At 39.2% G+C, this 72,089-nt stretch overlaps 1 long non-coding RNA gene across 1 annotated transcript; it reads right to left on the reverse strand.

Annotated features, from left to right (window-relative positions):
* Positions 1–21,004: 21,004 nt before the first annotated feature.
* LOC145522313 (uncharacterized) lies at positions 21,005–44,233 on the reverse strand. Its single transcript, XR_014065979.1, has 7 exons — positions 44,120–44,233; positions 42,216–42,261; positions 41,551–41,724; positions 39,350–39,586; positions 36,947–37,048; positions 21,716–21,808; positions 21,005–21,151 (listed from the first exon to the last, which is right to left on the reverse strand). It is a non-coding gene; the product is annotated as an uncharacterized LOC145522313 (long non-coding RNA).
* Between the last annotated feature and the right edge of the window lie 27,856 nt (positions 44,234–72,089).

The raw sequence follows: 72,089 nt of genomic DNA on the forward strand, positions 1-72,089 counted from the left end.
AACCATCAAGTGAATGATTTTTCTGGAAATAATTTGCATATTATTTATTTTTAATTTTTAGTATAAACATGATATTTGCTTATTTTAAAAATAAATGTAGAAATGAATAAAAGAGAGGAATAAGCACATATACCAAGGGAAAAATTATTCTAAATATATTGCTACATTTCTGTCCAGGGTTCATGTTAAGTTGGGATATCAGTGCAAACTGTTCTTTGCACATAATGGTACAACAGAAGAATTTCCAACATCACTGTGATCTCTCCATACTCAAATACATGCTCCACACAGCATAGAAAAAAAGATGAAATAGAAATTTGTTTTATAATTCAGTCAATTTAATGAATATTTATTGAGCTGTTATGAATAGCAATGAGAGATAAGAAAGCCTTCCTCAGTGATCAGTGAAAAGAAATAAATAGAGGAAAACAATAGAAGGGGAAAGACTAGATATCTCTTCAAGAAAATTAGAGATACCAAGGGAACATTTCATACAAAGATGGGCTCAATAAAGGACAGAAATGGTATGGAACTAACAGAAGCAGAAGATATTAAGAAGATGTGGCAAGAATACACAGAAGAACTGTACAAAAAAGATCTTCACGACCCAGATAATAATGATGGTATGATCACTTACCTAGAGATCTTGGAATGCGAAGTCAAGTGGCCCTTAGGAAGAATCACTACGAACAAACCTAGTGGAGGTGATAGAATTCCAGTTGAGCTCTTTCAAATCCTAAAGGATGATGCTGTGAAAGTTCTGTACTCATAATGTCAACAAATTTGGAAAATCAGCGGTGACCATATGACTGGAAAAAGTAAGTTTTGATTCCAATCCCAAAGAAGGGCAATGCCAAAGAATGTTCAAACTACCTCGCAATGCACTCATTTCACATAGAATCGAGGTAAGGTTCAAAATCTTTCAAGCTAGGCTTCAACAGTAGATGAACAGAGAAGTTCCAGATGCATAAGCTGGATTTAGAAAAGGCAGAGGAACCAAAGATCAAATTGCCAACATCCGTTGGATCATAGAAAAAGCACGAGAATTCAGAAAAACATCTACTTCTGCTTCATTGACTATGCTAAAGCCTTTGACTATGTGGATCACAACAAACTATGGAAAATTCTTAAAGAGAATTTAGACCACTTTAACCTGTCTCCTGAGAAACCCGTATGCAGGCCAAGAAGCAACAGTTAGAACCAGATAAGGAACAAGGACTGGTTCAAAATTGGGAAAGGAGTACAACAGGCTATATATTCTCACCCTGCTTATTTAACTTAAATGAAGAGTATATCATATGAAATGCTGGGCTGAATGAAGTACAAACTGGAATCAAGTTTGCAGGGAGAAATGTCAACAACCTTTGATATGTAGATGAATCCACTGTAATGGCAGAAAGCAAAGAGGAACTAAAAAGCTCCTTGATGAGGGTGAAAGAGGAGAGTGAAAAAGCTGGCTTAAAACTCAACATTTAAAGAACTAAGATCATGGCATCCAGTCCCCTTATGTCATGGCAAATACATGTGAAAAATGTGAAACAATGACACGTTTTATTTTCTTGGGCTCCAAAATTACTTTGGATGGTGACTGCAGCCATGAAATTAAAAGATGTTTCCTCCTTGGAAGAAAAGCTATGAACAACTTAGGCAGCATATTAAAAAGTACAGGCATCACTTTGCAGATAAAAGTCCGTTTAGTCAAATCTATGGTTTTTCCAATAGTCATTTATGGATGTGGACCATAAACAAGGATTCATCCTAAAGAATTGTGGTGCCAGTGCTCGCTTCAGCAGCACAGACACTAAAATTCAAATTGTGAGGCTGGAGAAGCCATTTGAGTCCCTTGGACAGCAATATCAAACAAGTCAACCTTAAAGGAAATTCTTTTGAAGGACTGATGCTGAAGCTGAAGCTCCAAAACTCTGGCCACATGATGCGAAGAGCTGACTCATTGGAAAAGACCCTGATGCTGGGAAAAATTGAGGGCAAGAGGAGAAGAGAGCGACAGAGGATTAGTTGCTTGGATGATATCACTGACTCAATGGATATGATTTGAACAAACTCTGGGAGATGGTGAAGGACAGGGAAGCCTGGCGTGCTTCAGTTCATGGGGTTGCAGAGTTGGACATGAGTTGGCAAATGATCAACAATGACAAAATCTCTCTCTCTCTCTCTCTCTAAACATATATTCAGTTCAGTTCAGTCACTCAGGGTCACCCAAGGTGGACTGGTCATGGTGGAGATTTCTGACAAAATGTGGTCCACTGGAGAAAGAAATGGCAAACCACTTCAGTATCCCTGCCTTGAGAACGCCATGAGCAGTATGAAAAGGCAAAAAGATGTGACACAACATATATTACTATATATTAATTATATTTAGTAAATTAGTATATTTATTCTGTAATTAGTAATAAATTACTAATTATTTATGACTGCTGCTGCTGCTGCTGCTAAGTTGCTTCAGTCGTGTCCAACTCTGTGCGACCCCATGGACGGTAGCCCACCAGGCTTCTCCGTCCCCGGGATTCTCCAGGCAAGAACACTGGAGTGGGTTGCCATTCCCTTCTCCAATGCATGAAAGTGAAAAGTGAAAGTGAAGTCGCTCAGTCGTGTCTGACTCTTAGCGACCCCATGGACTGCAGCCCACTAGGCTCCTCCATCCATGGGATTTTCCAGGCAAGAGTACTGGAATGGGTTGCCATTTCCTTCTCCATTATTTATGACTACTCATTGTTAATTCAATATTTTAAAGTATTTAGTTGAGATAAAGTAAAATTTAGTTCTAAGTATTTTATCCAGGGTCAAATAATCTTATTTATTTGTATACTTACTTACTGAATATATTCCTAGATTATGGATGTCTTCATGATGGAGTGATTTATCTGTCATCTTCCATCATGCCTGTTTTTACCTCGTCAATATATCATTTAGTGGTAATATTTTATTTGCTCCCCCAAATTTTTCAATTTGGGTAATATTAATTGTAAAATACTGTTGGTTTTAATGAGACAATAATTGCTTCCCATATTAAAATTAAAAGGAACATGAAAACAAAGATTTTCTTATGAGAGCATTATTTTACTCATACTTAGTTCATGACTGGCCTTCCTGGATTCTCAGCTAAGCAACAGTTCAGACACCTAATGCCTCCAAACATGGGCAGAGTGTGGCTCAAGTACACATTTTATGACACTTTCAATCTTCTCTACCAACAGGCTGTTCTTTGATTGGCAGTTTATCAGGACTGATAATGAGTTCACTAACCATGGAATCAGGAAACAAGTCTCAAACAAGGGTAGGAAAAAGTCAAATTAAATTAGTATCTTAATATTGTTGAACCACCTCCCATTTTAAATACTAAAGGGAAACTTGATTAAATGTTCTAACTGATACAATCACGTATTTATTCAAATGTTCATTGAATATTTACAGTGTATGAGCTGCAGTGCTAAATCTAAATTGATTTTATCACTTTCAAACTATTTTGGCAATAATGTATATTTCAGTAATATTCCATTGTGTATATGTACCACAGCTTTCTTATCCATTCGTCTGCTGATGGACATCTAGGTTGTTTCCATGTCTTGGCTATTATAAACAGTGCTGTGATGAATATTGGGGTACACATGTCTCTTTCAATTCTGGTTTCCTAGGTGTGTATGCCCAGCAGTGAAATTGCTGGGTCATATGGCAGTTCTATTTCCAGTTTTTCTAAGGAATCTCCACACTGTTCTCCATAGTGGCTGTACTAGTCTGCATTCCCACCAACAGGGTAAGAGAGTTCCCTTTCCTCCACACTCTCCAGCATTTATTGCTTGTAGACTTTTGGATAGCAGCCATTCTAACTGGCGTGAAATGGTACCTCATTGTGGTTTTGATTTGCATTTCTCTGATAATGAGTGATGTTGAGCATTTTTCATGTGTTTGTTAGCTATCTGCATGTCTTCTTTGGAGAAATGTCTGTTTAGTTCTTTGGTCCACTTTTTGTTTGGGTCGTTTATTTTTCTGAAATTGAGGTGCAGGAGTTGCTTGTATATTTTTGAGATTAATTGTTTGTCTGTTGCTTTGTTTGCTATTATTTTCTCCCATTCTGAAGGCTGTATTTTCACTTTGTTTACAGTTTCCTTCATTGTGCAAAAGCTTTTAATTTTAATTAGGTCCCGTTTGTTTATTTTTGCTTTTATTTCCAATATTCTGAGAGGTGGGTCATAGAGGATCCTGCTGTGATTTATGTCAGAGAGTGCTTTGCCTATGTTTTCCTCTAGGAGTTTTATAGTTTCTGGTCTTACGTTTAGATCTTTATCCATTTTGAGTTGATTTGTGTGTATGGTGTTAGAAAGCGTTCTAGTTTCATTCTTTCACAAGTGGCTGACCAGTTTTCCCAGCATCACTTGTTAAAGACAGTCTTTTCTTCATTGTATATTCTTGCTGCCTTTGTCAATGGTAAGGTGTCCATAGGTGCGTGAATTTATCTCTGGGCTTTCTATTTTGTTCCATTGATCTATACATCTGTCTTTGTGCCAGTACCATACTGTCTTGATGACTGTGACTTTGTAGTAGAGCCTGAAGTCAGGCAGGTTGATTCCTCCAGTTCCATTCTTCTTTCTCAAGATTGCTTTAGCTATTCGAGGTTTTTTTTGTATTTCCATACAAATTGTGAAATTATTTGTTCTAGCTCTCTGAAAAATACTGTTGGTTGCTTGATAGGGATTGCATTGAATCTGTAAATTGCTTTGGGTAGTATACCCATTTTCACTATATTGATTCTTCCAATCCATGAACATGGTACATTTCTCCATCTATTTGTGTCCTCTTTGATTTCTTTCACCAGTGTTTTATAGTTTTCTATATATGGTCTTTTGTTTCTTAAAAACAATACCTTCGAATCAGTTCTAATGAGGTGGATGAAACTGGAGCCTATTATACAGAGTGAAGTATGCCAGAAAGTAAAACACCAATACAGTATACTAATGCATATATATGGAATTTAGGAAGATGGTAACAATAACCCTGTATGCGAGACAGCAAAAGAGATAGAGATGTATACAACAGTCTGTTGGACTCTATGGGAGAGGGCGAGGATGGGATGATATGGGAGAATTGTGTTGAAGCATGTAAATTATCATATGTGAAACGAATCGCCAGTCTAGGTTCGATGCATGATACAGGGTGCTCGTGGCTGGTGCACTGGGATGACCCAGAGAGATGGGATCGGGAGGGAGGTAGGAGGGGGGTTCTGGATGGGGAACACATGTACACCCATGGCGGATTCCTGTCAATGTATGGCAAAACCAATACAATATTGTAAAGTAAAATATATATATATATATACCAAATAATAATAATAATAATGTATTATTATTATCCTGTTGAACCAATCAGGATATTTTTATTTTTTGGATAATTTTAACCTGCCAATATGCAAGAATATTTTGACATAAGCTTGCATCTACCCTAAAGAAATATGCTACTTATATTGTTCCATTGAGGAACTGCTGAATTTTTCTTTACACTTCTTTAGCTCTTCTTCTTGGAAAGTTCCATCTATATTTAGATAAATATAATCATAATATACCATCTGCAAAAGGGGAAATTAGCATTTTTGTAAGACAGATAAATGAGCAGATTATAGTTAGAGTAATAAAAATGTTACCACTGTGCATATTGAACAATAAATATCTTCTCCATTTCCCTCAAAGGGGTAAACCTCAACAGCTGAAAAATGTGAGGCAGTGAATATTTTCAGCATCTTTATTTCATTAAATAACCATATTTCTTTTTGGTTATTTTTAAACTGCTTCTTCATTGTGTAGCCCAATTAAAAACTTCAAACTTGAAAATATGAGTGATAACATTTAGGTAATATCTGGAGAGCGACTGAGTCACTGATGGGCAAAATCACAAATTTTGTTGATTGGAGTTGGTTAAAATTTTAATTTTTAAGGAAGAAGTAGCCTAATTCTTTCTTCTGGCTTCTAGACACATTGGCCAAAATGTAATTCCTTGTGTATCTCCTTGACTTTATTCCTGAAAAGCAGGGATATTTCAGACAGAGTGTGTTTTTATTACAAGGATTGTCCAAAAACAGAATGAAATCTGTTGCCAGGGGATACATTATGGCTCAGAAAATATTTGTTGGTGTTAAAGAAAAAATGTACATTCAATAAACACGTTCAGTGTTTGGTGAGTTGGATTTCACTGCCACTAAATGTTTCTAACCCCACCACAGAGCTGCCGAGGAGATGGCCCACAAACTGCCGAACAATTATACCAAAGAAATTCTCGCACTGTTAAGAAAGTTCTAGGACCCACAACAGATTTCCCAACCTGGGGATTGGGAAAAGGGACTGAGAACCCCCAGAAAAGTTGACTTTGGAGGTCAGTGGGATTTTGATTACAGAATTTACACAGGACTGGGAAAATAGGCTCTTGGAGGACACAAACAAAATCTTGTGCACAATAGGACCCAGGAGAAAAGAGCAGCGACCCCATAAGAGACTGACCCAGATTTGCCTGTGAGTCTCCAGGAGTCTCCGGCGGAGGCGTGGGTTGACAGTGGCCTGCTGCAGAGTCGGCACTGAGTGTGGCATTGTGTCCGTGGAACCTTTTGAAGGAGGTTGCCATTATCTTCATTACCTGCACCATAGTTTGGTCTCAGGTCAAACAACAGGAAGGGAACACGGCCCCGCCATCAACAGAAAATTGGATTAAAGATTACAAAGCATGGCCCTTCCCATCAGAACAAGACCCACTTTCCCTCACAGTCAGTCTCTCCCATCAGGAAGCTTCCATAAGCCTCTTATCCTTATCCTTCAGAAAACCACAATCAGAGAAAACTAATCAAACTGATCTCATGGACCACAGCCTTGTATAACTCAATGAAACTATGAGCCATGCCATGTAAGGCCACTCAAGATGGACAGGTCAGAGTGGAGAGTTCTGATAAAACATGGTTCACTGGAGAAGGGAATGGCAAACCACTTCAGTATTATTGCCTTGAGAACCCCATGAACAGTATGAAAAGACAAAAAGATATGATACTGAAAGATGAACTCCACAGGTCTGTAGGTGCCCAATATGCTACTGAAGAACAGTGGAGAAATAATTCCAGAAATAATGAAGAGATGGAACCAAAGAGAAAACAATGCCCAGATGGGATGTGATTGGTGATAGAAGTAAAGTCCGATGCCCTAAAAAACAATATTGCATAGGAACCTGGAACGCTAGGACCATTAATCAAGGTAAATTAGAAGTGGTAAAGCAGAAGATGGAAAGAGTGAACACTGACATTTTAGGAATCAGTGAACTAAAATGGGCTGGAATGGGAGAATTTAATTCAGATGACCATTTTATCTACTACTGTGGGCAAGAATCCCTTAGAAGAAATAGAATAGCCCTCATAGTCAACAAAAGAGTCTGAAATTCAGTACTTGGGTGTGATCTCAAAAATGACAGAATGATCTCTGTTGGTTTCCAAGGCAAACCATTCAATATCATAGTTATCCAAGTCTATGCCCCAACTAGTAATGCTGATGAACCTGAAGTTGAATGGTTCTATGAAGACCTACAAGACCTTCGAGAACTAACACCCCAAAAGGATGTCTTTTCCATCATAGGGGACTGGAATACAAAAGTAGGAAGTCAAGAGATATCTGGGGTAACAGGCAAATTTGGCCTTGGAGAACAAAATGAAGCAGGGCAAAGGCTAATAGAGTTTTGCCAAGAGAATGTACTGGTCATAGCAAACACCCTCTTCCAACAACACGAGAGAAGACTCTATACATTGTATGGTCAATACCAAAATCAGATTGATTATATTCTTTGCAGCCAAAGATGGAAAAGCTCTATACAGTCAGCAAAAACAAGACCGGGAGCTGGCTGTGGCTCAGACCATGAACGCTGTATTGCCGAATTCAGACTAAATTGAAGAAAGTGGAGAAAACCACTAGACTATTCAGGTATGACCTAAATCAAATCCCTTATGATTGTACAGTGGAAGTGACAAATAGATTTAAGGGACTAGATCTAACAGACAGAGTGCCTGATGAACTATGGACAGAGGTTCATGACATTGTACAGGAGGCAGTGACCAACACCATCTCCAAGAAAAAGAGACACAAAAAGGCAAAAATGGCTGTCTGAGGAGGCCTTACAAATAGCTCAGAAAAGAAGAGAAGTGAAAGGCAAAGGAGAAAAGGAAAGATATACCCATTTCAATTCAGAGTTCTAAAGAATAGCAAGGAGAGATAAGAAAGTCTTCTTCAGGGATCAATGAATGCAAAGAAATAGAGGGAAACAATAGAATGGAAAAAAGACTAGAAATCTCTTCAAGAAAATTAGAGATATCAAGGGAACATTTCAGGCAAAGATGGGCACAATAAAGGACAGAAATGATATGGACCTAACAGAAGCAGAATATATTAAGAAGAGGTGGGAAGAATACACAGAAGAACTATGCAAAAAAGATCTTCATGACCCAGATAACCACTATGGTGTGATCACTTACCTAGAGCCAGACATCCTGGATTGCAAAGTCAAGTGAACCTTAGGAAGCATCACTATGAACAAAGCTAGTGGAGGTGACAGAATTCCAGTTGAGCTCTTTCAATTCCTAAAAGATGATGCTGTGAAAGTGCTGCACTCAATAGGCCAGCGAATTTGGAAAAATCAATGGCCACATGACTGGAAATGGTCAGCTTTAATTCCAATTTCAAAGAAGGGCAATGACAAAGAATGTTCAAACTACTACACAATTGCACTCATCTCACAAACTAGCAAAAGAATGCTTAAAATTCTCCAAGCCAGGCTTCAACTTCCAGATGTTCAAGGTAGATTTAGAAAAGGCAGAGGAACCAGAGGTCAAATTTCCAACATCTGTTGGATCATAGCAAAATCAAGAGAGTTCCAGAAAACAAACAATCACCTATTTCTGCTTTATTGAGTATGCCAAAGCCTTTGACTGTGTGGATCACAACAAACTGTGGAAATTTCTTCAAGAGATGGGAACACCAGGCCACCTTACCTGCCTTCTGAGAAATCTGTATACAGGTCGAGAAGCAACAGTTAGAACCAGGCATGGGAAAACAGACTGGTTCCAAATTGAGAAAGGACGTCAAGGCTGCATATTGTCACTCTGCTTATTTAACATATGCAGAGCACCTCATATGAAATGCTGGGCTGGATAAAGCACAGCCTGGAATCAAGATTGCAAGGATAAATATTAATAACTTCAGATATGCAGATTATGTTATGGCAGAAAGTGAAGAGAAACTGGAGAGCCTCGAAAGAGGAGAGTGAAAAGGCTGGCTTCAAATTCAACATTCAGAAAACTAAGATCATGGCATCTGGTTCCATCACTTTATGACAAATAGATTGGGAAGCATTGGAAGCAGTGAGAGACTTTCTTTTCTTGGACTCAAAAATCACTGCAGATGGTGACTGCAGCCATGAAATGAAAAGACACTTGCTCCTTGAAGAAAAATATATGACAAACCTAGACAGCATATTAAAAAAACAGAGGCATTTCTTTGCCAACAAAGGTCCTTCTAGTCAGAGCTATGGTTTTTCCAGTAGTCATGTATGGATGTGAGAATTGAACTATAAAGAAAGCTGAGAGCCAAATAATTGATGCTTTTAAACTGTGGTGTTGGAGAAGACTCTTGAGAGTCCCTTGGACAACAAGGAGATCCACTCGGTCTATCCTAGATGAAATCAGCCCTGAATATTCATTGGAAGGACTGATGCTGAAGCTGATGCAAAGAACCAACCCATTGGAAAAGACCCTGGTTCTGGGAAAGGTTGAAGGCGGGAGGAGAAGGGGATGACAGAGGGTGAGATGGTTGAATGGCATCACCAATTTGATGGACATGAGTTTGAGCAAGATATAGGAATTGGTGATGGATAGGGAAGCCCAGCATGCTGCAGTCCATGGGGTCGCAAAGAGTTGGACACAACTAAGTGATTAAACTGAAGTGAACTGAAGGGTCTCTATTATCCTATAAAGCAATGGATGTTGAAATGCTATTAAAGAACAATGTGGGAGCTGGAGATTGGTGTTCATGCCCGCCTCAACTGATATCTGAAAAACAAATCAAAATGAACAGCAATGACAATAACAACAAAAAGTCCCTCTTTTCTACAAGGAGAACAGGGTCAAGAGAAATAAACCTGGAATAGTCAAAAGTTTCTTTTTTGCTCCATCCACAGATACTGAGTGTTTGCCCACATCCACTCACGGGTGAACCTGGGGTTCCTTTCAGAACTGCAGCACCTGGGACCAGAGTGAGAGAAGTGTGAGATACTGATGGAAGATATCAGTGTAATGTTCATAGTTCCAGGCCAGGGTCTTTACAGAAAAGCACAGAGGTTGAGGTGCCTGGTGGTCCCAGGCTTGTGGTCAATGCCCTCACAGTTAGTAATGTGGGAACAACTGACACTCATTTAAGAATTGTTGGCTAGGCAAAAACAGAAAAGAAAACCTGATTCTGAGAATGTGTAGAGGGAGAATACCACAGTGTGCTCTCAAAGTGAGAGATGGGGCTGGGCTGATTGCAACAACAGGCATTAAGAGGGGGTCTTTATTCTTCACCTGAGCTGGAGAAGAAACCAAACAAAAATACAAGCAAAAATACTCTGCCTATGTAGGTGACTGAAATTTCTAGAGGTTGTCTACAGTTTTCTTTTTTTCACAGTAATAGCACAGAACACCGGCATGGGTGCTGGGCGTTCCACCACTAACTCAGAGTCGGTTGGGACACAAGTGTCCCCTTTTGTCTATCTGGCCTTTCAGATAGCTTTGGGACCCAGGCAGGACAGAGACTCCTTTCTTTATACATCGTAGCAGGTCCCACACACAGAATTACAGTCCTCAGTTGAAATATTCTCTGCATGGCGCTGTGAGGAGAGTTGCTACCAGGGCCCAGTGGCATAGAGCAGTGGTTACTATAGCTTTGTGGACATAGAACCACCTGGATAGCTTACTGTGTCTGTTTCCTGGTCTTTATCTCAAGATTCTAGTTCAGTGGATGAGGCTGAGGTCCTAGAATTATTTGCATTTCTAAAGATACTATGAACCTCCACTCTCATGCCCTGGTTCCCATAATTGCATGTATATCAGAATCACCTGCAGGGCTTTAAACACAGGGTAGTGTGTGGAGTAGGGCCTGAGACTTCCCCAGGTGCCCAGGTGAATTGATGTTGATGAATGGGGATCACGGACCACAGTTAGCCAGCAGCCACCCTAGTAGGGAAGGGAATTGTGTACCTCTGACAGGGCAGTGCCCCTGAGGGATGCCTGGGGTACAGAGGAATAGAAGCAACAGGACTTTTCAATGCTGAGATTCTCACTCCCTTGAGGCCGAAGCCAGACTGTCTGAGGAGGGAGGTGTGTAAATGTAGGGCATCTCTTGTGTGCTGCCCTATTCTTGAGGGCATGCTGAGACTCCCCCATATTTAGTGCATAGAACAGAACAATACAGAAATTTGATAGGAGTGAAAAGAGAGGTGCTAGTTACAACCATGCAAGTCATGTAAGAGGAATGAGCAGTGAGTTGGAGGAGTAGGGCTGTATGCCAGGTCCCCGGTCTGAGGGGCCAAATCTGATAAGTCTCACAAAGAACCACATATCAAGAGAAAGAACAGAATTTTCTTGGTGGATAAATATCTACACTGAAGAAATGACTCCTGAGTGGGGAAGGTGAGAACTCTATCCCCAGAGGGAGGGAGAACTTAATGCTGCACCAGGGGAGTGCTCAGCACAAAGCTTGGTTCTGATGGGTATGAGGAGGCCTCTACTCTTGGGAACTGTCCTGAGAAGCTTTGGAAATGTCTTAGAAATTGTGTGTGGCCTTCTACTCACCCACTACTCAGAGTGTGTCCATATGTCCCCATATGGATAGGAAATAAAAAATAACAGTAAGAGCCGTGGTTCCTCTGTAACCATCCCTCCTCATATACCACACATGCTGGCCTTTTGTAAAAAGAATTAGGAGTTTGGGATTAACATAAACACTACTATGTGAAAAATAGATAACCAACAATGGATCTGCTCTATACCACAGGGAACAAGACAATATTTTGTAATAATCTATAAGGAAAAAGAATCTAAAAAAGAATAGATACATGTATGTGTACAATGGAATCATTTTTCTGTACATCTAAAACTAACACAACATTGTAAATCAATTGTACTTTAAAAAATAAAAATTAAAAACAAGAAGTCTCCTGGTGCCCACTGTCCTGTTTCTCAGGAGCCTGGCCGCAGCTATTTCCTCCCACAGCAGCGGTGTTCTCCCTCCGTCATATCCGCCATCTTCTATTTCGCGATTCCCTCATCCCTAGAGGCAATTTTCCCTCCCATTCATATTAAGATTATAAATATAAAGTAAATCAATTATAAAATAATCAATTATTTTGTTTACATTGTTATCTGAGAACAAAAGCTGGCAGGATCATTTTCCTGAAGGAGCCTTATTAACAGTCTCCACAGTAACCTGAGTTGGAAATGACAAGATAAAAGTATTCTTTCACAGAGGTAAGTAATTGAAATTATAGACAACTGGAGGCTCTAAATGAAGCAACACTTATTAAAGAAGAGGTAATTGAATCCAGGACTCTCAAGGACGCTTATCGATATGTTGGAACCTCATTAATTCAGTTCCTTCATATGAAAAGAAATAAAATAAAAACCTACAGGACTCAATTATTAATGTGTTCAAACATTATTTTTTCCCCAAATTAGTCATGATTGAGAGGAAATCTACTCAGAGCAAAATCTGTATAAAATATTCAAACTTAAATATTTATAAGAAGACTCTTAACTTGTAGGAATATAAATTAAATTTATATATTTTAAGTGATTGATACTCATTATATGCCATATATAAGGTCTAAACAACGAGGCCTATGTTTTCATAAGTTATCTCATTGTATTCACTAGGTATTTCCCACATTTTATTCTAGCAATGCACTTTATAAAATACATACTTGAGTTTTACACATGAGTTTCTCTCTTTTTGCCTAAAACTGAACTTCTTTCATCCCAAGCTGCTTCTCCCCCTGAATTTCCTGTCTCCACTCATGGCCTTTCCAGTCTTTCAGTTACTTAAAGTGAAAGTCACTCAATCATGTATGACACTTTGCAACCACATGGACTAGACAGTCCATGGAATTCTCCAGGCCAGAATACTGGAGTGGCTAGCCTTTCCCTTCTCCAGGGGATCTTCCCAACCCAGGGATCAAACCGAGGTCTCCTGAATTGCAGGCAGATTCTTTACCAACTTAGTTATCAGGGAAGCCCTTCAGTTACTTAAGGCAGAAACAAACTTTTTGCTGAACCCTTCCTTTCACTCTCAAAATAATTCAGTCCCTAAGTTCAATAAATTCTTTCAACTAACTGCAAATCCTGCCTGAATCTGTGCCCTCTTCATGTCTAAATGCATTTGTCCCTCTGATGTGTCTCTGCTTGCAGTTTCAGAGTTTTCACTGTTGTCTCTACACACATACTGAATTTACTCACTCAGTACTTTATGTGTGGAAGGGACACAGCATCCCTGTTGACATCCCAGGAAGGTCACTCTCTGCCTCCAGTGGTATAAACCACACTCTTCTGTGTGCAAAAGGATCCTTTACCATTAGCTCCTCTTGTCAGGGTTACCTTTCTACCCTGGTGTCTTGTCCTTTGGATTCTCTGCTTTTCCTAATTTTTCCTGGCACCACAATCCTTTTCATATGCTTTCCATTTCTAATGATGTTCTTCAACTTGTAAACTCTTTGTCATCTTTCAGAAAACAAATCAGCATAACCTCCTCTTAGAAGTTCTCATTTCTCACCCTACGTAGAGCCAGCAGAGTCTGTCTCTTAGAGCAAGTTTACGTAACACATTTGCATGTCTTAATCACCTAAATCCCTACTTCTCATTTAGCTCTATTTTGTCATAATACAGCTTCATGCTTAATATCTCATTGCTCAGTTGTGTCTGACTCTTGGTGACTCCATGGACTGTAGCCTGCTAGGCTTCTCTGTCCATGGGATTCTCCAAGTAATAATACTGGAGTAGGTTTTCATTCCCTTCTCCAGGGAATCTTCCTTACCCAGGGATTGAACTCAGATCTCCTTCATTACAAGCAGATTCTTTACAGTCTGAGCCACCACCATGTACAGTAGAAGATTCACAAATACCAACTGGCTCGCCAAGTGGTTAATTACATGAATGAATGGAGAACGGAGTGAACATAGATAATCCTGCTCTTTTTTCACACTATGATGATGTTGCTTGCCCTTACTACTATTCTCTAAGAAGGATGCAGAGAACTGGAGAATATATAAGGATGACAAAGAAACTTGAAAACTTGCAATTAAACAAAAGCTAAAGAGGGATGCCGAGACTGGCCCAAGAGAGTAAGCAGAACACTTAAATGTTTGGCAAGGGTGTCAACTGAAAAAAAAAAAAAAAAAAAAAAGAGTAGCTGTTATATGTAGCTTCACGAATTAGAAGAGAACTAATGGGCTAAAGACACATAAAGAGATATGTTACTCACTCTCTTTTGTGTGTACTTTACTTGGACATAGTATTAGCCACTGAGTGAAGAATTTAGAAAATGACTTTACATCTGTAACATATATATATATATATATATATATATATATATATATATATATATATATATATATATATAATGCCAGTAAAACATATGTGATAGCTAAAGAAAACATGTCAATAAAAAGGAAAGTCATTGTATATTCTTGCCTCCTTTGTCGAAGATAAGGTGTCCATAGGTGTGTGGATTTATCTCTGGGCTTTCTATTTTGTTCCATTGATCTATATTTCTATCTTTGTGCCAGTACCATACTGTCTTGATGACTGTGGCTTTGTAGGAGAGCCTGAAGTCAGGCAGGTTGATTCCTCCAGTTCCATTCTTCTTTCTCAAGATTGCTTTGGCTATTTGAGGTTTCTTATATTTCCATAGAAATTGTGAAATGATTTGTTCTAGTTCTGTGAAAAATACCATTGGTAGCTTGATAGGGATTGCATTGAATCTATAAATTGCAAGAGACGCGTGTACCCCAATGTTCATCGCAGCACTGTTTACAATAGCCAGGACATGGAAGCAACCTAGATGTCCATCAGCAGACGAATGGATAAGGAAGCTGTGGTACATATACACAATGGAATATTACTGAACCATTAAAAAATATATATTTGAATCAGTTCTATTGAGATAGATGAAACTGGAGCCCATTATACAGAGTGAAGTAAGCCAGAAAGAAAAACACCAATACAGTATACTAATGCATATATATGGAATTTGAAAGATGGTAACGATAACCCTATATGCGAGACAGAATAAGAGACACAGATGCATAGAACAGTCTTATGGACTCTGAGGGAAAAGGTGAGGGTGGGACGTTCTGGGAGAATAGCATTGAAACATGTATATTATCATATGTGAAACAGAACACCATTCCAGGTTCTATGCATGAGACAAACGCTCATGGCTGGGGCAATGGGATGACCCAGAGGGATGGGATGGGGAGGGATGTGGGAGGGGGGTTCAGGATGGGGAACACATGTAAACCCATGGCTGATTCATGTCAATGTATGGCAAAAACCACTACAATATTGTAAGTAATTAGCCCCCAACTAAAATAAAAAAAATATTTAAAAAAAATGAAATCATTAAATCATGGAAGACTGACAAAGAGGATTACAAAGACAAAAGTTGATCATGGCCATCTAAACCCTGTACTTTTTACCAGAAGGATGAACTACCCTCCGAGGTTAAATCCTCAGCCAGCCTTGAAGTAAGAGTTATGTTTGGAGAGGTGTACAGAACTATCAGGGCCTGATAATACTAACTTTAATCACATAATTTAGCTCCCCTTTTCGAGGCTGCTTATAGAACAAGCTCATAAAAATTTACCCTTTTTTTTTTTTAGAGTGTATATACTAGTTAATGCTAAAGAATGCTCAAACTACCGCACAATTGCACTCATCTCACATGCTAGTAAAGTAATGCTCAAAATTCTCCAAGCCAGGCTTCAGCAATACGTGAACCGTGAACTTCCAGATGGTCAAGCTGGTTTTAGAAAAGGCAGAGGAACCAGAGATCAAATTGCCAATATCCGCTGGATCATCGAAAAAGCAAGAGAGTTCCAGAAAAACATCTATTTCTGCTTTATTGACTATGCCAAAGACTTTGACTGTGTGGATCACAATAAACTGTGGAAAATTCTGAAAGAGATGGGAATACCAGACCATCTGACCTGTCTCTTGAGAAACCTGTATTCAGGTCAGGAAGCAACAGTTAGAACTGGACATGGAACAACAGACTGGTTCCAAATAGGAAAAGGAGTATGTCAAGACTGTATATTGTCACCCTGCTTATTTAACTTATATGCAGAGTACATCGTGAGAAACGCTGGCCTGGAAAAAACACAAGCTGGAATCAAGATTGCCAGGAGAAATATCAATAACCTCAGATATGTGGATGACACCACCCTTATGGAAGAAAGTGAAGAACTAAAGAGCCTCTTGATGAAAGTGAAGGAGGAGAGTGAAAAAGTTGGCTTAAAGCTCAACGTTCAGAAAACTAAGATCATGGCATCTGGTTCCATTACTTCATGGGAAATAGATGGGGAAACAGTGTAAACAGTGTCAGACTTTTTTTGTGGGGGCTCCAAAATCACTGCTGATGGTGATTACAGCCATGAAATTAAAAGACGCTTACTCCTTGGAAGGAAGGTTATGGCCAACCTAGATAGCATATTGAAAAGCAGAGACATTACTTTGCCAACAAAAGTCAGTCTAGTCAAGGCTATGGTTTTTCCAGTGGTCATGTATGGATGTGAGAGTTGGACGGTGAAGAAAACTGAGTGCCACAGAATTGATGCTTTTGAACTGTGGTGTTGGAGAAGACTCTTGAGAGTCCCTTGGACTGCAAGGAGATCCAATCAATCCATCCTAAAGGAGATCAATTCTGGGTGTTCATTGGAAGGACTGATGTTGAAGCTGAAACTCCAATATTTTGGCCACCTCATGCGAAGAGTTGACTCATTGGAAAAGACCCTAATGCTGGGAAGGATTGGGGGCAGGAGGAGAAGGGGACGACAGAGGATGAGATGGTTGGATGGCATCACCAACTCGATGGTCATGGGTTTGGGTAGACTCCGGGAGCTGGTGATGGACTGAGAGGCCTGGCATGCTGCAATTCATGGGGTTGCAAAGAGTTGGACACGACTGAGCGACTGAACTGAACTGATACTAGTTAGACTGGCACAAATGTCTACTTGGCCTAACAATTCAAATTTCAATTTTACATTGCAAATTGCTTTTGGCAATCCGTCTAGAATCTTGATAAAATTAATTTTCTGAGTAAGAAAAGAGAAGAGGAAATTTTATTGAAATGATATATACAGAATTCAGTGGGAAAAAGAAAAAAAAATTCTCTCAATTTTTCTCAGAGAATCAGGTCAAGCTCCAGAGGGTAGGTGTTATCAGAACTGGGACTTGAGAAATAAACGAGAGTTCATTCATGCAAAAATAGAAGCAGGTCATTTCAATCAAGCATTATGGATACTTTTTATGTGGGTTAAAGAGGCAAGCAGCATGAAGTCAGGAAGTGCAAACAGTTCAGGGCTGAGATGGAAAATATGTGTGTGGAAGCCCAGGAAAGAAGGAAAGAAAGCATTATAGTTGGGCAGGGGTCAATGCATCAGGCACTTTGCTGCAAGAGATTTTAGATGTTATCCAGTAAACAGTGGGGATATATTGAAGAATTCTGGGTAGGTGAGTGACATTTTCAAAGTTTTAAATGGAGAGACAAGGCAACAATAAGACGAAGAATCAAAGAGAGGCCTGAACAGAGACATTAGGAAAACTATTTTCGTTGACCAGCCAAGAGATGAACCACAAGAGTGACAATAAAGACAAAGAAACGGCAGCTTTGCAAGATGTTATATACATTGAATTGACAATTTAGGGACTGATAAAATTGGAAACTGGGCTTCCCTGGTGACTCAGACGGTAAAGCATCTGCCTGGGTTTGATCCCTGGATCAGGAAGATCCCCTGGAGAAGGGAATCACAACCCATCCTGGTATTCTTGTCTGGAGAGTCCCGTGAACAGAGGAGTTGGTGGGCTATATTTCCTGGGGTCTCAGAGTAGGAGATGACTGAGCAACTAAACACACATACAGACACACGCACACACACACACACACACACACAGAACTGGAGGCTAAGAGATGATTCTTTTATTTCTAAAATATTGAGGATTTTTTTTTAATGAATCTTCCTAGATAATCTTAGCCTACATTGTTAGTTTCTTATTTTGAAAGTCTAGTTACTTGTTTTTCTTTCTTTTTTTTTATTACTAATTTTGGATATTTTGTTTGTATTGTTTCATTTATCCTGTGCCCTTACTCTCTGCTAGGGAATCACCACATTCCAAGCAGGGCAGCTTGTTCCATGTGGTGCTAGAAAAAGAAATGTGGTCGACCTCTCAGAACAAGCCACAGCATTCATGTAACATGAGCAAGAAGTTAATGCTTGTGCTAAGGACTGGAATTTGGGGATTGTATATTACTGAAGCAAAAGCTGACTTATTCAGGGGCTATATGGCCCTTAAGAGCAGAGGTATGTTTTCTGCTCCTAGACATCTTTTTTTTTGTGGTGTCTTGAAAGGCATAGTTAATTTGGAAGGTAGAGGATTTTTAAGAGTGTCCTCTTTGGAATGCAAACCAAAGATCTTACACTTCTTTTCTTTTTCTAGAAGACTAATTTTGAATAACTATCTATTAGTATAATTACTTTTCCTATATTCCCTTTGAATTTACATCTAATTACTTTAGAATTTTTTCCTTATATTCTATATCATTATGGTCTTCTTCTTAGGGATCTGGACATTTCTGATTCACTATAATTTTGTGAGCATACTTTTGAGTATAAAACAATGCAAGATATTAGTAGTAATGACAAGATGATAAGTTATCAGTGCTGTAGGCCATGTACATTATGGAAACAACACAACCACAACCTCTCCTTTCTTCCTTCATTATGCAATATGGGCTTTGGCGGTGGTAAGAACATTGAAGACGATATTTTAATGTTTTCAAACTAGAAAAAAAATTGTCATAAAACTCTGTGAAGTGTCAAATTAGACTGGTCCCTTCTGCTATGATGTGATCTCTAAGGCTTGACTTGGATCCCATAAGGAAGGAATTGTAGCTTTAACAATAAGAGTACGCTGAATGAGTGAAAGTTGCTCAGTGGGGTCCAACTCTTTGCAACCCCATGGACTGTAGCCCTCTAGGCTCTTCTGTCCATGGAATTCTCCAGGCAAGAACACTGGAGTGGGTTGCCATTCCCTTCTCCAGGAGATCTTCCCGACCCAGGGATTGAACCCAGGTCTTATCTGAGCTATCAGGGAAGCCCCAAGAGTACGCTAGACCCATAAAAACATTGCTTACACACTTCTTGAAGTAAATGTATATTTATTTCAATAAAAATACTAGTTTTATTCCTAACAGTAATAGCCAATATTTTTTAGCATACCAGGCACTGTGGATTAACATACATTGATTCATTCAAGCTTCACAACCTTCTAATAATAAGCATGAACATTTCCATTTTATAGACAAAGAAACTGAAGTTGAAAGAGATTAAGCAATAAGTATATTATTTCTATAACCAGGTTTTGAACCTAGATCTGTCCCTGCTCTTACACACAATTACATCCAACTCAGGCTGCAAGGTATAGAAAAGTCTGCATAATAATTCTAGAAAATATTATAACTTGTGGTCTACCCTTATTACATCATTTAATTTTTATACCTAATCTTTTTTCCTCCTTGAGCTAACATCTGGGTCATTAAAAAAAAATCATAGCTTAAGATATGCATCTTCTGTGGTGAGAGACATCAGCAGCACACGTAGAGTGAAAGTCACCGCTTCACTGGATTTCCAGATTCATTATGTGTGGACTTATTTATGAGATATTACACTTTTCCAATGAGTTTCTTCCTGTAACTGAGAACATTGTATGCATGAGAATGAAATCATTCTCATTATTTAATTTGTAAGACATTTCTTTATTAAAAGAAGACAGTTAATATAACCACTGAAGCCCAAATTTCATTGATTAAGGAGACCAACCATGTCACAGGACAGAGTATGGAGCCAGTGTCAATTTCATGGCCACAAGAAAGAGTGCATATTCAGCCATTGAAATGCATACATACAAACATATACACATAAATAAAAACAACTGAATTTCACTTTTCATTTTACGTGCTTTTATCCCACATGTGAAATAATAAACATGGAATCTATTTTAAATAACTTCAATATACAATATTTAAATTTTAATTTGTGCCTTAAATGCTTAAAAAGTCTAATTAGAAATCTTACCTTAATCATTGTCCATCAGTTTTGAAAAGTTATTATTCATTTATTTATTGGCTGCACTGGGTCTTAGTTGTGGCACACGGGATTTTGATCTTCACTGCAGTGTACAATGTCTTCTAGTTGTGAAATGTGGGATTAAGATATATATATATACATATATGTATATATGTATATATATACATATATGTATATATATATATGTATGTATGTATGTATTTTTGGCTGCACTGGGTCTTTGTTGCTGCATGCAGTCTTTTTCTAGTTGCTGGAGCAGAGGCTACCCTTTAGCTGCTGTACACAGGGCTTTTTACTGCAGTGCTTTCTCTTGTTATGGAGCACAGGCCATAGGTTCATGGGCTTCAGTAGTTGTGGAGCATGGGCTTAGTTGCCCCACAGCATGTGGGATCTTCCCAAACCAGGGGTTGAACTTGTGTCCCCTGCATTAGCAGGTGGATTCTTAACCACTGGACTACCAGGGAAGTCCTCATTGTCCATCTTATAGTTACTACAGGTTTTGTAATTCCTAAGATGTCACTATTGTTAATAAAAGGAAATCAAACTACATATTAAGTCAAGTTTTAAGCTCCTTGTCTTCTGTGTATTTTTGTCAGGTACTCAGTTTTTAATAGTTTTGCAAGTCTAAATAGTTTTTTGTCTTGCTATTGACAGATCTTACAATGCCTGCTTGCCACAGGAAGAGTAGATCATGTGCACACAGCTTGTTCTTTTTCTTGGTGACATGATGTGACTGGAAAAAAAAATGGTTTTCAATAAATATAAAATAAAAATTCTGAGTTATTAGAAAACACTGTGACACTATTTAACTGGCAGTTTTCTCTTTCTCAGTTATACATAAATTAATGTTACATCTTACTTTTAAAATAATTATATGAATTTAATTTTACTGGACCTTCATTTTAAAAAGAATAAGATAGAGAGGAAAGAGATGGCAGAGGAGTAGGTGGACGTGGAGTACATCTCTTTCCACGAATACATCAAGAATACACTTTCAGATACAGAAGTGCTTGCAAAACACCAGCTGAGAGTGGATGGGGGTACCTGACCAGCAGAAAAGAATATATAGAACCACACAAAACTCCATAGGACGAAGGAACTAGGGGGAAAAACAAGAGTGTTACTAGGAATGGACCTGTCCTCGGTCGGTAGGAGAACTGAAGCAAGGGTCCAATCCCCACATTGGAGCAATTGTCTGAGTCAGAGGAGAAACGTTTGAGGCTGAGAGTGAAACAACTGATCTGTGGCAGCCTAAATGGAATGAGAATCGGACAGTCCTTGCCACAACCATACATACCTCAGACATGGATGCAGGTCACCTTGAAGGCACAGCTTCTGGGAACTGGAGTTTAGGGATTGTGGAGCAATCCAGGGTGAGGGCTGCTGTTGACTGTGGAGAGATGGATTGAGGGGATGTGAAGGAGGAGATTGTGGTGGGAAACGCCTGTAGAGGAAAGTCAGGCAGCCATGGAAGCAAGGCGATACTGCTGAATCACCTGTAAGAGGTGGAGCCATCCCCATAGCCTCTCTCCCCACATGCCAACATCAGTAGCTGAACAACAGAGAGGCTGGCCCATCAACTACCTCATTCACTGAACTACAGAGTAGGATCCCACCTAGGGTGCTCTTTAAGTGCCTAATGCCTGATCTACACAGTAGGATCCCAGCCAGGGGAGGCCCTCTATGTGCTTGACATGCCAAACAACAGAGAAGGACCTCAGGCAAGAGAGCCCTCTAAGTGCCTGAATGGGTGGAGCTTCAGAGAAAGACTGACCAAAAGGCTTTTTGATTGCCAGCTTCAAGAAGCTCAAAAAAACCTCTGATAGGGTCATAACTCATGCGGTGGAGGCAGTCCGTGCCCCTGCATGCTTGGCGACACCGGGGTCCCTGCAAGCCAAGCAGCTGCACCACATTCACACTCAATTCTCATTTGGACAGAGCTGCTGCAGGCAAAAAAAAAAAGTCTTGTGTCTGTGTGTGCAGGGACGCTTCTGTCGTGTCCAATTCTTTGCAACTCTCTAGACTGTGGCCTTCAAGGCTTCTCTGTCAGGGGGATTCTCCAGGCAAGAATACTGGAGCCTATTGGCAAATACTCATTGACATACCCTTCTAGGGCACCATATTTCCTGCTGCCCTAGCCGTCAACTCCCCTGAGTACCTGGTGCTGCCAGAACGCCTGTGACCCAAGCAGCTGCATCACCTCTACACCAGGCCCTCTCAGGGACAAACCCAAGTCCTCCACACCAGCCTCAGGAGCAAACCTCAGTGGACAACCCAAATGCAGAGGTACAAATAAAACCACAATTGAAACCCAGGGGCAGTGTGGCTAAGGAATAAGACCCAAAACCTTTCCACCAGCTGTACAAGCTGCAGATTAAATCCACAATATCAACTAGGCAGACTCTGTGTCTGTGGAATATATAAAAGAACACTGAGAGCTCCCACAAAAGAAAACGCACTAGTGTTGATAGTTGTGGACATTGGAGGCAAGAACACACAGGAATAGTACCAGGTTAGAATCTGCACTGCCCACAGCAGCTCCAGAGATCAGCACAGGGTTGGAGGGCATCCTAGGGAAGTGAGGTGGACAGTGACTGCCAGTGAGAGAAAGGACTCTGACAGCAGTGACTTAAGAAAAGCATTTATTATTCTTATGTTTTGGCTTGTTCTGTAGATTCTTTTGGATTTTTTTCCTTCTTTTACATCCCCTCTGCTGCATTGTTGGAGAAGTCAATGGCACCCCACTCCAGTACTCTTGCCTGGAAAATCCCATGGATGGAGGAGCCTGGTAGGCCACAGTCCATGGGGTCGCTAAGAGTCGGACACGACTGAGCAACTTCACTTTCACTTTTCCCTTTCACGCACTGGAGAAGGAAATGGCAACCCACTCCAGTATTCTTGCCTGGAGAATCCCAGGGATGGCGGAGCCCGGTGGGCTGCTGTCTATGGGGTCGCACAGAGTCGGACACGACTGAAGTGACTTAGCAGCAGCAGCAGCAGCAGCAGCCACATTGTAGTTGTCGATTTTATTGGCACTATGAAATGTAATTAAGCTTTTGAACTTTTTTTTTTTCCCTCAGTAACACTTTTTATTGTTGTTATAAACCTCTGCCTCTACTTTGGGCTTTTGCAGTTATGTAGAGTTTTCCATTTTCCTTTTTTTCCCCTCTCTTTTCCCTTTCTTTAATTTTAATTTCTAAATTTTTAAACCTATTGATATTTTTTCTATATGTAATTGTCTGTTTGCTTTTCCTACTGTTCTTTTCCCCTTGCAGTTAACCTTTAATGTATATAAATCTTCTTTATCTACCTCTATTTAACTTTGCATATCTATTCTTTCTTTCTTTCCTCTCAACTTGTTTGTTAGCTTTGTTATTACTGCTTTATTCCCCAATTGACACCTTGCTTTAGTTTTTTTTTTTCCAAATTGTGCTTTAGTTAATTTTGTTCTTAAGTGGTAGATACAATTTTTGGTTTCCTTTGTTCTCTGGGTCAGTCTATTGTACTTTATTTTGTTGGACTGTTTCGATTTTGCTTATGGGTGTATATGTATATGTGTACATTCAGTCACATATTTTATTATTGTTATCCACCTCTGCCTCTGTGTTGGCCTTTTGCAGGTCTGTAGAGTTTTCCTTTTTTTCTCTCTCTCTCTGTTTTTCTTTCTTCTTCCTTTTTTTCTCTTTTCTATAATTTTAATTTTTTAAATCTATTATATTTTTTCTATATTTGTTCCTTCCTTTGCATTTTCTACTATTCTTTTCCCCTTGCAGCTAATCTTTAAAGTATATACATCTTCTTCATCTACCTCTATTTAACTTTTCATATCTTTCTCTCTTCTCTTTCTTTTCCTCTCAATATATTTGTTAGTTTTGTTTTCATTGCTTTATTCTCCACTTGTCACCTTGCTTTAGTTTTGTTTTCCAGTTTGTGCTTTAGTTAGTCTTGTTCTAACTGGTAAATAAAATTTTTGATTTCCTTCATTTGCTGGGTCGATCTACTGCATTTATTTTTGTTGGACTGTTTTGACTTTGCCCAACCAGCATCATCCAACCACCAGTAGCACCCTGTGCATCATGCCTCAACTAAACAACAAACAAAAGAAAAATACAAACCCAATCATCAGCGGACAGGATTACTACCTCACTCAGCCTTGCCCATCAGAGGAAAAACAAACAAACAAGCAAACAAAACTCAGCACAAGTCTCACCCTATATAAAGGTTACACAAATCACTGGACCAACCTTAGGAGGGCAGAAACCAAAAGGAAGAAATAATTCAAAGAGGGAAGCTTATAGCAATACAAACTTACCTAAAGAAACAAGAAAAATCTCAAATAAACAACTTAACCTTACACCTAAAACAACTAGAGAAAGAAGAACAAAGAAAATCTAAAGTTAGTAGAAGGAATGAAATCATAATGGTCAGAGCAGAAATAAATGAAATAGAGACAAAACAATCACAAATATCAATGAAACTAAAAGCTGGTTCTTTGAAAAGATAAATAAGATTGATAAACTTTTAGCCAGTTTCATCGAGAAAAAAAGGGAGATGACTCAAATCAGTAAAATTAGAAATGAAAAAGAGAAGTTACAACTGACTCCACAGAAATACCAAGAATCATAAAAGACTACTATGAGCAGCACTATGTCAATAAAATGGACAACCTGGAAGAAATGGATAAATTCTTAGAAATATACAGTCTGTAGACTGAACCCAGAAGAAATAGAAAATATGAATGGACCAATCACAAGCACTGAAATTGAAACTGTGATTAAAAACATCCCAACCAACTAAAGTCCAGGGCCTGGTGGCTTCAGAGGCGAATTTTATCAAGTATTTAGAGAAGAGTTAACACCTGTCCATCTGAAACTGTCCCAAAGAGGAAGAAAAACTTCTGAACTCATTTTATGAGACCACCATCACCCTGATATCAAAACTAGACAAAGATACCACAAAAAAGAAAATTTCAGGCCAATAACACTGATGAACATAGATGTAGAAATCCTCAACAAAATACTATCAATCTATGCCCAACAATATTTTCAAAAGATCATAACCATGATCAAGTGGGATTCATCCCACGGATGTAAAGATTTTTCAACATCTGAAAATCAATCAATGTGGTACACTATATCAACAAATTGAAGAATAAAAACCATATGATCATCTCAATAGATTCAGAAAAGGCTTTTGACAAAGTTGAGTACCCATTTGTGGTAAAGACTCTCCAGAAAGTGGGCAGAGAGGGTATATACCTCAGCATAATAAAGGCCATATGTGACGAACATACAGCTAGTATTATACTCAATGGTGAAAAACTGAAAGCATTCCCTTTAAAATCAGGAACAAGGTTGGATGTCCACTCTCACCACTTTTATTCAATATAGTTTTGGAAGCCTTAGCTTCAACAATCAGAGAATAAAGAGAAGTGAAAGGAATCTAAATTGGAAAAGAAGTTATACTGTCACTGTTTGTAGATGACATGACACTATACATAGAAGATTCTAAAAATGTTACCAGAAAACTACTAGAGCTCATCAATGAATTTGGTAAAGTTGCAGGTTACAAAATTAATACACAGAAGAAATATGCTGCACTTCTATACACTAACAATGAAAGAGCAGAAAGAGAAATTCAAGAAGCAATTACGTTTATCATTTCATCAAAAAGAATAAATATCTAAGAATAAACCTACCTAAGGAGACAAAAACCCTGTACTCTGAAAACTATATGATGCTGATGAAATAAAGCAAAGAACACATAACAGATGGAAAGATGTATACAATGTTCATGGATTGGAAAAATTAATATTGTCAAAATAAATATACTACCCAAGGCAATCTATACATTCTTTTTTTTAAATTTTTTATAAATTTGTTTATTTTAGTTGGGGGCTAATTACTTTACAATATTGTAGTGGTTTTTGCCATACATTGACATGAATCAGCCATGGGTTTACATGTGTTCCCCATCCTGAACCCCCCTCCCACACCCTTCCCCATCCCATCCCTCTGGGTCATCCCATTGCCCCAGCCCTGAGTGTTTGTCTCATGCATCGAACCTGGAATGGTGTTCTGTTTCACATATGATAATATACATGTTTCAATGCCATTCTCCCAGAATCTCCCACCCTCACCTTCTCCCTCAGAGTCCATAAGACTGTTCTATGCATCTGTGTCTCTTATTCTGTCTCACATAGAGGTTACCGTTACCATCTTTCAAATTCCATATATATGCATTAGTATACTGTATTGGTGTTTTTCTTTCTGGCTTACTTCACTCTGTATAATGGGCTCCAGTTTCATCCATCTCAATAGAAACGATTCAAATGTATTTTTTTTAATGGCTGAGTAATATTCCATTGTGTATATGTACCACAGCTTCCTTATCCATTCGTCTGCTGATGGACATCTAGGTTGCTTCCATGTCCTGGCTATTGTAAACAGTGCTGCAATGAACATTGGAGTACACGTGTCTCTTTCAATTCTGGTTTCCTTAGTGTGTATGCCCAGCAGTGGGATTTCTGCGTCATATGGCAGTTCTATTCCCAGTTTTTTAAGGAATCTCCACACTGTTCTCCATAGTGGCTGTACTAGTTTGCATTTGCACCAGCAGTGTAAGAGGTTCCCTTTTCTCCTCACCCTCTCCAGCATTTATTGCTTGAAGACTTTTGGAGAGTAGCCATTCTGACTGGTGTGAAATGATACCTCATTGTTGTTTTGATTTGCATTTCTCTAATAATGAGTGATGTTGAGCATTTTTCATGTGTCTGTTAGCCATCTGTATGCTTTCTTTGGAGAAATGTCTGTTTAGTTCTTTGGCCCATTTTTTGATTGGGTCGTTTATTTTTCTGGAATTGAGCTGCAGGAGTTGCTTGTATATTTTTGAGATTAATTGTTTGTCTGTTGCTTCGTTTGCTATTATTTTCTCCCATTCTGAAGGCTGTCTTTTCACCTTGCTTATAGTTTCCTTTGTTGTGCAAAAGCTTTTAATTTTAATTAGGTCCCATTTGTTTATTTTTGCTTTTATTTCCAATATTCTGAGAGGTGGGTCATGGAGGATCCTGCTGTGATTTATGTCGGAGAGTGTTTTGCCTATGTTTTCCTCTAGGAGTTTTATAGTTTCTGTTCTTACGTTTAGATCTTTATCCATTTTGAGTTGATTTGTGTGTATGGTGTTAGAAAGTGTTCTAGTTTCATTCTTTTACTAGTGGTTGACCAGTTTTCCCAGCACCGCTTGTTAAAGAGATTGTCTTTTCTCCATTGTATATTCTTGCCTCCTTTGTCAAAGATAAGGTGTCCATAGGTGCGTGAATTTATCTCTGGGCTTTCTATTTTGTTCCATTGATCTACATTTCTATCTTTGTGACAGTACCATACTGTCTTGATGACTGTGGCTTTGTAGGAGAGCCTGAAGTCAGGCAGGTTGATTCCTCCAGTTCCATTCTTCTTTCTCAAGGTTGCTTTGTCTATTCGAGGTTTTTTGTATTTCCATAGAAATTGTGAAATGATTTGTTCTAGTTCTGTGAAAAATACCATTGGTAGCTTGATAGGGATTGCATTGAATCTATAGATTGCTTTGGGTAGTATACTCATTTTCACGATATTAATTCTTCCAATCCATGAACACGGTATATTTCTCCATCTGTTTGTGTCCTCTTTGATTTCTTTCATCAGTGTTTTATAGTTTTCTATATATAAGTCTTTTGTTTCTTTAGGTAGATGTATTCCTAAGTATTTTATTCTTTTTGCTGCAATGGTGAATGGTATTGTTTCCTTAATTTCTCTTTCTGTTTTCTCATTATTGGAGTATAGGAATGCAAGGGATTTCTGTGTGTTAATTTTATATCCTGCAACTTTACTATATTCCTTGATTAGCTCTAGTAATTTTCTGGTAGAATCTTTAGGGTTTTCTATGTAGAGGATCATGTCATCTGCAAACAGTGAGAGTTTTACTTCTTCTTTTCCTATCTGTATTCCTTTTATTTCTTTTTCAGCTCTGATTGCTGTGGCCAAAACTTCCAAAACTATGTTGAATAGTAGTGGTGAAAGTGGGCATCCTTGTCTTGTTCCTGACTTTAGGGGAAATGCTTTCACTGTTTCACCATTGAGGATAATGTTTGCTGTGGGTTTGTCATATATAGCTTTTATTATGTTGAGGTATGTTCCTTCTATTTCTGCTTTCTAGAGGGTTTTTATCATAAATGGATGTTGAATTTTGTCAAAGGCTTTTCCTGCAACTATTGAGATAATCATATGGTTTTTATCTTTCAATTTGTTAATGTGGTGTATTACATTGATTGATTTGAGGATGTTAAAGAAACCCTGTATTCCTGGGATAAAGCCCACTTGGTCATGATGTATGATCTTTTTAATATGATGTTGGATTCTGTTTGCTAGAATTTTATTAAGGATTTTTGCATCTATGTTCATCAGTGATATTGGCCTGTAGTTTTCTTTTTTTGTGACATCTTTGTCTGGTTTTGGAATTAGGGTGATGGTGGCCTCATAGAATAAGTTTGGAAGTTTACCATTTGCAATTTTCTGGAAGAATTTGAGTAGGATAGGTGTTAGCTCTCCTCTAAATTTTTGGTAGAATTCAGCTGTGAAGCTGTCTGGTCCTGGGCTTTTGTTTGCTGGAAGATTTCTGATTACAGTTTCGATTTCCGTGCTTGTGATGGGTCTGTTAAGATCTTCTTTTTCTTTCTGGTTCAGCTTTGGAAAGTTATACTTTTCTAAGAATTTGTCCATTTCTTCCAAGTTGTTCATTTTATTGACATATAGCTGTTGGTAGTAGTCTCTTATGATCCTTTGTATTTCTGTGTAGTCTGCTGTGATATCTCCATTTTCATTTCTAATTTTGTTGATCTGATTCTTCTCCCTTTGTTTCTTGATGAGTCTGGCTAATGGCTTGTCAATTTTGTTTATCTTCTCGAAAAACCAGCTTTTGCTTGTCTGTAAAGCTTTTGATTTCTCCTTCATATCTGAATGAGATCCTTGCTGGGTACAGTAATCTGGGTTGTAGATTATTCTCTTTCATTACTTTAAGTATGTCCTGCCATTCCCTTCTAGCCTGAAGAGTTTCTATTGAAAGATCAGCTGTTATCCTTATGGGGATCCCCTTGTGTTTTATTTGTTGTTTTTCCCTTGCTGCTTTTAATATTTGTTCTTTGTGTTTGATCTTTGTTAATTTGATTAATATGTGTCTTGGGGTGTTTTGCCTTGGGTTTATCCTTTTTGGGACTCTCTGGGTTTCTTGGACTTCTGTGACTATTTCCTTCCTCATTTTAGGGAAATTTTCAACTATTATCTCCTCGAGTATTTCTTCATGGCCTTTCCTTTTATCTTCTTCTTCTGGGACTCCTATGATTCGAATGTTGGGGCATTTCATATTGTCCCAGAGGTCCCTGAGGTTTTCCTCATTTCTTTTCATTCTTTTTGGCCTTTCTGTATTCTGGTAGTTTGAAGTTCCTCTTTATTGTGGAGGTTCCTCACTGTGGGTGGGGTTGGACGGGTGGCTTGTCAAGGTTTCCTGGTTGGGGGAGCTTGTGTCGGTGTTCTGGTGGGTAGAGGTGGATTTCTTCTCTCTAGAGTGCAGTGGAGTGTCCAGTATTGAGTTTTGAGATGTCTATGGATTTGGTGTGCCTCTGGACTGCCTGTATATTGATGCTCAGGGCTATGTTCCTGTGTTGCTGGAGAGCTTGCATGGTATGTCTTGCTCTGGAACTTACTCGCTCTTTGGTGGAGCTTGGATTCTGTGTATATGTGGAGGCTTTTGGATCATCTCTTATTAATTAATGTTTCCTCTGGCTTTCAGTCTTATTCTTGCAGTAGCCTCAAGACTTCTCCATCCATACAGCATCGATAATAAAACTTTTAGGTTAATGGTGAAAAGATTCTCAACAGTGAGGGATACCCAGAGAGGTTCACTGAGTTACATGGAGAGGTGAAGGGGGGGGGGGTTGAGGTGACCATGAGGAGAAGAGGGGGACTCAAACGTGGAGAGAGCAGTCTAGCCAGTAAGCACTTCCCTCTGTGCTCTCCACAGTCTGGAACCCTCAGAGAGGTTCACAGACATACATAGAGAGCGGGGAGGAAGATAATAGAGGTGAGGATGAGTAGAAAGGGAGGAATCAAGAGGGGAGAGAGAGATCTGGGCAGTATTCTGTTCCCGAAGTGTTCTCCGGTGCCCAGAATACCCTCAGAGATTCACAGAATTGGGTTGAGAAGAGAAGGATGGAGTGGGAGATAGAGGTTCCCTGGAGGAGAAGAAAGAGCATCAATAGGGGGAGAGAGTAATCAAGCCAGTAATCGCACTCCTGAGTAAAAATGGGTCCTAAAGATTGTATTCTTAAATGTACACAATTGATATCAAATATGTAAAACTAAGATTAAAAATCTAGAGTAGAGATTAGACTCTTATAAAAAATACAATATAAAAAAAAAGAAAACAGTATAAAAAGAAAAAAAACAGTAAAACAGTAAAAAAAGAAACAGTAAAACAGTAAAAAAAAAAAAAAGAAACAGTAAAGAAGTAAAACAGAAAAAAAACAGTAAAAAAAGAAAACACAAAAAGTATAAGATATATGTATGCAGTTTGCTTTAAAAATAGGGCTTTTATTTTTTTGCAAGGTAATAGTGGGTTATGAAAATGAAAATTAAAGGTGTAATAGAGGAGTTAAAGAAAATAGAAAGAAAAAAAAATTTTTAATAAAAAAAAATGATAATAGTAAATATATATCCAGGACTTTCTCTGGAGCTGTTGTGAGCAGTGTGGGGTCTGTTCAGTTTCAGATAGATCCTTGTTCCTGCTCATACTTTTCTAGATCTATAGGCCCCTTTCAATGCAGTCGGTGTTAACTACAGGGATTTTAATCTGTTGGCCTGTCACTTCCAAAGTGCTTCCCTCTGTTTATTTGGCTTCTGTTTGGAGGTCTCTTCAGTGTCTAATTTCTGCCCTGCCACAAAGGGGCAGAGGTGGTCTCTTTAGGTTCGCTTGTTCAGTCGTGCTGTGGGGAGGGAGGAACACTGCAAACCAATATCACTGGCGTGTGTGTGGAGAGCTCGCAGTGTCTCAGCTGCACTGGGTTTGCCCCCGCTCACGGCGTGTGTGCTTTCCCAGTCTACCCTGCTCAGGCTTCAGGTTACTCTGCCGGGAAGTGGGCCCTGAGATGCGTGCACTTCCCAGGTCTAAGCCTCTCAGGTTCAGGTTCCCGGGTACTCCACAAAGGTGCAGACTCGGTTGGGCCCGTGGTTTGTGCCAATCCCCTGTCAGAGCAGCTCAGGCAGCCAGGAGTTTGGCGAGTGCACTCTCCCCTGTTGGGGCCGTGTGGCTTATCACCTCCCTGGTCCCCACCTCGGTTTACGGGCGCGCCCAGCTCCGGGGTGCTTTGTGTCAGTTTTGGGGAGCTGGTCTCTGGCTGCAACCCTCCCGGCATCTGTCGACCCTCCGGGATCTCCGGCAGTCTTTGCTTAGAAACTGGAAGCCTGTTTGCAGTTTGGTAGGGTATGCCCTCTCTGGGGCCAAATTTGCCCCTTTCCAGCTCTGGCTGGCCCCACTTGCCCGCTGTGTCTGGCGGGGGATGGGGCGGTCCGCAGCCAGCTAGCTCTTCTCTGGTATCACTTAGTCCTTTGTTCTGTGAGCGGGCCGGCAGTGCCTTAGATTTGGGCTTTTCGCGGGATAGTTCTCTCTCTCTGGCTGTCCCACGGTTTAGGTTGCTATCTCACGTTAGCTCCTTCAGATTGCCCTCAGGGCATTTGGTCCTGGTCCTTACCCTAAGCAGTGCCGCCCACTCCTTTCCGTTCAGCCCCCACTTGCTAGTGGCAGATGCGAGCATCTGGGGTTCTTTGCTGGGAGTTGCCTTCAGGCACGTAATCTGTGGGTTTTATTTGTTTTTTCTCCTGATTATGGTGCCCTCCAAGATTCGAAATCTTCCCCCAAACCCACCAGTGAGAGGGTTTCTTGGTGTTTGGAAACTTCTCCTCTTTTACGACTCCCTCCCCGGGACGGGTCTCCGTCCCTAACTCTTTTGTCTCTCTTTTTATCTTTTATATTTTGTCCTACCTCCTTTTGAAGATAATGGGCTGTTTTTCTGGATGCCTGATGTCCTCTGCCAGAGTTCAGAGGTTGTTTTGTGAAGTTTGCTCAGCGTTCAGATGTTCTTTCAATAAATTTGTGGGGAAGAGAGTGGTCACCCCGTCCTATTCCTCCGCCATCTTAGCCCCAACCCCAGTCTATACATTCTATGCAATCCCTACCAAGTTACTAGGCTTCCCAGGTGGTACTAGTGGTGAAGAACCTGTCTGCCAATGCAGGAGATGTAAGATAAATGTGTTCAATCCCTGGTTCAGGAAGATTCCCTAAAGGAGGACATGACAACCCACTCCAGTTTCTTGCTTGGAGAATCCCCATGGGCAGAGGAGTCTGGTGGGTTACAGTCCATAGGCTTGCAAAGAGTCATATATGATGAAGCAACTTAGCATGCATCAAATTACCAATGGCATTTTTCACAGAACTAGAACAATAAAACCCTCAACATTTATATGGAGACACGAAAGACCCTGAATAGTCAAAGCAATCTTGAAAAAGAAAAACTCAGTTGGAGGAATCAGGTGCCCCAACTTCAAACTATACTACAAAGCTACAGTCATCAAAACAGTATGGTCCTGGCACAAAAATAGGAATATAGATCAGTGGAACAGGACTGAAAACCCAGAAATAAACTCAGGTACCTATAGTCAATTAATTTATGACAAAGGAGGCAAGACTGCACAATGTTGGAAAGACAGTCTCTTCAAAAAATGGTGCTGGAAAAACTAGACAGCTACATGTAAAAAAACGACATTAGATCATTTCTCAATTTCACAAACAAAAATAAGCTCAAAATGGATTAAAGACCTAAATGATAGACTGGACACTATAAAACTCTTAGAGGAAAAAATAGGCAGAGCACTCTCCAATATAAATCACAGCAACATCTTTTTCAATCCATCTCCCAGAATAATGGAAATAAAAGCAAAAATAAGCAAATGGAACTTACTTAAAAACAAACAAACAAACAAACTTCTGCTCAGCAAAGAAAACAATAAACAAAAAGACAACCACAGATTGGGAGAAGATATTTGCAAGTGATACGACTGATAAGGGGTTAGTCTCCAAAATTTGTAAGCAGCTTATGACACTTTCTAGCATCAAAACAAATAACCCACTCAAAAAATAGGCAGAAGGCCTAAATAGACATTTCTCTAAGGAGGACATACAGATGGTCAAATGCACATGAAAAGATGTTCAACACTGCTAGTTATTAGAGAAATGCAAATCAAAACTATAATGAGATATAACCTCATACAGAATGGCTATCTTCAAAAAATCCACAAACAACAAATGCTGGAGAGGGTGTGGATAGAAGGGAACCCTTCTGCACTGTTGGTGGGCATGTATATTGGTACATCCACTAAGGACAGTAGTATGGAGGTTTCTTACAAAAACTAAAAATAGAGCTATCATATGACCCTGCAATCCCACTCTTGGGTATATATACAGAGAAAAACATGGCCTGAAAAATATATATACCCCAATATATATGGGGTGCATATATGCACCCCAAGACTTTTGCCCAGTTCATTGCAGCACTGTTTAAAATAGCCAAGACAACTATAGAAACAACCATAAATGTCCATTGACAGAGGAATGGATAAAGAAGATGTGGTACATGTATATAATGCAATATTAACCACCATCAAAAGGAATGAAATAAGGTCATGGATGCATGTTGCGGCAACATGAATGGATCTAGCAAGTGTCATACTAAGTGAAGTAAGTCAGACAGAGAAGGAAAAATAGCATATGACATCCCTTACATGTGGAATCTAAAATGAAATGATACAAATGAACTTGTTTTCAAAACAGAAAGAAGCTCACATTCTTAGAAAATGAAACCATGGTTGCTGGGGAAAAGGGATAATTAAGGACTTTAGGAAGGTCATGTACACACTGCTATATTAAAAATGGATAACCAACAAATACCTGTTATATATCACATGGAACTCTGCTCAATGTTACATGCCAGCCTGAATGGGAGGGGAATTTGGGGGAGAAAGGATATGTGTATATATGTGGCTGAGTCCCTTCACTGTTCACCTGAAACTATCACAATGTTGTTAATTGACTGTACCCTAACACAAAATGTTTTTGGTGTTAAAATAATTAAATTAAAAAAAGAAAAATCTGAGGATCTAATATACAGCCCAATGAGTATTGTTAATAGCATGGCCTTGTATACTGAAAGTTGCTGAGAGCAGGTGTTAAGCATTCTCACACCAGGAAAAAAAAAAAAAAGAGTTAGGTATGTAACTATGTAAGTGATAAATGTACAGATTATGTTGATCATGGTTAATTACTCTACCATGTATGCATATGCTAATTCATCCCATTATAAAATTTAAACAAATAAAAGTATATGTATTAATTATTCTTCAATAAAGTTAAGAATGAAAACAAACTAAAGGAAACCAAGGAACTATCAAAACTTAAGGAATGTTTCTTTTTCTAGGGTGCTCTGTATCTAAAAAGATAAAGAAGAGGAAAATAATTTCTTAAATGAGTTTGGAATAATTAATACTTTAATGTAGAATTCTATTTTGGAATATAGATGTTTAAGACTTTTGCCCAGTGACTTTTTGCTTTTCTAATTTTTCAAGATTAGTAGCACAAAATAATGGTAAAAGGTAAAGTGCACTTAACTATTATAAGAAACATACTGAATTCCAGTCCTGCAAGCCAATTAATGTCAAGAGCTTTGTCTAATATCTTTGACCAAGTTTTCTTTCTCTTAATGATACATATGATTTCTATGCCATGTGATATTCCTTTGACTCTGCATTTCTGGTTAGCTACTAGTTTGCTGTCAGGTTACTGGCTCATGGCCCACGTCTTAGCATCAAGGCCTTCGAAATGTCTGTACTCACATACCATCATCGTATCCTCCGGGGGCTTTGTGACTCCCATGCTCATTAACATTCTTTTCTGTATATTGTAAAGATCTAGACCTTGGCGTTCCAAATTTGGCTATAAAATATTTAAGTTTTCTAAAGCACAATAAAGAAGCCTGATTATATCTGTTTCAAGCTCAATGCCTGTCTAGTCAGATTTAGACAAGCACTAAATATGTAAAATTGATTTTACCTTGCATTTTGAAAATTTCCCAATGTTAATTGTTATGGATTGAAAGTTTGTGTCCTCCAAAATGCATAAATAAAGGCTTTAGCCCCAAATGTGACTTTATTTGGAGATACAGCCTTTAGGAAGAAATATTGGGTAAATAAGGTCATAAGGACCTTGATCCACAGCGTAAGTGCCCTTTTAAGAAGAGGAAAAGCACCAAAGCTCTCTGTTTCCTGGCTAGCTCCAAGGATAGACCCCGAGGGCACACAGGAAAAGGCTGCTGTCCTACAAGCCGGGAAGAAAGCCCTCACTAGTACCTCAGCATGCTACATCTTGACCTAGGATTTCCTGTCTCCAGAACTGTGAGAGCATAAATTTCTCCTGGTCTGTGATATTTGTCATGGCAGCAGGAGCAGAATAGGCAGAGACTCCTTTAGTGATCCCTCTAAAGCTACTTTTCTAATGTCCTTTTTACCCTACTAAAACCTTCTGTAAATAAACTATGTATAGGTGGGGGGAGGCATAAATTAGGAGTTTGAGATTAGCATATGCACATAACTATACATAAAATAGAAAACCACAAGAACCTATAATATAAGGGAACTATACTGAATATTTTGTAATAGCCTGTAAGTGAAGAGAAGGCTTCCCTGGTGGCTCAGTGGTAAAGAGCCCACTTGCCAGTACAAGGAATGTGGGTTCGATCACTAGATTGGGTTCAATCCTCTGGAGAAAGAAATGGCAACCTTCTCTGGTATTCTTGCCTGGGAAATTCCATGGACAAAGGAGCCTGGTGGGTTGCAATCCATGGGGTCACAGAGTCAAACATGTCTTAGCTACTATGCAACAACAAATAAGGGAAGAGCCCTGAAGACAAAGCATATATATATATAAAACTGGATCACTGAACTTCTGAATTAAGAGGATATTATAAATTAACTATACATCAATAAAAAAAGAAAAAATATATGAAACTAAAAAGTCTGAATAAAACATTGACTTTGCTTAATTAAAAAATAAACTATTCATGACTTTGAGTAAATTTAAATGAATTTATTACCTCTTTCATGGATATCTCCTTAAGCTTTGATTCTTTTTTCTTTAATTGTGGATTAGAATGTTCTCTTTTGGTAGGTAGATTGTATTTTTGCAAATATGTAATATTATTCACCTATAGTTATCAATTTCTTTTTATCTTCAAGATATCGTGGTTGCAAAATCTCAGATATCTCATTTAATCCTTCAACAACAATTTGAGGCAGACATTATTATTACCTATGCTAGAGAAGAATAAACTCATGTTTAGGGATTTAAATTATATACTAAATCTACTTAGTTAACAAATAGACAGATAGAGATATACCTGGAAATTTCTCCATGTTCTTCACCACCTTTGTACAGATGAGTCATCTGTTCTAATTTGGAAGCAGGTTTCTGGAGAAGTTCTTGCAGCTTTGACACAACTCTAGAGAAATATCAGTCTTATTCTAAACACAACAACTCTGTTCCACAAGGAATAGAATTTATCTGTCTAGAAATGCATCCTTCTGCCCAAGCTTACTCCTAGAAAGGACCAAAGCCATTTGCTGAAGAAGGAGAGAATAGGCAGAAAATGCAAATTTAATTGAGTTGATATTAGAGGGACATATTACTGATCTATTAATTGAACTTATAAATATTTACTATTATTATACTTGTTAAATATTTATTAGAAGGTTATTTATGTATAAGATGACTATAATTTACTGCCTAAAATAGAATCCTTTTGAGTGAGAAATGATACTAAAAATAATTAAATCATAAATTTTTATATTTTTTTACTGAGTAATGAATAGTTTTATTATATGGCTGAATTTATAAAATACTTTTTATAATACCATAAAAGTAGCATATCTCTCTGCATGTTTCAGCAAAATTGCAAAATTATGTCTATATATTGGTTAGCTGAACATTCAAAATAACATATGCAGAATATAATAAATATGTGCTGGTATACTTTAGTATACTTTACCAGCACATACTTTAGTTTCTTAGCCATATTTCTCTAATATCATGTTACTTATATTTTGAAGTATATATACTTTCTCTATATTTATGCTGAAAGCTCAGCTTTTCTGTACACCAGTGCTGAATCAAATCTCAGAGACAGAGTTTTGGGTGAAGTAGAAAAGAATAACTTTATTGCCTCTCCCAGGCAAAGTGGGATACAGTGGGCTCCTGTCCTCAAAAAGCTTGATGTCTCAATCCGGGAGGATTTGATTAATTTGATGAGGATTTTTCTAGCAATAGTTCAAGGGTGTGGTTACTGACAGATGATATGTGCAGGTGGTTTTTCTCCTAATCTTGATGAGTTTCTCTGGTCTCTTTAATCTTTCCTCAGGTGAATTCTTGGCTGCTCTTCCCTTAACTAGCAGTTGTTCAAATCTGCCCTTTGGAACTTAGGGAAGGCCCTGTAGGCTGCAGTCTTGCTTATAAGAAACAAGGGACATAAAGGCTTCCTTGCCCAGGAACCCCACAGGACCCTTATCAGTTTCAATATATCTATAAAGTTTTATTTTTACTGTTTTTTTTTGTTTGTTTTTTTAATTTACATGAAATCGTCAAGGTTTCATTTTAGTGTTAATAAATGTAAAATCATGTAATAGTGTTCACATTCAGTGTGCCCCATTCCTGTGATTTGCCAGGGAGTTGTTGTGTCTTCTGCCCCAGGGATGCCTTTGAAATACATTCACATCTCTGAATATTCACATCAAGAGATTAGCTTGAAAGTATTCAAAATGCTAGGACTGTCCACGTGCTTTTAGGTTAGAGCTGTTACATACCAAGCAGATTTTCCAGGAGAGTATTGTCCCTCTATTTCTTACTAAATTACCAGATGATTCACACAGCAGCATGAATCAGATGAGTTGTACCCCAGACTGCCTCTGCTGGAGAAGGACCCTGATCTCTGATTTGCCAACAAGGAAAGGGTGGTTTATAAAACTTTACTCTGACCTCTGAAAGGCCAGTCCCTTCACATAGGTGGCCACCATAGCCTCAGAAGGAAGGGTGGCTACTTCTGTTCCAGAAACAAAGCATTTCTAAAGACATATATAACTTGTGTTACAGTTTAGTGGTTTGTGTACTATCTCTTTAAATTTTGAAATTAAAACTTTTAATGAAATTGAATTTAGGAGAAAGAGTTTTAATTAGATATTTGTTTTAATGATATTTATTACAATATTTCCTTTTTACATGTGCCTTAACCTTGTCCTGCCAATCCTTCAACCCATACTTCTTTCTCTTTGGGTGGGATGGTAACAGAGACATGTCAGGGAGTGTGCAATTTCTTCTGTTCTGTCTCATCACAAACAAAAATTTGAAGTGGTGGACCAGCATTACCGCCTTTAAATGGGCCAGCATCACAGGTCTCAGACAGACCAGAGTCAGAGTTCCGTGTTACAGCTCAGTTTTATTTAGAAAGTAAAGGAAAATACATCCTGGAGGCATGAGGGCATGACGACCTAAAAGATGTGAAGAGAAGAGAGAGAGCAAGCGAGAGAGAGAATGAGAGAGAGAGAGAGAGCCCCGGACCTTGGGCTCCTGTTTTTATAAGTTTTTTTTTCTTCTTCTCCTGGACCTGCCCTACGTAAATTGGGCTATCCAGGAGTGCTGTTTGTTCTACCTGAGGTCGGACCTTCCTTTGTTCTATTTTTGTGGGCTTTTCTGTTCCTTGTCTTTTAGCCATCACCATTCTGGACTCATTTTTCCTATTCTAACTACTTACCATTTCCCCCTCAAGAGATGGGAGGTCCAATTCTTTGGGAATAGGGATGTCGAGGCCTTTGTGGCTACTTCTTGCTGAAATGGGATGGCGAGGGGCATTGGGCCTCCCTCTCTTGCTAGTCTCAGGCCTCAGAGTCCTTATAGTGGTGTCCATCTAAGGATGAGTGATATTTTCTGTGGTCAGCTGTAGTTTTATATATCCTTGTTGAACTGGTAATTCATGTTGTAGCTTGTTGACCTGGGCAGAGGCAAAATGGGTTAAACAATTGACAATACATGGAGCAACCATAAACAGCATCAATGTGGTGATAACAAGGATTAGTAGGGGCATTGGCCAACTCCAAATTCCTATCCCAGGAAGATCTCCCAAAGAGAGATTATAGCCACCCGGAGAACTCTCCAGCTCATTCTTTGAGATCCTGTAGGGTCTGAATGTTTTTCTTAAGGACTGTGAGACTTTCTTTAACTTAGCTGGAAGTATTTATCCAGAAAGAACACATTTCATTCAAGATGTTTCAAGTCCCTCCTTGTTCAGGGATCAGGAGATCTATCTCCTATCTATTTTGGAGTACAACCCCTGCCAAGATGTGTTGGCTCTTTAGAGCTGTCCTGAGAAATCTTATCCCCAGAAACTTGATTTTGGGGATGTTCATTAGAATGGCACTCATTTATAATTCTGAATAGGTATCTGAGATCTTCCAGGGCCTCGCAGGTGTATTGAGTGTCCTCTTCTGTTTCCTTCCACAGCTTGACTTGTGAGTAGTGAATCCAGGAGTCATGTCTTGGTATCTTGACTGCTGTGGGGGTAGAAAGTATTATAGGGTAGGGGCCCTTCCATATGGGCTGGAGATGAGCCTTTGGGGACCCATTTTTCCAGACTTCAATTAGGACCTGAGTCCCTGGAGCATATAGTGGTGACTCTAGAATCTTTTGTGTCCTGGTTGACTCCCCACAAGCATATATTCTTTTGGAATTGCCCAGTGTCCATGGTGTAAGACTGGGGGGTCTCAGCCTCTGGATATAGGAAGAGGTCATTGATATAAATAAAAGACCTCCCATATAGCATCTCATAAGGACTAAGATCAACCTGTTCCTTAGGGGCAATACAGGTGCAGAGGAGAGCTATTGGTAAAGCCTCCTTCGATTTCAGGGAGATCTCCTGGGTTATCTTTTTTTGTCACTGATTTTAAGAATTGGTTGGTTCTTTCTATTTTTCCTGAAGACTGAGGCTTCCAGGCACAATGGAGATGATAAGTAGTGCTCAATGCTTTAGCGACCCCTTGGGTGACCTTAAAAGTAAATGATATCTCATTGTCACTTTGTAATGACCTGGGCAGACAAAATCTCAGAATGACTTCATGGAGCAGTTTTTTTCTTACCACCTCCTCAGCTTTCTCAGTCCGGGTGGGAAAGCCTTCAGTCCATCCTATGAATGTATCTATCACGACTACTAGGTATTCATACCCTTGAGAAACTGGCATCTGGGTGAAGTCCATCTGCCAGTCCTCTCCTGGGTAGGTCCCACGTCATTGGATAGGCTGGGCCAGCTTGGGTCTTCGAGCTCCTTGTGGGTTGTTTAATTGGCAAGTGGAACAAGAGGAGACCACTTGCCTTATAGTGGTTTGGAGGCCTGTTCCCCTGAAGGATTTTTCTAGTAATCTTTGGAGGGCTTTTCCCCCTAAATGAGTAGTGGCATGTAAGGAATTAACCAACTTCCATTGGAGGTTCTCAGGCAGAAAAAGGAATCCCTCCTTTTGGAACCACCCGAAATGATCTTCTTGAAGGCCCTCACTCTTAGCTTGAAGAGTCTCACCTTCGGTGTATGAAGGAGTTTCTGGCAAATTAGTCTGTGGAACTAAGGTGACAACCCCTATTAGGTCATTGTTCTGTAATGCTGCTCTCTTAGCTGCCTGACCAGCTGCTTGGTTCCCACGTGCCACTTCCGTCCTCCCTTTTTGGTGTCCTTTACAATAAGAGACTGAAACCTCAGTGGGTAGATGGACTGCCTCAAAAAGCCTAAGGATTTGATCACCACATATGATTGGGGATCCTTGGGTGGTCAAGTGGCCTCTTTCTTTCCAAATAGCAGCATGTGCATGTAGCACCAGAAAGGCATACTTGGAGTCAGTGTAAATGGCTACTCTTTTTCCAGCTCTAAAGCTCGAGTCAGGGCCATGAGCTCAGCTAATTGGGCTGAAGTACCTGGTGGCAAAGGTTTAGCCTCTATGGTCTCAAAATTGGAGACTATTGCATATCCAGCTCTTCTTTTTCCATCCAAGACAAAGCTCCTTCCATCAGTGTACCAGATTTCCTCAGGATTGGTCAGAGGATCTTCCGACAACCCCTCTCAGGGTTTTGTCCAGTGGTCCAAAGTTTCTAGGCAAGAGTGAAAGGGGAGAGAACCCTCAGTGGTAGGCAAGAGGGTGGCTGGGTTAAGAACCTCACAAGGGGGTACAGTGAGGCCTGGATTTTCCATCAGCACTACTTGATATCTGAGGATTCTTTGATCAGACATCCATAAATGGCCTCTCCTATTTAGGAGTTGTTTCACTTGGTGGCTGGTAAAAATAGTTTGCCCCCAAAAGAGAGTTTTAAAGCATCTTCTATCAGGATAGCAATAGCTGCAAGGTTTTGAAGGCAGGGAGAGATTTCTTTCCAATAAGGGAGTAGAACTGTCAGGGACCACTAGAAACTGGTGGGAAAATATTTGTCCATCCCAGCAACGAAGAAGTGCTCAGGAGAATCTTTTGTAATTGTTTTTCCTGTAGCACCCCAAATCGTACAAGTTTGGGAGGAGAAGACTCTGGAGTAGGAGGTCAGGACAGAGTAGGTAGCCCCTGTGTCAACCAAGAAATTCTTGGACCTACCTGCCATATCCAGTTGCATCCTCGGCTCCTGTCCAGTGATGGTTAACTGTGACAGGTGGGCTGGCTGGAGTGGGCCGCTTCAGTCCAGTTGAACCATTGTGAGGGAGGGCTTGGTGCTTGACCTTGAGGCTATTGGGTCCCCAGGGCAGAGTGCCACCCAGTGTCTCAATTGATGGCATTTGTATCAAGCCGTTTTAGGAGACTTTTCATGGTTTGGACACTGTTTGGCTCAATGCCCCACCTGTCTACAGATTAAGCATTTTACCTTGTGCCTTGCCCTTCAAGGATTGGACTTGGGGTTTGCCATAGGGCTTCCCTGGAGAGCAGCCAGCATCTGAACATACCTGGTCTCTTTCATTTTCTCCCTCTCCTGGGCCTTGGCTTCCCTTTCCTATTCTCTGTTATAAAAGGTATTGGTGCTGTCTGGACCATCTCATCTAAAGAGGCAGCAGGGTGTGCTTCTATAGCTGTTGTAACTTTATCCTGATATCTGATGCACATTGGAACAGGAATTTGTCCTTTAAAATCACCTGTCCTTTGTAAGAGTCTAAGTCCAGATTGGTAAACTTTTAGAGGGCCTCTTTTAGCCTTTCCAGAAAGGCAATTTTGTTCTCATTGGGCTCTAAGTTATTGCTGAGACTGGGCACAGTCCCACAAGTAATAGGCTTTCTTCTATTTCCATGGGTGGACTTCCTTAGGGGTGAGTCTTTCTGAAGGTTATCCTACCCAGAACAGTTTCAACCTGAGAGCCAGGCATCCCCAGGTCAGGATGCAGATCCCCAGGCAAGCTGCGATGTGACAGCCTCCTGGAGATCTAATTCCTGGGCTGGTCAAGGCGTGTCGACTTCCTGAGACCCCTGGACTGGGGGATCCCAGAGCAGGTTGAGGAGTGACAAGCTTCGAGGAACAGATCCCTAGGCAGGTCAAGGCAGGTTGAGCTCCAGGGACCCCAGGACTGGTGGATCCCTGAATAGGTTGAGGCATGAAAACCTCCCAGGGACCAGCTGTTTTCTGGTTGTCCCTCCAGAAGATTGTAGAGGCAACATTGTGGTCCTGGAAGGAGCTCAGGAAAAGAGCATGAAACAGGAGGGAAGGGGGTAGAGCACAACTTTGGAAAGAATGACATAGCACAAGGGAATAACATAAACCGGTTAAAATCAATTGGGTCCAAGATGACAAGTTAAATTCAACTAAACCTTGATCCCCAATCTGCAAGCTAAAAGACACTCCCAGGTGGCAGGACAGTTTCAAGGCACTGTCAAAAGTCAGAGGAGTGGGTGGTTCCCCAATGGTTGGGATGATCCTCCCTCTAATTAGCACACGTATTCACCCAGCTAGCTCGCAAAAACTAGCCACAGCACATTCCACGGTCGAAGCACTTGCCCTCTGCAATGGCCCACATCCTGTGGAGTGTGCTTCTCTCTGAATCCTAACAAATCCACCTCTTACCTATCGCTGTGTCTCTAACTGAATTTTTGTAGTGAGACATCAGAGCCTGAGCTTCATTTGGTCCTGAAGCCAGACTCAAGTCCCAGGAGAGAGGAGCTGAAGGACGGGAGGAAAAAGCAGTGGGAAAAACGTGCCAAGGAATCCCCTTCATAACCTGCTGGAAAATCTGCTAAATACTGACCTGTGCTCACCGTTTCCACTGGCCTGATCCTTGGCACAAAGAAGATTAAGGACAGAAGAACCCCTACTGGCTTGGGTAACAGCTACTGAGGCCTAGCAGATAATGGAGCCTCTGGGACATAATGAGGACTAGGCCCTGCCATAGTCCCTCAGTTGTACCCACTGCCACTCGCCTGTTCACAGGGAGTTCGAGGAAACAAGAAACAGAGACTGGAAAGGAATTGAGATTTTGCTAGGCATATGTCCTTCCAGCTATATGGGCAAGGACCTCCTACCTTAGTCAGAGGTCTTCTGGAATCTGAGACTGAACTGTGAGAGCTTTCTGCTGAGTTTGTTTTTCACTGTCCTTGTTTTCAGCACACTGGGCTTCTTCTCACTTCCCCTGCGCTGGGTTTTCTTTGTGTTCCGCTTCTACCGTGGGAGCTTTCACCGAGTTGGGCTCCTGTTGTGCTTGTCCTCCTCCTTGCGAGGGCCACGCTAAGGTTGTTTCAGCCAGGTTAAATCCGAGTCATGGCACCAGAGATGTCGGGGGAGTGTGAAATTTTCTCGGTTCTGTCTCGTCATAATAGAAATTTGAAGCAACGGACTAGCATTACTGCCCTTAGACGGGCCAGCGTTACAGCTCTTGGACAGACCAGAGCCACAGCTCAGTGTTACAGCTCAGTTTTATTTAGAAAATAAAGGAAAATACATCCTTGAGGCATGAGGACATGACAACCCAAAAGACGTGAAGAGGAGAGGGAGAGAAAGGGAGAGTGAACGAGTGAAAGAGAGAGAGAGAGCCCCAGCCCCTTGGGGGTTGACTAAGGGAGACACACACTCCACAGAGTATGGGCCCTCTCAGAAGGTGATAGGCTCCATGGTACAGGGTTCTTAGGTTTTATAGGGATGGATAATGTCATAGGCCAATGAATGAGAAGATTATTTCAACTATTCTGGAGAATGGCTGAGGATTTCCAAGAATTGGGCCACTGCTCCCTGTTTGACCTTCTAAGGTCAGCCTCAAAACTGTCATGGTACCTGTGGGTGTGTCATTTAGTGTGCTGATATATTACAGTCAGCATGTAATGAGGCTCAAGATCTAGTATCTAGTGCAAGTCAACTTGTCAACTATCTTGGATCTAGTTGGTTCTAAACAGTTTATGCTGTGTCCTCAATGGCTGTGTCATTCTTTGAAAAGTTGTGCTCTGCCCCTTTCCTGTCTCAGAGGAATTAAACGTGAGAGAAGTAAAAATACCTGATATTAGTTAAAGAAGGATAGGATCTCTGTATATCTTGGGGAAGGAAAAGAGATCAGAAGGAGGGTAGGTAAATGTACCAAGAGCCATGCTAATGCAGAACAAGGAGAAAGAGAATGAAAAAGAGAAAGAATTTACATCAAGCATCTAAGCCTATACATTTCTAGCAAAACCAACAAAGAGAAAAAAATTATTCACATCTAGAATTTATAAGGAAATCTCAAAACTCAAAAGTATATGAGCAGACAATCCAATTAGAAAATGAATAAAAGACATAAGAGACATTTGACAAAAGATGACATATGACTGGGCCTTCTCTGGTGGCTCAGTGGTAAAGAATCTGCCTGCAATGCAGAAAACCAGGGTTCAGTCCCTGAGTTGAGAAGATCCTCTGGAGGAGAGCAATCCACTCTAGTACTCTTGCCTAGAGAATCCCGTGGACAGAGGATTCTGGCAGGCTGCAGTCCATAGGGTCACAAAGAGTTGGACACAACTGGAGCAACTAAACAGCAGCAGCAGACATATGACTAGCCAATGAGCATTGAGATGTTCAACATCTTTAGAGACCAGAGAAATGAAGATTAAGACCTCAATGAACCATCACTTTGCACCTACCAAAATAGCTAAAATAAAATGGAATGATAGTACCAAAACCTGGTGAAGATGTGGAGATGACTTCAGATGAATATATGCATTGCTTTAATATATTATATACTATATACTGATATATATATATATTAAAGAAATGCATTATATATAATGTACAAGTATATATGTATGCAATATATAATAATGCATATACATATATAAAGTATATATATACATATATATATTGCATTTTTTAATGTGCTATTTTAATATTTAATAGTTATCCTCTCTGAATGGGACATTGTTTTTGGAGCTCTGTGCTACCAAGTAAGAAGGCAGGTTATAAGGAAACTTTCAGTGTTTTTTCATTCAGGGAGAATGAAAAACTACAGGTATTGTATTTGTCACCACTGGGATCCAACCACATCTCCTCTCTTTGGTTCCTCACTCCTGATGCCCAGGTGGGGCTTCCCAGGTGGCACAGTGGTAAAATATCCGCTTTCCAATGCAGGAGGCACAAAAGATGCACATTTGATCCCTTAGAGAAGGATATGGCAACCTGCTCTAGTATCCTTGCCTGGAAAATTCGATGGACAGAGTTGCCTGGTAGTCTACAGTCCATGGGGTCACAAAGAGTCAGATGCGACGGAGTGTGTGCGCATGTGCACGTGTGTGTGCACACGTGTGTGCGTGCACACACACACACACATATGCACTTTATTTTTTAGAGAAGTTTAGGTTCACAGCAAAATTGAGCAGGATGTACAGAGCATTCCCACAATCTCATTGCTCTCTCTAACCATGCTATCTACATCCCTGCCAGGGTGGTATATCTATTACAATTGTTGAACTTACACCAGCATGCCATTATCACCCAAAGACCATAGTTTATTTTAGAGTTGGCTCTTGATGTTATGCATTCCATGGGTTTTGACATATATTCACCATTATAGTCTCACATATGGCATATATTCACCATTATAGTCCCACAGAGAATAGTTTCACTGCCCTAAAAATCATCTGTTTTCCACCTGTTGTCCCTCTTTCCCAACCCTCAGAAACCATTGATCTTTTTAGTTTCTATAGTTTTGCCTTTTCCAGAATGTCAGGGAGTTAAAATCATAGTATTTTACATTTCACTGGGTTCTTTCACTTTGCATTTATGTTTTCTCCACATCTTTTCATAGCATGATAGCATATTTCTTTCTCTTTTTTTCTCCCACTGAACAATACTCCTTATTGTCTTGATGGACCACAATTTATTTATACATTTACCTAATGAGGTACAGATTGGCTGCCTTTAAGTTTTGGCAATTACGAATAATGCTGCTGTAAGCATTTCTATTTAGGTTCTTTTGTGGATATAAATTTTCAGCTCATCTTGGTAAATACCAAGGAATGTGATTGGTGAATCATATGGTAAGAGCATGTTTAATATTTTGAGATGCTTTTAAATTGTCTGCCACAGTGGCTGCATCATTTTGCATTCCTGTCAACTATTAAAGAGAGTCCTGTTGCTCCACATCCTTCTCAGCACTTGATGTTGTCAGTGTTCTGGATTTGGCCAATCTGAAAAACAGCGGTGGTATCTCATTGTTGCTTTAATTTGCATTTCCCTTTTGACAAATGGCATGGAGCATCTTTTCCTATGCTTATTTGCTTTCTGCATATCTCCTCTGCTGTTTATGACTCAGCCTCGAAAGTCACATAGTGTCACATCTGTGATGAAGCCATCAGAAACCTGAAAGAAAGAGAATACAGACACAAGCCTAGGTTTGAAGCTGGCAAGTTTGCATTGTAGAAGAACGTGTAAGATGGGAGGTCTTTCGGTGATACACTGCCATGGTGTCTAATGAGATAGAGCAGAACATAAGAAGAATGCTTGGAGAAACAGGCATCTGTTTAGAGAGAAGTAAACATATTTGGAAGAATATCCCCTGAAGAAGTGATTGATATGGTCTGGATCATTTGAGAGATCACCATCTAAAACACTTGCAACAACCAGGGTGTTGTTGCCAATCACCCCCAACCTCCCTCCAGCATCTGAATAGGTTTTAAATCCATGATGTTGAAAGTAGTATATTGAGAAAGTCAGATAGTATCTATGTAGGTCTCCCATTATCTCATACCTAAAAAGTGGGCAGTGAACTAGATTCTCTATAAGATTTCTTCCAATTTATCTAAAGCTATATATTTTTATAACTAAGTTAAAAGGGGTCACATTTCTGCTATATGTAAAGATGAAAAACACCTGAGAATGAGGGTCACAAAGAAGGGGATACTGAAGGTTACCTGGTAAGTGTACTCATTTTGAAGAAAAGTGTAGAGAAAGAAACAAATACACCAAACTGCTCAGGACCGCCTTTCTGTTTTGTCTTCTTGCCCTGATTCTGAGAGGTCCCCTTCCGCAGAGCACAAACTATGGCAGATAAAGAGACGAAATAATTCTTCCAGTCCTAATTTGTTCAAAGCATTCCTGAGAGGAGCAGTTCCAAAGACAAACATTTCTTGTAAGTTCTTCACCAACAGAAAATTGTATTCAAAAGCTCTGAGAAGTCTTCTTATAACCTTAAAGTCAAAGTTTACAAAGAAGAGAAATAAATAGGAAACATCTTATTGACATCATTTCCCTATGAGCCCCTCATTTCTTGCATTATTTTACTTCCCTGTCATTTCAAGTCCAAATGTCAAGTATCAGGATTCAAAGTGAAACACTTTCCCTTCCTTATGTGTGTTTCTGTTCCCCAGAGTCCTAGGCCTAAATTTCAGGTTCTATTTTTATAGTCTTCACAGTGGAGAGTGATGTGGATGGTATTGACTGTAGCTAGTTAGAAACTGAGAAATTTCCTTTACTAAAAGCTTTGTGGGGCTTGAAAGAGGAGAGAGTCGGGCAAGCATTAAGTCTCAGTGTTCTGGAAAAGACGTTTCTGTGAGGATCTGCCATTGCTTCTTAGAGCCTGAGGTTCCCCTTGCAAGAATAATTTTAACAGAGGCTGCTGCGTTTCTCCAGTCAGCTCCTCCAGTCCATCTGAACTTCATGGGATTTCATGAGTGCTGTAGGCTGATTTTTTTTTTTAATTTTCTTGCATAAAATAAGACATTTTCATTGAGCACTTAATTAATGGCAAGTAGCATGCTATTTCCCAGATTTCTTCTTTGCTCACAATCTCAGCACAAATATTTCTTGGAAAAATCTTTTCCTGCCCTCATCTCAAAGCTTCCAGCCCCTTCTAGGTCAGGTCTCTCTTTTCGGTGACACTTATGGAATATTTTGAGCTTCTTTAAAGACTCTATATGCTTAGAGATATTATTAGCTGATTAATGTTTTCTGAATAGCTGTAGTAATCTTCAGAGTATTTTCTTGCTGACCTTTCTACCCCAGGGCATGTCACAGTAGATACTCAAAAAGTAATTGTCAAAAGAAGGAATAAATGAAGAATTTCCGTTCATTTCTTCTTTTGTTCTCCACTTCTTAAATCGGAAAACAAAAAACTTGAGAAGGTCATGTGACTTCTTTGGGATTTCACGGTTAATGTGTGGTAGAGCTGGCAATTGAATTGAGGTCAACCTGCCAGCCCCTAATCCTATTGTGTGTCAGGTACATTCTGTTCCAACTACCTTTAAACTATCTTGTCTGATTTAATTTTAGTTAAAAAAACAACAAAAATATTGCTGCTTGTAACAGATTATTCACAGTGGAACAAATTGAGACTATTCTTTGGTTCAAAGTGAAGTAAGGATTTTTATTTGGGTAGAGAAATTCTTGGTTGCCCTGCAGCAGTGCTGTTTTCTTGAATATCCTACAGTGAAAGTATTATGACCTCACCAATTTCTTAATAACACAAAGAATGCTCCTTGAAGTTAGGTTGTAAATGCATCTTAAACTTTCTTTACTAGAAAATTCTAGATGTCTTTGCAAAGGGAAAGATTAAACATTAAATTGTTATATATCCTCAAGTTAGCATATGAAGATCCTACTAAAATAGTACAAAATTTTCAAGTATTTTGATATACCACTGATGGAGTATATATTTATCAACACAGTTATTCCATTTTATCTAGTGTGTTATCTATAGCCTGTGTTTACTTATTGATTTTGTCACTGTCATCTGTCCATTGATGTAAATCAGGTGTTAAAACCCCCTTCTATTACTGTCATTTTCTCCCTCTATGTCTATTAACGTTTACTAATTTCTCTATTTTAATTTTAAAATAAAATCTTTGAATTTAATTAAAAAAAATACTGCTGGAATTTTGCTTGCAATTGTGTTTGCTTTGTGAGACAATTTCAAGTGAATTGACATCTTAACAATATTGACTTTCCTAGGCAATGAATATGTTATATTCTCCCTATATTTCTTTCATCAAGGCTTTCAATCTACATACTCTAGATATATTTTGTAATATTTATAGCTAAACTTCATGTTTTATTGCTTATTTTAAAGGATATTTTTTAAAATTACACTTTCCAACTTTTTGTTCAAAATATGTAGAAATACCATATATGTATATACATATATATATGTGTGTGTGTGTGTGTGTATTCCATACCCTGCTAAACTCATAGATTAGTTCTAGTAGCTTTTTTGTAGCTGCTTTGGAATTTTCTATGTAAAAATCATTATGTCTGGGAAAAGAGACTGCTTTATTTTTATTATTTTCTTTCCAATCTTTATACCTTTAATTTTTGTGTTTTGTCTTATTACTCTAAGACTGGCAGTACTATGCTGAATAAGAGTGATGAGAGCAGCTGCCTAATTCCTAATCTTGGGAGGAAAGCACTCAATCTTTCACCATTAATATATTTGATGTAAGTTCTCTATAGAGGACCATTATTAGATGAGAATGCTACTCTCTTCTCCCAGTTTTATATTTTAGAAAAATTTTATGATGAATGGATATTATATCTTTTTCTCAGACTCTTTCTCTTTCTATTGAGATCATTGTGCAGGTATGTATTTGGTGCCCATCCTATTTGATGGTCTATGAACTTGCACTTGTTGGTTTGTTGTCTGTTAATTTTGCAAACTTCTCAACTATTATTGTTCAAATATATATATATATATATATATTTTTTTTTTTTTGCAATGTTCTCTTCTCTTCTCCTGAGATCCTGAGATGGCAATTATATACTTGTTTGCAATTTATATATTTCCCTATATCTCTATTTAGTATTCATTTTTGTGTTTATTTGGGGTAATTTCTACTGATTCATCTTTAAGTTCATTCGTTCTTTCCTCCCCTATCTTCCTAAAGCTTTGAATGTGGCCTTCTAAGTCATTCCGCCCTACTCCCCCCATGGATGTGAGCTCTGTGTATATCCTTTTTTGTCACCCAGTAGAAGTTAGTTCTCCAACCCTCACCCAGCTTATTTGCAGCAAGCTTTCCCAGTGCATTGTGGGCAAGAGGGTTTCTTGTCCCTTACCCAGCAGTTTAAGATGCTATCTGTTCCCCCATAGGATTGAGGGGATAGAGGTTTAATTGAAATTGTGTGCCTTTGCAACAGGGTCTGTGTCTCTCCCCACTAGGCTTACATTGTGAGGAACTCCTTTTCAGGCCTCTTGTCAGCCTTTTATATTTTTGTGAGTGCCCTGTGAAGTGTGTGGAGCAGAGCTTGCAAGTGGAGTTGAATTTTCTTAGTTTTTGTAGTTTCCAGAAGTTCTATACTTCCTTGCTAGCTACAGTAGGGTTTTTGCAATTCATCGGATATTTGAGATGAATTGTTTGTAACCAGTGTCCTCCAGAATATGATCCAGGTAAACCAACGTTTACATATAATCCTAGAAAAGCTTACATTTCTTTAGGGTTCAGGTTAAATTGGTTAACTAATGACCTCAACTTTTTGATGGTTCAAGAAAAGTTGTGAATTTGCAGATTTTCTAACATTATTTTATCGTTATTATAAGGGTAGGAGTTTTCCTCATTCCATTCATCTTTCTTTCCATAGATGGAAACTATCATGTATTCTTCATCCTATGTATATTGAATACCCATTATATAAAAAACAAACAAACACAGAACTAAAATGACAAATATGAATAAAAATAAATTTTAAAGAGTTTATTTCTCAGATATGATGATAATTATTATTGTGATATATTCCTGAAACATATTTTTAGAAACCAAGTTAGAAAGTCATGATAAATACATATTTTCAAAATGTTTGTACTCTTTGTTTTCTAATTTTTACATTTCTGGCCACTTTACCAAGTTATTTCTTCTACTGACCATACATTTTGCAGTTATTTTTCAGTCATCATTGTTAACACAATATTAATTTATGTCTATCTTCCCTACTAAGTTAAAGAAATTGAAATCTTTTTTATTTTAGTTCAGCTCTAGCAAAATTCATGAACTTTTGTTTAGTGTTTTGTTTGTTTAGCGTTTTCATGAACTTTTCAAGTAAGAGGTTATTGCTTTATATGTGACTATCACAATGGTTAATGTCTATATATCAGAATAAATAGTTTTCTATTTGAAATGCAAGTTGAATATTTCTGTACATGTTTTCTGGGAAACTATCCACATGTTCTCAAAGAGTTGTTAGTGCCCCCTTAAGTTCAGCCATGTTCAAATGCCACTTTTGAGTGTTATTTTTGTTCTTTTCTGATACAAATTAAGTTATGGGATCTATGTGCTTTTCTTTCTTTCAATTCATCTATGAAAGAGAAGAGATATACTTTTATTTGTAAAGTCAACTCAAATAAATGCCAGTTTCTCGTACCTGGTATGGATACTGTACATCTGGACACTGTCAGAGTCTTTTCCTAGTTTTCAGTGTAATTGTCGAAAAGGGTCCATTTCTGTTACCTGTTTATTTATCCATATGTTCCAGGAAGACCAGGAAGCACATGAATCAGTAGCTCTCAAGGAAGGGATCTTGACACCAGGCCTTCTTTACTGAATTTGTTGTGGTCACCTTGATACTGGCTAGCTTTCTACATGCAGGTGTCTTTTTTATTTGTGCTTCTACTCCCAGTACCCTGTTTTCAAGTCTCTCTCTCTCTTCTTTTAGGGAAGAGCCTCTCGAAGAATCACTCCCATGGAGAAGCCTGATTCTGTGCAAATGTGATCACTGATGTCTTTGGGACTGTTCAGGATGCTCACTGCTAATGTACAGACAGAGTTTTTCAAGTGGTGGACAGAATGGGAGAGGAGGCCACACTCTCTCCAGCAGCTCAGGATCACTTCTTCCTTTACCCTTTCTATACTGCTGTGCTCAAGAGGAGTTCTAATTAAATCTGCTCTATTTCAGTTCAGTTCAGTTCAGTCACTCAGTCGTGTCCAACTCTTTGCGACCCCATGAATCACAGCACACCAGGCCTCCCTGTCCACCACCAACTCCCAGAGTTTACCCAAACCCATGTCCATCGAGTCAGTGATGCCATCCAACCATCTCATCCTCTGTCGTCCCCTTCTCCTCCTGCCCCCAATCCTTCCCAGCATTAGGGTCTTTTCCAATGAGTCAACTCTTCACATGAGGTGGCCAAAGTATTGGAGTTTCAGCTTCAACATCAGTCCTTCCAATGAACACCCAGGACTGATCTCCTTTAGGATGGACTGGTTGGATCTTCTTGCGGCCCAAGGGACTCTCAAGAGTTTTCTCCAACACCACAGTTCAAAAGCATCAATTCTTCGGCACTCAGCTTTCTTCACCATGCAACTCTCACATCAATACATGACCACTGGAAAAACCATAGCCTTGACTAGATGGATCTTTGTTGGCAAAGTAATGCCCTATTTACTCACTGCAATAACAAAGACTACCTTTGTTATTTGTACTGGCTCTTATGCCTTTCAGGTAGGTGGTAAAACTGCTGCTTACCTTTTAAAATGTAAATTAGATCTCTGCATTTCTGTGTGTCAGTAACCTCAGATTCAATTCCAGAAGAACCTTGACCTATACGTCATACCATAGACCATCTTTCCAACCTCCCTGTCCTCCAAAGACCCCTTGCTTCCTCCTCTTCAGTCACACTGGCTCCTCACTGTCTTTATCCAAGGAGATGCTTTTGGTTCTTACTCTCCCCTCTGCCTACCATCTAAATATCCATTCAGATAGTTACCTTTCTCCCTTAGTTCTCTGCTCAAATGTTCATGCTCAAATATCCCCTATTCGCTTCTTCCTCTCTCTATTACCTCATCCTCCATTATTTCCTTCTTAGAATTTAGTGCTGATACTTGTACAATTTATTTGTTTTCTAATTGGTTTTTCTCTCCCATCTAGAATGTGAGTTTTGTGAGAGGCAGGACTTTCTTTTATTCACCGTTGAACACCAGGAACCTGTAACAGGTGTAAAAGTACTCATTAAATATTCATTGACTGAGTGTATGAATGAATGGGTGAATGAAGAGTCAAAAAATTTTTGATGCATTAGGTCAATTACAAGTTAGGGAGAAGCTTTCAATTCAGGGTGCTCTGTTTCCCTCTGGTAGCATGTAAGCCTGGCTACATACTGACCTATAGCAAGAAATGTGATTCCATGTATTGATAGATAGTTCCCTCTTCTTCCAGGCTAAAGTCTTTCTTGTCATCTCTGCTCTTCTAACTCAGGCTGTGTGAGGGGTATTCTGCCTAGATCTTTCTATTGATTCCTGAGTTCTCTTCCCAGTGTATTCCTTCCCATTCTATTTGATAGAAAGTATAATTGATACATATTCCTGATTTCTATTGCTGAAGGTTTTTCATTTCAATTCGTTTCTGAAAATGGAGGTTAGGATGGTTTAAGGAATTATTTCCATTATTCGCAGAAATTTGGCTACATCATTGTGGTGGTCAGAAGAATGGTCCCCCAGCAATGGCCAGGCTTCCCAAGTGGCACAGCAGTAAAGACTCCGCCTTTAGTGAAGGCGACACAGGAGACGTAAGTTCGATTCCTGGGCTGGAAAGATCCCTTGGAGAAGAAAATGGCAACCACTCCAGTTTTCTTGTCTGGAGAATCCCATAGACAGAGGAGCCTGTCAGGCTACAGTCCATAGGGTCTCAAAGAGTTGGTTATGACTGAGCAACTGAGCACACAGCACAGGGACAGCTGTCCTAATACACAGAACTCATGACTATGTGGCAAAAATGAGTATGCCGGTGCAATGAGGGATCTTGAGATGGGGCAATGACCATATATTATCTGGTAGGCCTAACAGTCACAAAGTAAGGAAGGGGTAAAGTAAAGAAGGAGTCAGGAAAATGATAATCAGGGAATGATACGTGATGATAGAAGGGGAGGCTGAAGTGATTTAAGAAATGAGCCTAGGAAGCAGGCATCCAGAAACTGCAAAGGCAAGGCAGGGGATTCCCCCCACCCTCCGTCGCCTCTGACCCCGGCCTCCAGAAGGAACACAATATTACCCACACTTTGATTTTTCCAGTGAAATCCATTTTGAACTCCTGGACTCCAGAACTGTAAGATAAATTTATCTTAAGTCATTAAATTTACAACAATTTGTTACAGCACTAATAGGAAATTAATGCAGATTTTGTTACCAGAAATGGGGTACTAATGTAAGAAATACCTAAAACCTGGGTGGGGCAACTTTGGAATAAGGCTGTGAGTAGGGGCAGAAGTATTTTGAGGAGCATGATAAAAACAGCCTGAATTGCCTTCAATAAGACTATTAGTAGTAATATGAATCTTAAAAACTTTTCTGCTCGGGAGGACTCAGATGGAAGTGAAGGGCATTATAGAGAAAACTTATCTTTTCTTGGATGATACTTAAATCATCACAAATAGACTGTTGTAGAAATTTGGAATTAAAGATACTGCTGATGAGGGATGTGTTATTGGAAATAAGTAGAAAGCAGACCTTGCTTTATACGGTCAGTAAGCTTAGAATTCTATAACCGCATAGAAAGTAAAACTGGTAAATGATGAACTTGGACATTTGGTTTGAAGATTTCCAAGCAAATTGCTGAATGTATGGCTTGTTTTCTTATCACTTACGTGTGCTAGTTGCTCAGTTGTGTCTGACTCTTTGTGACCCTGTTGACTGTAGTCCACCAGGCTCCTCTGTCCATGGAATTCTCCAGGCAAGAATTCTGGAGTGAGTTGCCATTTCCTTCTCCAGGGGATCTTCCCCACCCAGGAATTGAACCTGGGTCTTCCACATTACAGGCAGATTCTTTACCATCTGAGCCACCAGGGAAACTCCTTTTCACTTATAATTAAACATAAAAGGAAAAAAAAACGATTGAGGAGAAAACTGTCAAGCAAAAAGAAACCAAGTTTGATAACTTTGGAAATTTCCAGCCTATCTAGATTTCAAAAAAAAAAAAATACTAAGATTGGGAAATTCTATACCAGGAAAGCATACTTACTCATATGAGTGGAAGTCAAAGGTGTGGCCTGTGTTCTTTCTTTTGCTAGTTCCTCAGAAAGAACAAAGGAAATGGTAGTATTTAGTCACACAGAGGGGTCCTTGAAGAGACAGGTATTTGTTCACAGATCCCTTCAGCCATCTCTGCAGAAGCCTAGGCAGATATGTGATTATCTGAGAAAGACCTGTAGTAGAGTTGCTTATGTAATGAAGGGTAGCCCTGTGACACACAAAGGAAATTCACAAGGTTTTGAGAATTTTATACAGCAGAATCACTGACTATTTGGTCTGAAAGGGACAGTAGAGAGGACAGAAAGAAAAGTGTCAGACTCCCCAAACTCCACAGGCAGGAAATATGCTGATAAAACTTCTTCTCTATACACACATGAAGCCACAGATTACAGAGAATTATTTTCAGGCTCTAAATACTATTGTGAACCAATGTGGATTTCAAAATTACTTGAGACTGTTTACTGCTTTTTTTTTTTTTTCCCCTCTCAGTGTTCTTTTCTGAATGTGAATGTCTGTAACTGTTATCTTATGTCTACTTCAGAATTTTATTTTGGGAACATACAACTTATTTCCAGAATTATAGATGATCACAGAGGACAAGAAATGTGTCTCAGGACGAATTTTTACTGAGATTCTCAGCCATCCCAGATTTAAATGACTCAAATGATGAGATTGGGGATTTTTGAGTTGTTGAGATTTATTAATAGATATTTTGGACTTTAAATTGACTGCTTTATGGCTTGAACTATTTGAAGATGTTGGAATCAGATGAATGCATTTTGATGTGTGGTGGCATGAATTTTAAGGGAGGACTATGGTAAGCAGAATAATGGACCCTCAAAGGCACATATGTTTTAATCACCAGACTTATGAAATTATGACTTGACATGTGAACTGGTTTTACTCATAATACTTCTGACACCAAATATATGTTGCTGTTTTTTCCACAACAATAACCAATTCATTAACTCTCCAGAGACCAATTTGGTGTTCTACAATTCAAACCAGCTCTGACGCTAACCACCTAGAATTACATCAGACCTACAGATTTCAGGGTTCAGTCTCATAAGATACAAGTCACAAGTATTGGATTTTCTCTGAGTCGCCTGAAAAGTCACGGTTTTCCACAAAAGCTCTCCTTTTTTTTAGGTTTTATAATTTGCTCACAGAAATCAGAAATTCTCTTTACTCATGTTTACTTGCTTATTATAAAGTCTGCAGCTCAGGAGCTGCCAAATGGAAGAGATGAACAGTGCAGGGACCCAGAGTCTCCGTGCCTCTCTGGAACTCTCTGAACCCTGTTGTCTAGGAGTTTTTATGGAGGTTCCATTATATACACACATGATTGATTAAATTATTGGCCACTGGCAATTAAACAAACCTCCAGCCCCTCACCTCTTCCTGAAGGTTTGTGCCAGGACCTAAAGTTTCAGTTCTCTTATCATGATACTTGATTATTTTTTTTTTATGTCATTTTGACTGATCTAATGGATCCCAAGATAGCTGGTAAAACTTTCTTCCTGGGTGAGTCTGTTGGGATGTTTCTAGAAGAGATTGTCCTTGAATCAGCAGACTGAGTAAAGAGATCAACTTTCACCAGGTGAAATCCAGTATAATCCAATCTACTGATGGCTAGAATAGAAAGAACAGTGAAAGAACAATGAATTCCTTCTCTCTCTTCCAGGTGGGATGTCCATCTTCTCCTGACCTGGGACAGCAGAGTTCCTTGTTCTCATGACTTCAGACTCAGACTGAATTGTGCCACCAGCTTTTCTGGTTTTCCAACTTATAGAAGAAGCAAACTAAGGAACTTCTTGACATCCATAAGTGTGCCAGACCGTTCCTATAATAAATGTCCTATGTATTGATATATCTCTATGTATCCTATTGGTTCTGTTTTCCTGAAGAACTCTGACTAATACAAGTGGCTTGATCTTTCTGATACCCAGCCCCCATCTTGAAGTTCTTTAGGTCCTCCATTCAATAGTCATTTTATTGGTATAAAGAGATATTCTTCATTGTAGAGATTCCAAGGGTTTTAGGAGCTATGCGTCAAGAACTGAGGACAAAGACCATTCATTATTATTTTCATGACGTGGCAAAATGGATTTTAAGATGTGAGCAAGTTAAAGATCTTGAGAAGGAGAAATTATTCTGGGATATGTGGGTGGGCTCAATGCAATCATAAGAGTCCTTACAAGGAAGAGGTAAGTAGGAGAGTTGGAGTAAAAGAAGCAGAAATAGGACTGACCTGAGGGAGGGGCTGAGGCAAGGAAACTGGCAGCTTATAGACAATGAGGAAGGCAAGAGAAAGTATGTTCTCCTCAACCTCCAAAGGGAATTCAACTCTGATGATGACCTCTTGATTTCAGTTTAGTAGAACCCTTCATAGACTTCTGACTTCCAGACTGTAGGATAATAAATTTGCATTGTTTTGAGTCACAAAATACTCAGTAATTTGTTACAGCAACAATATAAACCTAATACTATATCTAGACCATATGAATATTAATAAGAACACCATATCTAGACTATATGAATATTAATAAGAACAAACAAACAAACTCCCAATTGCCTCTTTCGAGATGGGAGAAAAATATCTCAAGTCTCAGTTTGTGCCTTTGTTCTCTCTCAGGCCAAGAGTGCTGCCCCAGACCTCAGCCCAAGCCTTCCTCCTCTTGACCAATGTTGTTCCTGTAAGCAGACAGAGTAGGGGTCTCCAGAGAGAGACAGGACCAGGAATGGCTTTCTTGACAGAAGAGCAATCATTTTGGGATCCCAGCCTGGTGAAGGTGCTTGCCCTTAAACAGGCCTCAGTAATTAATAGTCTTAAGAGAACAAAGGAATGCAAGAACAGAGCAAAGGCAGTCAAACAACAATGCAGCGATAAAGCAGAGTCTTAGTTCCTCATCAAAGGTTATACATAATAATATATGTTTGAGTTCTGCAGGAACCACGGCCCTCATCAGGTGAAGGATGGAATAATGATGCAGACCCTCCTGACTTCAATCACTAAAGCTTGGTCTCTGTGGACCTTTGCCACTTTTCTAGGCTGAATTCTCCTCTACTCAAATATTTTTGTGAATACGCAGGTGCCCTTATCTTAAAATTTCCCCAATTTTGCTGTTCAGGGAGACACTGCTTTGGATCACTAGTGTTCCACTTAGATCACTAATGTTCTCCTTACTTGCTGCAGTTGTCTCGACAGGCACTAAGAGGCACTGTGTCTTTCTTGGCCTTTTATTTGCAGTAATTAGTGGAGGACCTTGCACCTAGAAGCATTCAATAAATGCAGGTCATAGATAATTTTTTTGTGTGTCCTGTCTCTGAAACTTTAAGCTGGTATGGACCCAATCTAAGTTACGAGATTTATTACTCAAGACTGCGCCTTAGATTTCTCTCCATCTCAAGGCCTCAAGTTCTTCTGTTAATTATTGTATCATGACATCTCATTATGCTAACCACTAAGAAATGATCTTTCTTTATAATTACAACTTGAAATGACAGAAGAAAATTGAAATAGAGGTAAAAAAATCTTTGAAAGTTTCAACAGGAAGGATCCCAGTTCACACAGGTTGAAAATATGCATTTTCCCTATAGTATTAATTCTTTTCTTCTCTATATTTATATAATGACCACATATACCTTTGTCTTCACATAAGAGTATTTTACACATAAAGCATCCTTTATTTTAGCAACAGATTGAAATGAGCTTATTTATTAATTCTCCCTGTGCAGGAAATTTTGTAGTTATATATTTTGTTGCTGTTGTTTAGTTGCTAAGTCAAATCTGACTCTTCTGGGACCCCATGGACTGTAGCTTGCCAGGCTCCTCTGTCCATTGGATTTCTCAGACAAGAATGCTTGAGTGAGCTGCCATTTCCTCCCTCAGGGGTCTTCCTGACCCAGGGATCGAGTCTTCATCTCCTGTGTCTCTTGCATTGGCAGATGGATTCTTACCACTGAGTCACAGTGATGTCCTATTATATTTTTTGTTCTGGGTTAATGGAGAAGAACTCTCACGCTCTCTGCTATAATATTTACATGTGTATCATGTTTCCTCTGTACCAAAAGTGTTATTTCACACAGCTATTCATTTTTTCTCATTAAACTTTTGGTTTCTAGAGCTGTTAATATGCTAAACATTGGAAGTAAATTGGAAAAAACCTTGAGATTAGCTAATTTTAATATCAATCATATTTAATAAGGTTATTATATTTTTTGTTATAGTACAAGGAACCCTCAAAGGCTGTTTGCTTTCTTTTTTAATAGGAAAATTGGCAAGTTAGTAAACAATGTAATTAAATATTTTTATAAGAGAATGTCTTAAAAGGGCTGAAGACAGCCTTGATAGTGATGAAAGTAAATTTCCCTTGCTAGCTGCTTCACTGATAATTGCTTTATAATTATAATTAATTCCTATATTTAAACTGCCCTTTATCACACAATTAGTTCTTTTTTTGTTTCTATTATTTAATCTAATAATAATGCTTGCTATCTTTTCTCTGTATTAGACATTAATTGTAGTTTGGGAAAATTTTTATCATAATATGTCACTATTCTCCATCCAGTGAAAATTATTCTAGCTTTCCTTCCAGTATGAGATATGGCCATATAATTTATCTCATTCCATTTCATACATAGCTTGAGAAGACAGATTGCATTTTTAATGATTTATAAATATTCATATTGCAATTTCCTCCTGATACTCAAGATGTAATTTATGGCATTTGATTGAAGGGCACCTTTTACTAGTTATGTCTCAGGTAAAATAATCTTGATGTTTGCTACTTTTCCACTGAGTTAGGCCACTTCTGATACTCAAATAGAAAGGTCAAATTCAAATATCTTACTTTTTTATAAAAGATAATTGTTTAGTTGATTGTAAAAACGATATCAACAAAGTGTAACTCATAATTTTGATATATTTTTCTGCCCCATTAGAAAGTTCACTGATACATAATGCTTTGTTCTCGAGGTTTAGCCTTTTTTTTTTTTTTTCTGAAAGAGCATTGATACACTCAAATCGAAAGAAACAAACTGAGATTGGAGAGGGAGAAATAAAATATCCACCTCTGATACCTCTGATATTCTTCTTAAATAACAGAGAATCTCATATGAGGGGTGTTTTTTTTTGTTTTGTTTTTTTAATGCCTACACTTGACAAATTTCTATCAGGCTTAAGGAATTCTTCAACATGGCAGCATGATCAAGTGTTACAGAATGCGCGTGGTTTTAAAAACTGCCTGTGAAAACACACAAGCTCCGAGAAAAATGACTATTAATTTTAACAATCACACCTGGGGAAACTCAGCCTTGAAATTTTCATTCATTCCTGTAGGAATTGTTTTGCTGAGATGTTGATTGGTGGCAGCATGCTTCCTTTATAATCACTGCTGGTCACACTATTAATGCAAAACTGATCTTCTACTAGATTATAATCAATTGGTATCGACTCATATTTAACCACACATACTGATGCATAAATCAATCGATGCATGAATCATTTGTAAATGATATTTGTATACAGATTCTATTCATTTCACCAGGGATTAGAACATGTTTTTTCTTTTTCTTCTCTTTGTCCCTGGACACATACAACTGTGGATTTACCCCAGAAGTGAAGCTCCAGCAGTGCACAGAAAAAACACTGCTTTTGGAAGACTCAAAAATTCTCTTTCAGTTTTGCTGAGTTAGTTGTCATCTCTCTGTACTTTTGCTGCTCTTTGAAACAAAAACAGGGGTGAAGGAGCTGGATCCCTTCCCTTGGGGGTTGCCACTGAGAGAGGGCAACAGGCAGGAAGGCCAGGGGTCTCTGAACGGAGGAAATAGGCTGCAAGTGTCGGACATTTTCTCTCTCTTAAGCAGCAGGAGGAAACAAACTAGCGATAATTTTTCCCTTCTCTATACAAATTTAAAAGAGGTTTCTGTTAAAATACTGTGTTGCCATGACACCTGGTTTCACTTAAAGTTGACTATTCTCAAACTTTGAGATAACCAATGCATTTTTCTTATGGAAATGTTTGTCTTAAGCTATGTTAATGTACTGTGCATTTACCCCAAACTTTGTCTTCCGCCTATTGGCTCAGAACCTACTTGATAAACCAGTATGTTATACTCAGACTTTGTTCCCCTAATCTATGTAAATGAAACTATTTGCATGATCTGCCTTTCTGCAAAATTCAAGTCAATCGTTTTATGACCTGAAATGTCCGGTGCCCATATTATTCCAAAATACATCTTATGGATGAGGGGTCTGGTGCCATTCTGAGTTTAAGACATTCCTTTCTTACATTAACAAACTGCTAGTGACTATATAACATGCAGCTGAAGACTAGCAGAGGGGTGCTCTTTCTGCCCCCTTCTGATGCCTATGTCAGAAGCTTTCTCTATCTCCTTTATACTTTAATAAAACTTTATCACACCAAAGCTCTGAATGATCCAGCTTCGTCTCTGGCCCAGGATTGAATTCTTCTCCTCCAGAGGCCAAGAATCCTGGCCGTTTTTCTGTGGCTCAGCAACAACCTTTCACCACCTTGCTTTGTCTCTTCTGTCTCACCAAGCAGCCCCTGTTTCACTGACCATGACTTTGAGCTAATCTGTTGGATTTGGTTCAGCTTCAATTTTGTGACAGAACCTGAGGTAAAAGTAGAAGTGACATGTGAATGGATGTAATTTTCATTTCTTTAATTTGAATTTTTATTTTAATTTAAAGAGAAAGGTGAATTTCAAAATTTTGAAAGCAAAATTGTTTCTAATTATCGAGTCATATAAAATTGAAATTCATTTTTATACATGACAGTTAAAAAGGAATTTCATTTTCTACTTTTCTGTCTTACTTGAAATATTTCAGTGCAGGCTGCAGGCCTTTCTGAACTTCCCTTTAATCTGGTTTTGTGTGGGAAAAATGGGGCTTCCCAGATATCTCAATGGTAAAAAATCCACCTGCTAATGCAGGAGCCACAAGAGATGTGGATTCAATTCCTGGGTTGGGAAGATCCCCTGGAGGAATGTTGAAATGATAACCTTATATATTTACAATCCTTGGGGTTGCAGAGTCCGATACAACTGAGCAACTGAGCCTGCACGTAGAAAAGTACGAGAGGGAAGTTAGTGAGGAAAGGCACTTAGCAAGAGACTCTGCATCCATATTTTGGAACATTCTTCTGGACAGATCATGTAGTATGCAACACAGATGGGCAAGGCTGAAGCATTTATTGTATATATGATATTGAACTATATGGAACCTTAGTTCAGTTCAGTTCAGTCACTCAGTCGTGTCCAACTCTTTGTGACCCCATGGATTGGAGCATGTCAGGCCTCCCTGTCCATCTCCAACTCCCGGAGTTTACTCAAACTCATGTCCATTGAGTCAGTGATGCCATCCAGCCATCTCATCCTCTGTTCTCTTCTTCTCCTTCTGCCTTCAACCTTTCCCAGCATCAGAGTCGTTTACAAATGAGTCAGTTCTTCGCATCAGGTAGCCAAAGTATTGGAGTTTGAGCTTCAGCATCAGTCCTTCCAAAGAATATTCAGGACTGATTTCCGTTAGGATGGACTGTTTGGATTTCCTTTCAAAAGCATCAATTCTTCAGTGCTCAACTTTCTTTATAGTCCAACTCTCATATCCATACACGACTACTGGAAAAAATATAGCTTTGACTAGACGGACCTTTGTTGGCAAAGTAATGTCTCTGCTTTTGAATATGCTGTCTAGGTTGGTCATAACTTTTCCTCCAAAGAGTAAGCGTCTTTTATTTCATGGATGCAATCACCATCTGCAGCGATTTGGAGCCCCGCCCCCCACCCCCCCCCAATAAAGTCTCTCACTGTTTCCACTGTTTCCCCATTTATTTGCTTGAAGTGATGGGACCAGATGCCATGATCTTAGTTTTCTAAATGTTGAGTTTTAAGCCAACTTTTTCACTCTCTTCTTTCACTTTCATCAATAGGCTCTTTAGTTCTTCTTCACTTTCTGCCATAAGGGTGGTGTCATCTGCATACCTGAGGTTATTGATATTTCTCCCAACAATCTTGATTCCAGCTTGTGCTTCATCCAGCCCAGCGTTTCTCATGATGTACTCTGCATATACGTTAAATAAGCAGGTTGACAATATACAGCTTGACATACTCCTTTCCCTATTTGGAACCAGTCTGTTTTCCATATCCAGTTCTAACTGTTGCTTCCTGACCTGCCTACAGATTTCTCAAGAGGCAGGTCAGGTGGTCTGTTATTCCCATCTCTTTCGGAATTTTCCAGAGTTAGCAGTGGTCCACACAGTCAACAGCTTTGGCATAGTCAACAAAGCATAAGTAGATGTTTTTCTGGAACTCTCTTGTTTTTTCTATGATCCAACGAATGTTGGCAATTTGATCTCTGGTTCCTCTACCTTTTCTAAATCCAGCTTGAACATCTGGAAGTTCACAGGTCACATACTGTTGAAGCCTGGGCTGGAGAATTTTGAGCAGTGTGTGAGATGAATGCAATTGTGCAGTAGTTTGCACGTTCTTTGGCATTGCCTTTCTTTGGGATTGGAATGAAAACTGACCTTTTCCAGTCCTGTGGCCACTGCTGAGTTTTCTAAATTTGCTGGCATATTGAGTGCAGCACTTTCACAGCATCACCTTTTAGGATTTGAAATAGCTCAACTGGAATTCTATCACCTCCACTAGCTTTGTTCACAGTGATGCTTCCTAAGGCCCACTTGACTTCACATTCCAGGATGTCAGGCTCCAGCTTGATGATCACACTACTGTGATTATCTGAGTCATGAAGATCTTTTTTGTATAGTTCTGTGTATTCCTGACACCTCTTCTTAATATCTTCCGCTTCTGTTAGGCCTATACCATTTCTGTCCTTTGCTGTGCCCATCTTTGCATGAAATGTTCCCTTGGTATTTCTGATTTCCTTGAAGAGATCTCTGGACTTTCCCATTCTATTGTTTTCCTCTATTTCTTTGCAGGAGGGTAGTTTAAATTTTTTTTCATATAATAGTTTGCAATCAGGAGCTTTTAGTTGATGTCTATCTTGGTTTATCCCACCTGCAGTGAGGCAGACCTGGGTTGGGAAGATCCCTTGGTGGAGGGAATGGCAACCCACTCCAGTACTCTTGCCTGGAGAATCCCCATGGACAGAGGAGCCTGGCAGGCTACAGTCCATAGGGTCGCAGACATGACTGAATGACTAAGGACAGCACAACATCTTGCTTTATGGCATTTTTAAAGTTTCAGTACAGAAAAAGGATTTTTAGTATTTTTAATTGTAAACATGACAAGTATAGACTTTCTGAATTCAGCAAAGTGTGAAAGTAATAGGGCAATAAATTGCTACTAAATAGCTGGATTAAACACACACACACACAAAGACTAAGCACTGCATTTCAAAATCCTACTGTGATTTGTTCTTTTTTCTTTTCTTTTTCTTACTTCTTCTTCTTCTTTTTGAATAATATACGTGCTATCATTCTCCCCAGAACTATCATGGCTGGAGTTGAAATAATTGCTCTAATTTATATGGCAAAAAGGCACCCTCATTTGAGCTGATAAAATGCAACTCATGGTAACTCCAATCTTGTGGTTTAAATGTTGTTCAAAAAACTGTCTGCAATAAAGGAGTATATTAGAGATGCTAAAAGCTGATACTATTTCATTGTTGTTAGGTTTTGGAACAATTTAGCTGATGAGGTAAAATATGTACTAGACTTTCTGATAAGTAATTTTTCATTCACCTAAATTTATTTCCTGATCCAGAAACTTTATTTTGTGAAATTTGTCAATGATTGGATTACTCTTGGGCTTCTAGTGCTAGTGCTGGGTGTAATTGCAATTTACATGAACCTCTTACAAATGGCAATGTGGAGTTGTCAGAGGATGGGGGGAAGAAGAGCTGGTTTGTTTGACTAAGGTGAAATATTTCTGGGGATTTACTTACCTGGCACTAACATCTACACTAAAAACCTGACAGAATAGCTTAAACAAAGGACATTTGAAGTGTCTAGGCTGTTTTATGCTCCCAGAAATCCTATAAGTTGGGGAGGGCACTTAAGACTTTCAGGCTCTTGAAAAGTCAAATGGTTCTAGTCATCTTCTAATTAAGTTCTATCCTAATGTCCCCATTTAGATGATTTCTATTTAAACTTATCCTCCCACTGACTCATTCTATCTCTTTTATAATAATTTCCTCTCATACCTCTTATTTCCTCATAACACTGTATAATTTACTTATTTTTATACATATTGTTGATCCTCTGTCTTTCCCACCAGATTTTAAGCTCTGAAGGGCAAGGAATTTTTGTCTTTTTGTTCCCTGTGTGCAAATCAGCACCTAATGGTGTTCTAAAAATAGTGATCAAGTAGACAGATCTTATTACCACAGACCACGAAAGCCCAGCGTATTAAAGTGAATTTAGTTCTCAGGCTGCCAAAACCTGAAAGCTGATGTGTCACTGGGAAACCACAGAGGGATGGATTTAGGGTGGAAACAGATTTCTCAGTGATGGGGTTTGCTCCCCTCTTCTGTACGAGGGAAGGGATGACACACCAAGTTGAAGACAGTGGGTTTGCGAGGAGCCCATTCTGTCTTCTATGTCAACCTCCTGGGTCTCTCTGAGAGCAGCTACATAATCCCAGTTGTTAGCTATGCCCTCAGCTCTGCCAGGTTCTATCTGCGCATTGGACTGCACGTATTTATACCTGTCAGGGATCACGGTTCCCAGTATGTGTGTCTTGTTTTGCCTTTTCCAGGAGTTCTAGAGGGAAGCAAATGTGGGCACTATTTTCACTGTAGAAGCAGAGAATCTGAGTGCATACTAGTGCATCCCAAAGGGGCCTGCCGATGGGGCCCATCACATATAACAATCCTGTTGTCCAAAGTCAGTGCACAGGGAGCTTCATAGCCAGCTAGTAACACAAGCTTTCCACTCAATTGTGTCCAACCTTTTGCGACCCCACAGAATGCAGCCCACCAGGCCCCTCTGTCCATGGGATTCTCCAGGCACGAATATTGGAGTGGATTACCATTTGCTTCTCCAGGGAAATCTTCCTGACCCAGGGATCAAATCCGCGTCTCTTGTATCTCCTTCACTGGCAGATTCTTTATCTCTGAGCCACCAGGGAAACCCCACTCTTCGGTTAGCTGGAATCCAAAATACTCAAGTTTTTACAAGTAACTTCTTGTTTTATGTGATTTAAAAAGTTGTTTGAAAAAACTAGGAAAAAACAGAAAATCATCACTAACTCCTTAATATTAATTAAGACATTTGAGATAAAACGCAATTGACACTTTGGTAACATACACATGATTGTTAAGATTACATAAAATAGAGGAAAACAATAAAAAGAAACACCAGAGATCTCTTCAAGAAAATTGGAGCTACCAAGAGAATATTTCATGCAAAGATGGACACAAAAAAGGATAGAAATAGCAAGGACCTAACAGAAGCAGAAGAGATTAAGAAAAGGTGGCAAGAATACAGAAAATAATTATACAAAAAAGGTCTTGATTTCCCGGATAACCATGATGGTGTGGTCACTCACTTAGAGCCAGACATCCAGGGGTGTGATGTCAAGTGGGCCTTAGGAAACAGTACTATAAGTAAAGCTAGTGGAGATGATGGAATTCCACCTGAGCTATTTCAAATCTTAAAAGATGATGCTGTGAAAGTTCTGCATTCAATATACCAGCAAATTTGGAAAACTCAGCAGTGGCCACAGGACTGGAAAATGTCACTTTTGATTCCAATCCCAAAGAAAGAAATGCCAAAGAATGTTCCTTGGCCTTGCCCAGAATTACCATACAATTGCACCAATTTCACAAGCTAACAAGGTAATGCTCAAAATCCTTGAAGGTAGATTTCAACAGTACAAGAACAGATAATTTCCAGATGTACAAGCTAGATTTAGAAAAGGAAGAAAAGGAATGCATCCCCATGTGTTTAAATATGAGAAAGTTTTATTATTCACATCAGAGTACTTTTTAACTTCCCTTTTGACTTCTTATTTTACTCATGGATGATTTGAAGTCCGGTTTCTATTTTCAAGCTGCTGCTGCTGCTAAGTCACTTCTGTCGTGTCCGACTCTGTGAGACCCCACAGACGGCAGCCCACCAGGCTCTGCCGTCCATAGGATTCTCCAGGCAAGAATACTGGAGTGGGTTGCCATTTCCTTCTCCAGTGCATGAAAGGGAAAAGTGAAAGTGAAGTTGCTCAGTCGTGTCTGACTCCTAGCGACCCCATGGACTGTAGCCTACCAGGCTCCTCTGTCCATGGGATTTTCAAGCATGTAAACGGTTTTAGTTAAATTTTACATATTGACAATTAGCTTGATACACTGTTGTTAGAGAACATATTTTGGATATTTTTAATTATTTAAATTTGTTGAGAATTACTTGATGGTTCAGTACGTGGTGAATTTTTAAATTTCATGTATATATTTAAACGAATACATATGAATTAGTGTAGTTTCTATATACACTGCTTAGATTAAGCTTGCTAATTATATTTTTCACAAATTAAATTTTCTGTTGATTATTTCTGCTGTTTAATTGATTACAGAAAAAACACTAGTATTCCCAAATATAATTGTAGATATTGTTTTCTCCTTTAATTTTATCAAATTTTGTTTTACTATTTTAAAGCTAAGTTATTAGATGCACAAAAATTTAGAACTGTTTTATCTTCTGACAGAGCTGGGACTAGGATGAGTCAATTGAGGCACTTGGGGTAGGAAATTTAAGGGAGTCCTCAAGCTCAGATTCAGCAAGTGCAGGGTTGGAAGCTAAGAGTGAGTCCCTCCTTAAATGTGCCTGGTGACACACTTGCCTTACTTTACTCCCAACCCGCTCTTATGACAAACTTCTTTCTATCTAGGGCTTATTTGGCTTTCCCTTAAAGCCCATTTTGATATATCTTCTTTTGTCCTTTTAATTTCTCCATTCTTTTAGGTCTGAGGAGGCCTTACAGATAGCTGGGAAGAGAAGAGAAGTGAAAAGCAAAGGAGAAAAGGAAAGATATTCCCATCTGAATGCAGAGTTCCAAAGAATAGCAAGGAGAGACAAGAAAGACTTCCTCAGTGATCAATGCAAAGAAATAGAGGAAAACAACAGATTGGGAAAGACTAGAGATCTCTTCAAGAAAATCAGAGATACCAAGGGAACATTTCATGCAAAGATGGGCTCGCTGAAGGACAGAAATGGTATGGACCTAACAGAAGCAGAAGATATTAAGAAGAGGTGGCAAGAATACACAGAAGAATTGTACAAAAAAGATCTTCACGACCCAGATTATCACGATGATGTGATCACTCACCTAGAGCCAGACATCCTGGAATGTGAAGTCAAGTGGGCCTTAGAAAGCATCACTACAAACAAAGCTAGTGGAGGTGGTGGAATTCCAGTTGAGCTATTTCAAATCCTGAAAGATGATGCTGTGAAAGTGCTGCACTCGATATGCCAGCAAATCTGGAAAACTCAGCAGTGGCCACAGGACTGGAAAAGGTCAGTCTTCATTCCAATCCCAAAGAAAGGCAATGCCAAAGAATGCTCAAACTACTGCACAATTGCACTCATCTCACACGCTAGTAAAGTAATGCTCAAAATTCTCCAAGCCAGGCTTCAGCAATATGTGAACCGTGAACTTTCAGATGTTCAAGCTGGTTTTAGAAAAGGCAAAAGAAGCAGAGATCAAATTGCCAACATCCGCTGGATCATCGAAAAAGCAAGAGAGTTCCAGAAAAGCATCTATTTCTGCTTTATTGACTATGCCAAAGCCTTTGACTGTGTGGATCACAATAAACTGTGGAAAATTCTGAAAGAGATGGGAATATCAGACCATCTGACCTGTCTCTTGAGAAACCTGTATGCAGGTCAGGAAGCAACAGTTAGAACTGGACATGGAACAACAGACTGGTTGCAAATAGGAAAAGGAGTATATCAAGGCTGTATATTGTCACTCTGCTTATTTAAATTATATGCAGAGTACATCATGAGAAACACTGGGCTGGAAGAAACACAAGCTGGAATCAAGATTGCCAGGAGAAATACCAATAACCTCAGAAATGCAGATGACATCACCCTTATGACAGAAAATGAAGAAGAACTAAAGAGCCTCTTGATGAAAATGCATGAGGAGAGTGAAGAAGTTGGCTTAAAGCTCAACATTCAGAAAACTAAGATCATGGCATCTGGTCCCATCACTTTATGGGAAATAGATGGGGAAACAGTGGAAACAGTGTCAGACTTAATTTTTTTGGGCTCCAAAATCACTGCTGATGGTGATTGCAGCCATGAAATTAAAATACGCTTGCTCCTTGGAAGGAAGGTTATGGCCAACCTTGATAGCTTATTTAAAAACAGAGCCATTACTTTGCCAACAAAAGTCCGTCTAGTCAAGGCTATGGTTTTTCCAGTGGTCATGTATGAATATGAGAGTTGGACGGTGAAAAAAGCTGTGCACTGAAGAATTGATGCTTTTGAACTGTGGTGTTGGAGAAGACTCTTGAGAGTCCCTTGGACTGCAAGGAGATCCAACCAGTCCATCCTGAAGGAGATCAGTCCTGGGTGTTCATTGGAAGGACTGATGTTGAAGCTGAAACTCCAATACTTTGACCGCCTCATGTGAAGTGTTGACTCGTTGGAAAAGACCTTGATGCTGGGAAGGATTGGGGAGGGGGGGAGGAGAAGGGGACAACAGAGGATGAGATATTTGGATGGCATCACTGACTCGATGGACATGGGTTTGGGTAAACTCTGGGAGTTGGTGATGGACAGAAAGGCCTGGCATGCTGCGATTCGTGGGGACGCAGAGTCGGACATGACTGAGCGACTGAACTGAACTGAACTTACAAAGCAAATCTTTGCTTTCTGAAAGGTTTGATTTCAGTCTGAATTTCTTTGACTTTTAATTGGAGTATACAAATAATTTCCAGTCAACATGTTTACTCATATATTTGGGTTTCAATTTACCATGTTACTGTGGTTTGCTGTTTTTATCACTAGTTCTGTCTTCCCATTTCCTTCTTTTCCTATCTTCACTAGTATTTTTACATATTTTTCTGTTATTCTTTTTTCTCTTTTGACTAGCTTAGTAGTTACGTTGTCATTCTCAGTTGCTCCTTTGAAGTAACGTGTCTTTTTCTCCATCTGCTTTCACAGTTTTCCTTTTGACTTTGCTTTTCAGCATTAGGTATGCTTTTCTTTTTATTTATCCTACATGTGGTCTGTTGTACTTGTTAAATCCATAATACAATATCCTTAGTTATCTTTACAAATATTGTTTCTGCTCCAGTCTCATTTTTTAGACAACAGGACTCCAACTTATGTGTATTAGATGTCTCTGCATTTTTCATCATTTGTTTCTTTGTATTTCATACTGAGACTTAGGTGAGGTGAGGAAAAATAACCCTAGAAGCTTGGCACCACACTTTGAAAATTGTTCCCTTTGGTGCAGCCCTTCAGAATCCCAGCCAGTTCTCCCTTCTCAGTGGTCTCTGAATCCTGATTGTTTTTCCTGTGAGCCCTCTGAGTCTTTCAAACATGTGATTATCTTCCCAGCTTCCCTGCAGTCTCCTCTGTGATGAGCAGAGGTGTTCCTCAAGGAACACCCTGAGAATCAAGGTTTATTTCTGCAAATTTGCTTCTTCTTCAGAGTATCAATTACATAATTATTTACTATCTTTAACTTTACTTTGTTTTCATTTACAATATTTTCTTTTGCTTTTCCAGTTATTCTTTTGGTGATACCTATTCAAATGCCCTGTTCTGCTAATACTAGAAGCAGATTTTCTTCTATTTCATTTTGAGAAGAGATTTTACCATCATTTTTATTGCAAGAGTTAATGTGATTATTAGATTTTTTTCTTAGACATTTAAAATATGCATAGCTTTAAATAGTAAAGGAATTTTCAGCCTGGTCATTTGTATAATGAAGGATGTATATCATCTCCATGATTAAACTTGTCAGTCAAGAAAATCATCATCTAATATTTCCTATTGGTGAATTCGTGCCATCTGCCAAAAAATACAGAACAAATAATTTTAACACTGTTGAATATTAACCTCTTTTAAGATGACATAGGGTTTGAGGGAATATGGACAAATGG

This window comes from Giraffa tippelskirchi, chromosome 10 (genome assembly GCF_054371585.1).
Source record: "Giraffa tippelskirchi isolate mGirTip1 chromosome 10, T2T-mGirTip1v1.2.pri, whole genome shotgun sequence".
Classification (NCBI taxonomy): domain Eukaryota; kingdom Metazoa; phylum Chordata; class Mammalia; order Artiodactyla; family Giraffidae; genus Giraffa; species Giraffa tippelskirchi.